Source organism: Tamandua tetradactyla, chromosome 8 (genome assembly GCF_023851605.1).
Source record: "Tamandua tetradactyla isolate mTamTet1 chromosome 8, mTamTet1.pri, whole genome shotgun sequence".
In the NCBI taxonomy this organism is placed as follows: domain Eukaryota; kingdom Metazoa; phylum Chordata; class Mammalia; order Pilosa; family Myrmecophagidae; genus Tamandua; species Tamandua tetradactyla.
The window spans coordinates 40,283,841-40,355,929 of record NC_135334.1 but is presented as its reverse complement, the minus strand read 5'-3'; the positions used below and the strand labels follow the sequence as shown (position 1 = coordinate 40,355,929).

The window sequence follows — 72,089 nt, the reverse complement described above, 5'->3', positions numbered from 1 at the left end:
ACAATTTGCACTCTGCTGGATGGAAGCCTGAATCTCAGAAAGGTGAGGGGAATTAATCACAATAATGCAGCTATGCAGCCTTGAGCCCATGCCAGTTATTGTAGTTTCACCTTGCAAGATCATTTATTGCCTGTCTTAATTTGCCAGGTCTATATAACAAAGTATCACAGACCAGTTGGCTTAAACAACAGAAATTTATTGTCTTACAGTTCTAGGGTTTAAAAGTCTAAATAAAGGAGTTCATAGGGCCGTGCTTCTGAAGTCATAGGGTTCTGGTGGTGGCCAGTAATCTGTGATGTTCCTTAGTTTATGGCATAATTCAATCTCTGCTTCTATTTTATGGCCATCTTGTTATCTTTTACTCTCTGTCTGTGTCTAAATTTCCCCTCATTATAAGGACATATGTCATATTAGATTAGGACCCACCCTAGACCAGTTTGGCTTTATCTTAACAACTGGTATCTTCAAAGATCCTATCCTACAAATGAGTTCAGATTCACAGGAACAGGGATTAGGGCTTGAACATGCCTTTTGGAGGGGACAGTTAAATCTCTAATATTGTCTAACAATGACATTTTTGAGAATTAAAGGTACTGTTGTTAATAATTATGCAGGAGTGATAGGTATAAATTGGAATTCTCCTTGGCATTCTGGGATCTATGGGTCAATCAAGTATTATTCATTTTTTAAATGTTCATCAATTCTACTTAAACAAATTTCTATTTCATTAATGCATAATCTTGGTTTTACTATTTCCATCCATTTAGAAAGATAAGAAAAGCTTCAAAGTGCTTTTACGGAGTCAATTTAACCCTAATATCAAAAATTCTGTTTTTGACAGGCCAGTTTCACTTATGAGCATAGATGCAAGAATCCTATATATATTAACTAACTAGATTCAGTAATGGTTAAAAGAAAATAATACTCCATAACTAAGTATGGTTAATTCTTAGAACTGCAAGAAGATAATTCTACATTAGAAAAATCCATTAGTGTATTTCCCATATTAACAGACTAAAGAAAAAATATATTTATAAACATTTTGTTCTAGTTTGCTAGCTGCTGGAATGCAATATGCCAGAAATGGAATGGATTTTAAAAAGGGGAATTTAATAAGTTGCTAGTTTACAGTTCAAAGGCTGAGAAAATGTCCCAATTAAAACAAGTCTATAGAAATGTCCAATCTAAGGCATCCAGGGAAAGATACCTTGGTTCAAGAAGGCCGATGAAGTTCGGAGTTTCTCTCTCATCTGGAAAGGCACATGGTGAACACGGTCAGGGTTTCTCTCTTGGCTGGAAGGGCACATGGCAAACACGGCATCATCTGCTAGTTTCCTCTCCTGGCTTCCTGTTTCATGAAGCTCCCCGAGTGGAATTTTCCTTCTTTGTCTCCAAAGGTTGCTGGCTGGTGGACTCTCTGCTTCTCGTGGCTATGTCGTTCTGCTCTGCTCTCTCTGAATCTCCAAGTTTCTCCAAAATGTTTCCTCTTTTATAAGATTTCAGTAAACTAATCAAGACTCACATAGAATAGGTGGAGACACGTCTCTATCTAATCAAGTTTAATTTTATCTCCATGGAGATAACCCAATCAAGTTTCCAACCTATAGCACTGAATAGGAATTAAGAGAAACAGTTGCTCCCACATGATTGCTAAGGATTAAATCATGGCTTTCTAGGGTAAATAAATCCTTTCAAACCAGCACACATTTCAACAGTTACAGAAAAAAGCATTCAGTAAAGTCCTACACTTAATTACAGTATCCATTTTGAGAAAACTAGAAATAGAAAGGAACTTCCTTAATGTAATAGAAAAGCATTTACCCCAAAGCAGTAGGATTATATTTAATGGTAAACTTTAAAAGCATTTGCTTTAAGATTGGGAACAATTCAGGGATACTTCCTATCATACTACTGTTCTACATAACACTGGGGATTTAGACCAATGTAATAGGACCAGAAAGAATATGTAAAATATACGGATTGGACAAGAAAAGATTGAAATGTAATATGCACATGTTATGGTCATTTATATAGAAAACTAAAGAAAATCAAACTCTGAGAAGTAAGATAATTCAGCAAGCCTGCATTAGAAGATCCATATTCAGAAATTAGTGGCATTCCTCAACAAACAATAATAAAATCGAGAAGGTAATAATACCACCCAAGACAACAACAACAAAACTGAAAAGTATCAAGGACTTACTAGATGAAAATTCACAAGACCAATACATTAGGACATTTTAAAAGTTTATCACTGGATATAAAGAAAAAAATTAATTAATAGTGAGCTAAATAATCTTCATAGATGAGAATGCAATATGTGAAAATAATGATTCTTTCCCTAATTTAATGCAATTCTAAGAAAAGTTACAGTAGCCCTTGGGGAGATCGTGTTTCCCTAATATTTAAAAAAAGTGTTTTTATTGTGAAATATAACACATGTACAAAGAAAAGAAAGAAAGTGCAATAATTTTCAAAGTACACTTCAACAAGTAGTTACATAACAGATTTCAAATTCCACTGAAAGGAATTCCTACTCCAAGACACTGGAGGCTAGAAGAAATATCAATATAGTGATTCAGCAGCCATACTTGTTTGTTAAATCCTATTTTCTCTGTTATAACTCCTCCTCCTCTGATCTTTTTTCCAATCTAACAGGACTTTTAGGCAATGCCAGTTCTGTCTTTTTCAATATGAGAAGGGGTGTCGACACTCAAGAATAGCAGGATGCAATTAGTTGATAATCTTGGAGATGCTGTTCCTTTGTTTCAGGATTTATCTAGCCTATGAACCCTTTGGAAATTATAGGTTCCAAGAACACAAGCTTGGTGCATTAAACTTTTATAGAGTCTCATTTTGATCCCTAGGTATTCTTAAGAGTTAACAGGATAACTTTAGCTATTCAGGTCTCTTTCACTTCCGTATAAATTTGCTAACTAGCTTTTCTAAATCTTCAAAGAAGAACGAAACGGGAGGACAATCACTTCCCGACTTTAAAGCTTACTATAAAGCCACAGTGATCAAAACAGCATGGCACTGGCATGACAGAAGGATTGAGCAGTGGAATAAAATCGAGAATACAGAGACTGACCACCAAATTGATGGATATTTGATTTCTGATAAGGCCCACAAATCCACAGAACTGGGACAGAATAGTCTCTTCAATAAATGGACATGGGAGAACTGGATTTCAGTAGCCAAAAGAATGAAAGAGGACCCTTACCTTACAGCCCATGCAAAAATTAATTCAAAATGGATTGAAGACCTAAATATAAGTGCCAATACCATAAAACATCTAAAAGAAAATAGGGAAATGTCTTCAAGATCTAGTGATAGGCAGTTTAAACTTTACACCTAAAGCACAAGCCTTGAAAGAAAAAATACACAAATGAGTACTTCTTAATATCAAGAGCTTCTGTGCCTCAAAGGACTTTTGAAAAGTTAAGAGGTAGCTAACTCAATGTGAGAGAATATTTGGAACCACATATTGGATAAAGGCTTGATATCCTGTGTATATAAAGAAACTATACAGCTCAACAACAAAAGAATAAACAGGGTGGGCCACGGTGGTCAGCAGGCAGAGTTCTCGCCTGCCATGCTGGAGACCCGGGTTCGATTCCCAGTGTCTGCCCATGTTAAAAAAAAAAAAAAAGCAAACAACCCAATTTTAAAATGGGCAGAGGATATGAATAGACACTTTTCTAAAGAGCAAATAGAAATGGCAAAAGACACATGAAGAGCTACTCATCTTCATTGACTATAAGGGAGAAACAAATTAAGATGTCAATGAGATATCACCTCATACCTATAAAAATGGCTGCTATTAAACCAACAGGAAATTATAAATGTTGGAAAGGATGTGGAGAAATTGGAACACTTATTCACAGCTGGTGGAAATGTATATTTTAAAAAGTTTTTATTGTGAAATATAACACATGTACAAAGAAAAGAAAGAAATGTATAATGGCTCAAGCACTGTGGAAGTCAGTTTGGTGACTCCTCAGAAAACTAAATATTGAATTACCCTATGACCCAGCAATACCAATACTCAGTATATACCCAAAGAGCTGAAAGGTGATACAAACAGACATTTGCACACCGGTGTTCATAGCAGCACTATTCACAATCGCCAAGAGATGGAAACAACCCAGGTACCCATCAATAGAAGAGTGGATAAACAATATGTGGTATATACATACAATAGAATATTAGGCAGCAGTTAGACAAAATGATATCCTGAAACATATGACAATGTGGATGAACCTCAAGCATAATGCTGAATGAATAAGTCAGACACAAAAGGACAGATACTGTATGATTTTGCCATTATGATTTTGGTAAAGGTAATCTCAGAGGTTACGCTATAGAATGTAGCAGACTTGGAAGTACACAGAAGCTAGAGACAGGTGAAAGGCTACCCAATGAAGTAGAACTTAAAATTCAAGGGGATGGATAGAAGTTATGGTAATGAATTAGTGGAGTTATAAATAGCATCGCTGTATTGAAGGTGAATATGATTGAAAGGGGATGTATAGTGCCATGTATTCCATTGATTAAATCTGCAATTATAAATAAATTCTTGCATCAACTATTCCAAAGGTTTGATATTGGACAGAGTCAATAGTAGCGGGGTGTTTTCGTTTGTAAACTGCTAGAAAGCAATATACCAGAAACAGAATGGCTTTTAAAAAGGGAATTTATCAAGTTGCAAGTTTACAGTTCTATGGCTGAATTTCTTTCAGTTCTTCTGGGTATATACTGAGAATTGATATTGCTAGGTTATAGAGCAACTCAGTATTTAGTTTTCTGCGGAATCGCCAAACTGTTTTCCATAGTGGCTGTACCATTATACATTCCTGCCAACAGTAAATAAGTGTTCCAATTTCCCTACATCCTCTCTAACATTTGTAGTCTTCTGTTTGTTTAATAGCAGCCATTCTTATAGGTGTGAGGTGAGATCTCATTGTTGTCTTGATGTTCATTTTCCTTATACCTAATAAAAATTAGCAGCTCTTCATGTGCTTTTTAGCCATTTGCATTTGCTTTTCAGAAAAGTTTTTGTTCATATCCTTTGCCCATTTTATTATTGGGTTGTTTGTTCTTTTGCTGTTGAGTTGTGTAATTTCTTTATTATACAGGGCACCAAGTCTTTATCCAATATGTGGTTTCCAAATATTTTTTTCCCCTTGTGTTTGCTGCCTCTTCTTCTTTATGACAAAGTTCTTTGAGGCACAGAAGCTTTTGATTTTAAGGAGTCCCCATTTGTCTAATTTTTCTTTCATTGCTTGTGTTTTAGGTGTAAAGTTTAAGATACTACCACCTATTATTAGATCTTGAAGATGTTTCTCTATATTTTCTCCTAGGAATTTTATGGTACTGTCTCTTATATTTAGGTCTTTTATCCATCAGATTAAATTTTGTATAGGCTGTAAGATAAGGTTCCTCTTTCATTCTTTTGGCTACTGAAATTCAGTTCTCCCAAGCCCATTAATTGAAAATAATATTCTGTCCCAGTTCAGTGGATTTGAGGGCCTTATCAAAGATCAGTTGTCCATAGATTTGGTATCTCCACACACTCGAGTAAATTCCATTGGTCAATCCTTCTATCTTTGTGACGTTACACTGAGCTGTTTTGACCACTGTGGCTTTATAGTAAGCTTTAAAGTCAGAAAGTATTAGTCTTCCACCTTGATCTTCTTCTTCTTTTTTTTTTTTAGGTACTTCAGGCCTCTTTTCCTTTCAAAGTAGGTTGTTGAGATTTTGATTGGCATTGCATCGAATCTCTACATCAATTTGGGTAAAACTGACATTGTAATGGAATTCAACCCTCCTATCCATGAGCATAGAATGCTTTTCTATTTATTTAGGGCTTTTTTTTTAATTTTATGTCTGTTGGCAATGTTTTGTAGTTTTCTGTGTACAAGTCCTTGACATCCCTGGTGAGGCTGTATTCCTAGATTCTTTTGGTTGCTATTTTGAATGGGATCTTTTCCCTTAATTGTCTCCTCAGATAGGTCATCATTTGTATGTAGAAACTGATTTTTGTACATTAGTCTTGATTCCTGCCACTTTGCTGAATTTGTTTATTAGCTTAAGTAGCTTTATTATAGATATCTCAGGGTTTTCCAAGTATAGGATCATGTTATCTGCAAACAATGAAAGTTTTACTTCTTTCTTTCCTATTTGGATGCTTTTTATTTCTTTCTACTGCCTAATTGCTCTAGCTAGGGCTTTCAGTACAAGGTTGAATAATGCTGGTGACAATGGGCATCCTTCTCTTGTTCCTGATCTTAAGGGAAATGCTTTCTGTCTCTCCCATTAAGTATGATGCTGGCTATATTTTCTTTCATATATGGCCTGTATGATATTGAGGAAGTTTCTTTTGATTCTTATCTTTTGAAATGTTTTTATCAGGAAAGGATGCTGGATTTTATTGAATGCTTTTTCAGCATCAATTGATATGACCATGGGATGTTTTTTCTCTTTTGATTTGTTAATGTGCTATATCATGTTGATTGATTTTCTTATGTTGAACCACCCTTGCATTCTTGGTAGAAACCCTATTTGATCGTGTGTAAATCTTTTAACTATGTCATTGGATTCAATTTGTAGTATTTTGTTGAGAATTTTTGCATCTCTGTTCATTAAAGAGATTGGTCTGTAGTTTTCCATTCTTATAGCATCTTTATCCAGTTTTGTTATTAGAGTGATGTTAGCTTCATAAAATGAGTTAGGTAGCATTTTGTGATAGTTTCAGGTGTCAACTTGGCCAAGTGATGATGCCCTGTTCTGTTGTTGTGCACTTAAATAATCAGCGTGTGAATTTTATCTATGGCAGATTATATCTGCAGTCAGTAAGGGGAGTGTCTTTTGCAATGAGTGACATTAAATTTAACTACCTGGAGGCTTAAAAGAGACAGATCAGAAGAGAGCCCAGCATAACTCATCTCAGCACTCAGAATTCAGACTCAGACAATAGGAGATACAGAAAGGAAACACTCCAGGGAAAGCTGGTTAAACCCAGAAGCTGGGAGGGAAGCCCAGCAGATGTTGCCATGTGTCTTCCCATGTGACAGAAAGCTAAGGAAAGCCAGCTGCCTTTCCTCTGAAGAACTATAAATTTATACCTAAATAAATCCTCTTATTAAAAGCCTGTCCATCTCTGGTGTGTTGCATTCTGGCAGCTTTAGCAAACTAAAAACACATTCCTTTTACCTCAATTTTTAGAAAGAGTTGGGCAAGATTGGTGTCAGTTTTATATTTTATATTTATATTTAAATATAAATATTATATTTTTTATATTATATTTTTATATTGTATTTATATTTATATTTTATATTTATATATTTTTGGAATGTTTGATGAAATTCCCCTGTGAAGCCATCTGGTCCTGGGCTTTTCTTTGTAGGAAGATTTTTGATGACTGATTTAATCTCTCTACTTGTAATTGGTTTGCTGAGATCTTCTGTTACTTCTCTAGTCAGTATAGGTAGTTCATGTGTTTATAGGAATCTGTCCATTTCATCAAAGTTGTTTAGTTGTTGGTATATATAGTTGTTCAAAGTATTATTTTATGATTTTAAAAATTTCTTTGAAATCCGTGGTAATGATCTCCATGTCATTTCTGATTTTGTATCTTTGTATCCTCTCTCTTTTTAAATTTGTCAGCCTAGCTGTCAGTCCATCAATTTTATTGATTTTCTCAAATAGCCAACTTTTGGTTTTGTTGGTTCTTTCTATTGCTTTTTTGTTGTTGTTGTTCTCCAGCTTGTTTATTTCTGCTTTAATCTTCATTATTTTTCTTCATCTATTTGCTTTGGCATTAGTTTGCTGTTTTTTTCTCTACATTCTCCAGGTGAACAGTTAAGTCCATGATTTTTGCTCATTCTTGTTTTTTTTGTTTTTTTTTTTAATTTTTTTATTAATCAAAAAAAAGAAAAGAAATTAACACAACATTTAGAAATCATTCCATTCTACACATGCACTCAGTAATTCTTAGTATCATCACATAGATGTATGATCATCATTTCTTAGTACATTTGCATCGATTTAGGAAAAGAACTAGCAAAACAGCAGAAAAAGATATAGAATGTTAATATAGAGAAGAGAATTAAAATAATAATACTAATAATATATATATATATAAGAAGGAAAAAGAAAAAAACAAAAACAAAAGATACAAACACACAAACAAACAAACAAAAAACCATATTTCAGGTGCAGCTTCATTCAGTGTTCCAACCTAGTTACATTACACTTAGGTATTATTGTGCTGTCCATTTTGAGTTTTTGTATCTAGTCCTGTTGCACAGTCTGTATCCCTTCAGCTCCAATTACCCATTATCTTACCCTGTTTCTAACTCCTGCTGGTCTCTGTTACCAATGATATAGTCCAAGCTGATTCTCGAATGTCGGTTCACATCAGTGGGACCATACAGTATTTGTCCTTTAGTTTTTGGCTAGACTCACTCAGCATAATGTTCTCTAGGTCCATCTATGTTATTACATGCTTCATAAGTTTAGTCTGTCTTAAAGCTGCATAATATTCCATCGTAGGTATACGCCACAGTTTGTTTAGCCACTCGTCTGTTGATGGGCATTTTGGCTGTTTCCATCTCTTTGAAGTTGTAGATAATGCTGCTATAAACACTGGTGTGCAAATGTCCGTCTGTGTCTTTGCCCTTAAGTCCTTTGAGTAGATACCTAGCAGTGGTATTGCTGGGTCGTAATCCATTCTGCCATTCTATGTCTTTTGATTGGGAAATTCAGTCCATTAACTTTTAGTATTATTACTGTTTGGATAATATTTTCCTCTACCATTTTGGCTTTTGTATTATATATATCATATCTGATTTTCCTTCTTTCTACACTTTACTCCATACCTCTCTCTTCTGTCTTTTCGTATCTGACTCTAGTGCTCCCTTTAGTATTTCTTGCAGAGCTGGTCTCTTGGTCACAAATTCTCTCAGTGACTTTTTGTCTATAAATGTTTTAATTTCTCCTTCATTTTTGAAGGACAATTTTGCTGGATATAGGAGTCTTGGTTGGCAGTTTTTCTCTTTTAGTGATTTAAATATATCATCCCACTGTCTTCTAGCTTCCATGGTTTCTGCTGAGAAATCTACACATAGTCTTATTGGGTTTCCCTTGTATGTGACAGATTGTTTTTCTCTTGCTGCTTTCAAGATCCTCTCTTTCTCTTTGACCTCTGACATTCTAACTAGTAAATGTCTTGGAGAACGCCTATTTGGGTCTATTCTCTTTGGGGTGCGCTGCACTTCTTGGATCTGTATATTTAGGTCTTTCATAAGAGTTGGGAAATTTTCAGTGATAATTTCTTCCATTAGTTTTTCTCCTCCTTTTCCCTTCTCTTCTCCTTCTGGGACACCCACAACACGTATATTTGTGCGCTTCATATTGTCATTCAGTTCCCTGATTCCCTGCTCAAGTTTTTCCATTCTTTTCCCTCTAGTTTCTGTTTCTTTTTGGAATTCAGTTGTTCCATCCTCCAGTTCACTAATTGTAGCTTCTGTCTCTTTAGATCTACCATTGTAGGTATCCATTGTTTTTTCCATTTTTTCTTCTTTGTCCTTCACTCCCACAAGTTCTGTGATTTGTTTTTTCAGATTTTCTATTTCTTCTTTTTGTTCAGCCCATATCTTCTTCATGTCCTCCCTCAATTTATTGATTTGGTTTTTGAAGAGTTTTTCCATTTCTGTTCGTATATTCAGCATTAGTTGTCTCAGCTCCTGTATCTCATTTGAACTATTGGTTTGTTCCTTTGATTGGGCCATATCTTCAATTTTCCGAGCGTCATCCATTATTTTCTGCTGGTGTCTGGGCATTTGATCAGATCTCCCTGGGTGTGGGACCCAGCTGGTTGAAAGGTTTTTCTGTGGAATCTCTGGGCTCTGTTTTTCTTTTCCTGCCCAGTAGGTGGCGCTCGTGGCGGTCGTTTGTCTGCGGGGCAGTCGGCCCGGGAAACCGCGCGTGGAGGCGGGGGTCGCTGGCCGTGGCTTGGGGGAGTGCCGGTCCAAATTGCCCAGCTGGCCCGAGACGCCAAGCGTGACGGGAGGGCCCCGCTATCCAATGTTCCCAGTCAGACCGGGGAGCCACGTGCGTGGAGGGGACCCCAGACGCCAGCCACCCCAGCTGGGAAAACGTGCACCCCTCGGGTATCTCACAGCAGTGGATTCTCCCTACCCGTTCAGCCGTTCCAGAATGGGGTACGCTGTCTTTTTTGGTCTCTGTCGTGACTCCGGGAGCTGTTTTGTATTGTTTCTGTTTCTTTAGTTGCTTTTCTGGAGGAGGAACTTAGACCCGCGCGTCTTACTAAGCCGCCATCTTCTCCGGAAGTCTCTCATTCTTGTTTTTAAATATAGGCATGCAGGGCAATAAAAATCCCTCTCAGCACTGCTTTTGCTGCATCCCATAAGTTCTGATATGTTGTATTCTCATTATCATTCATCTCCAGATATTTCCTGATTTTTCTAGCAATTTCTTCTTTGACCCACTGTGCTGGTTTGAAAGGATGTATGTCTCCTAGAAAAGCCAGATCTAAACCTAAATCCCATTTTGTAAAGGTAGAATAATCCCTATTCAACACTTTATATTTGAATCTGTAATTAAATCATCTCCCTGGAAATGTGATTTAATCAAGAGTGGTTATTAAGCTGGATTAGGTGACAACATGTCTCCACTCATTGGTTGGGTCTTGATGAGTTTCTGGAGTCCTGTAAAAGGAAATATTTTGGAGAATGGAAGAGATTCAAAGAGAGCAGAGCAGAGCAGCATAACCACGAGAAGCAGAGTCCACCAGCCAATGACCTTTGGAGATGAAGAAGAATAACACCTCCCAGGGAACTTCATGAAACAGGAAGCCAGGAGAAGAAGCTGGCAGATGATGCCATTTTTGCCATGTCCCCTTCCAGATGAGAAAGGAACCCTGACTGTGTTCACCATGTGCCTTTCCAGATGAGAAACTCTGTGCTCACCATGTGCCCTTCCACTTGACAGAGAAACCCCGATCTTCATTGGCATTCTTGAACCAAGGTATCTTTCCCTGGATGCCTTATATTGAATATTTCTATAGACTTGTTTTAATTGGGACATTTTCTAGGCCTTAAAATTGTAAACTAGTAAGTTATTAAATTCCCCTTTTAAAAAGACATTCTGTTTCTGGTATATTGCATTCCAGCAGCTAGCAAACTAGAACACCCACTGATTGTTTAAGAGTGTGTTGTTTAATTTCCATATATTTGTGAAAGCTCTGGTTCTTTGGTGATTATTATTTCCAGCTTCATTCTGCTGTGGTCAGGAAAATTACTTTGGATAATTTCAATTTTATTAAATTTATGAAGACTTATTTTGTGTTCTAGCATATGATTTATCTTGGAGAACATTCCATGTACACTAGAGAAGAATGTATGTTCTGGTGTTTTGAGGTGTAGTGATCTATATATGTCTATTAGATTTTATTCATTTATCACATTGTTTAGGTTTTCTATTTCCTTGTTGATCATCTGTCTGGTTGTCTTATTAATAGTGGAGAGTGGTGTTCTGAAGTCTTTGACTATTAATGTTGAACCATTATAGCTCCCTTCAGTTTTGCCAATGTTTGCCTCATATGCTTTGCAGATCCACTGCTGGGAGCATAAACACTTATGATTGTTATTTTTCTCTGGGTGAATTGTCCTTTTTATAATATTAGTGTTTGTCATGGTCAGGCTCATGTGTCAGCTTGGCTGGTGATGATGGTGCCTGGTCATCTGATCAGGCAAGTGTTGGCCTGTCTGTTGCTATGAGGACATTTCATGGACTTAAATCATGATTACGTTGGCTGCATCCACAGCTGATGGTGTTTGTAATCAGCGAAGGGAAGTGTCTTCTGCAATGAGTGATACTTAATCTAATCACCAGAAGGCTTTTTAGGATTCAGAAGAGAAAGTCACTCTTCCTGCTTCAGCCAATGAGCCTCTCCTGTGGAGTTCTTCCAGACCCTTCACTGGAGTCACTAGCCTCACAGCCTGCCCTACAGGTTTTGGACTTTTCCATTTTCGTGGTTGTCCAGCCAGCCTCTCCTGAGAGTTCATTGTGGAAATTTATTGGAGTTACCAGCTTGCAGCCTGCCCTATAGTCCTTGGACCCTTACTTTCCCACTGTTGCCCAGCCAGATTCTCCTGAGAGTTCGTAGTGGAACTTCATTGGAGTTACCTGCTTGCAGCCTTCCCTACAAACCTTGGACTCTGTATTCCCATGGCTACATGAGACATCTTTATAAATTTTATATCTACTGATATCTCCTGTTGATTCTGCTTCTCTAGAGTACTCTAGCTAATACAGCTTGGTATCGGGAGTCGCTCTTAAGAAACAGAATCTTAAAAATGGGTTTTTATGATTGGTTTTCTACTCTGACTGGGCTCAAAGGCACTAAAGACTCTGTTTCCCTTAATCAGAATACACTGCCAATCCATGGGGTGAGTTGGCAAAAGAGATAGGCAAAATATCAGCTTTGGATTCTTCTAATGCTTCACTTGTATGAAGCCAGGCTCTGAGAGATAATGTTTTTGACACCTTTACAGAGTTTTGTGGAAATAGGTATAGAGTTGTTGGCTGGTTGTTGTTAGATATGCTGTGTACACTAATGAGGGAAAGAGATGAGCTGAAGGCTTCAGATGAGAAGCTTACATGCCATATGACAGATGTAAATGTTTCTGTGAGTGCCCTGAAGGAAAATCTTATTTCCTGTAGCCATAGACTTGTGATATCCAAAAACTAGACTCAGAATCTTGTTGTTAGAGTAGCAACTTTACAACATGAACTGAAATCTCAATAGTGCATGGGTATCTGCCATTAAAGTGAAGAAATTGATTGGAAAGGAGTGGGACCCTGAAAAATGGGATGGTGACATATGGATTGATAATGATGTTGGTGGAGAGGTTGAAACCCTAAATTGTGCTGAGTCTTTTCTAGATAACCCTGTAATAGTTTGCCCTGAGGACATAGCTGCCTCATCTCTAGCCTACCCTGAGGAATTGGCCATCCAACCTCCACCTGAAGGGATTAGCCCTAGATTAATCATGTTTCACCATATGAAACTACAAATGAATGCCCTGAAGCAAATGACTTGAAAGATATTTCTAATTCTTTTCATGACCCACCCTTACCACCCCTCATGTCTTCCAGACCTATAACTAAAGTCCCAACAGACCCCAAAAGGTGAGGTACAAAGTTTCACCCATGAGGAAGTACATTATATGCCAAAAGAACTGCATGAGTTTTCCAATTTGTGTAGCAGAAATCAGGAGAAAATGTGTTGCAATGGATTTTAAGGGTGTGGGATAATGGTGGGAGGAATATAAAGCTGGATCAGGCTGAATTTATTGATATGGGCCCATTAAGCAGAAATTTCGCATTCACAGTTATAGCTCTAGGGGTTTGAAAAGGCATTAACAGTTTGTTTGGATGGTTGGTTGAAACGTGGATCAAAAGGTGGCCGACATTGCCTAAGGTTGAAATGCCAGAACTGCTCTGGTATAATGTAGATAAGGGGATCCAATGGCTTAGAGAGATTGGAATGTTAGAGTGGATTTATCATGGAAAGCCTGCTCATATACCCCAGGAATGTCCAGAGGATGCACCTTTTACCAGAACAGTGAGAAATAAACTTGTGAGACTAGCTCCATCATCCCTGAAAAGCTCTGTAGTTGTCCTTCTCTGTAGGTCAGGTATTACTGTTAGGAGTGCTGTCACTGAACTGGAATTCTTAAACATAATGGGGGTGATTGGATCCCGAGTTGGCAGAAGCCAGGTGGCAGCACTTAATCACCAAAGACAAGATGGATGTGGCTATCATAGTGGATAGCAGACACAAAGCAGGAATCAAAATAATCTGATTTGCAGAGACTTATGGCATTGGCTAATAGATCATGGGGTACCTAGAAGTAAAATGGATGGGCAGCCTACCAAATTCTTGTTTGAGCTGTATAAACAAAAGAGTTCTAGGTCAAGTGAACAGAAATCTAACTTGAATACAGAAAGAGAGAGTCATGGCCCCTTAATCAATTTCCAAACTTGAGACAGTTTACAGATCCACAGCTTCTTGAATGAGGGGAAAGCGATGTCGCTTTGCAGATGACCCTGTTATACTGCCACAAATTTATACAGTTAATCTTCCTTTGAGCCTTCCCTAAGGAGACTGATGGCCTTTTACCAGGGTAAATGTACATTGGGGAAAAGGAAACGATCAGATATTTCAGGGATTATTAGATACTGGTTCAGAAGTGACATTAATTCCAGGGGACCCAAAATGTCACTCTGGTCCAGCAATCAGAGTGGGGGCTTATGGAGGTCAGGTGATAAATGGAGTTTTAGCTCAGGTCCATCTCACAGTGGGTCCAGTGGGCCCCTGGACCCATTCTGTTGCTATTTCCCCAGTTCCAAAATGCATATATTGGAATAGACATACTGAGCAACTGGCAGAATCCACACATTGGCTCTCTAACTTGTGTAGTGAGGACTATTATAGTAGGAAAGGCCAAGTGGAAGCCACTAGAACTGCCTCTACCTAGCAAAATATTCAATGAGAAGTGATACTGGATTCCTGGAGGGACTGCAGAGACTACCACTCTTAAGGACGCAGGGGTGGTGATTCCCACCACATCTCCATCCAACTCTCCTGTTTGGCCTGTGCAGAAAATGCATGGGTCTAGGAAGATGACAGCAGATTACTGTAAGCTCAACCAGGTGGTAACTCCAATTGCAGCTGCTGTTCTGGATGTGGTATCATTGCTTCAGCAAATCAATACATTCCCTGGTACCTGGTATACAGCTATTGATCTGGCAAGTGCTTTTTTTCTATAGCTGTTAGTAAGGACCACCAGAAACTGTTTGCTTTCAGCTGGCAAGGTCAGCAATATGCTTTCACTGTCCTACCTCAGGGGTGCATCAACTCTCCAGCTCTATGCCATAATCTTGTCCACAGGGATCTTGATCATTTCTCCCTCCCACAAGACATCACACTGGTCCATTGCATTGATGATATCATGTTTTTTGGACCTAGTGAGCAATAAGTAGCAACTACTCTAAACTTATTGGTAAGGCATTTGTGTGTCAGAGGATGGGAGATGATCCAACAAAAATACAGGGGCCTTCTACTTCACTGAAATTTCTAGACGTCCAGTGGTGTGGGGCATGTCCAAATATCCCTTCGATGGTGAAGGATAAGTTGCTGCATCTGGCCCCACCATGACTAAAAAAGAGGCATACTACCTAGTTGGTCTCTTTGGATTTTGGTGACAACATATTTCTCATTTGGGTGTGCTACTCCAGTCCATTTATTAAGTGACCAGAAAAGCAGCTAATTTTGAGTGGGGACCAGAACAAGAGGAAGCTCTGTGATAGGTCTAGGCTGCTGTACAAGCTGCTCTGCCACTTGGACCATATGTTCCAGCAGATCCAATGGTGCTAGAAGTACCAGCGGCAAATAGAGATGCTGTATGGAGCCTTTGGCATGCCCCTGTAGGAGAATCACAAGGCAGACCATTAGGATTTTGGAGCAAAACCTTACCATCTGCTGCAGATAACTACTCTCCCTTTGAGAAACAACTTTTGGCCTGCTACTGGGCCTTAATAGAGACTGAATGCTTAGTCATGGGCCACCAAGTTACCATGATATCTGAGTCGCCCATCATGAGCTGGGTGTTGTCTGACCCACCATGCCATAAAGTTGGGCTTGTGCAGCAGCACTCTATTGTAAAATGGAAATAGTTTATATGAGATAGAGCCAGAGCAGGTCCTGAAGGCAAAAGTAAGTTACATGAGGAAGTGGCCCAAATGCCCATGGTTTGCACTCCTGACACATTACCTTCTCTTTCCCAGACCAGAGCTATGGCCTCTTGGGGACTTCCTTACCGTAAATTAATTGAGGGAGAAAAAACTCAGGCCTGGTTTACAGATGTTTCTGCATGATATGCAGGTACCACCTGAAAGTGGATAGCTGCAGTACTATAACCCCTTTCTGGGATGTCCTTGAAGGACAGTCATGAAGGGAAATCCTCACAGTGGGCAGAACTTTGAGCAGTACACCTTGTCATTCATTTTACTTGGATAGAGAACTGGCCAGAGGTGTGTTTGTATACTGACTCATGGGCTGTTGCTAATGGTTTGACTGGATGATCAGGAATTTGGAAAGAGCATGATTGGAAAATTGGTGACAAAGAAGTCTGGGGAAGAGGTATGTGGATAGACCTTTCTGAGTGGGCAAAAAACATGAAGATATTTGTATCCCATGTAAATGTACACCAGACGGTAACTTCAGCAGAGGAAGGCTTTAATAATAAGTGGATAAAATGGCCCATTCTGTGGATACCAGTCAGCCCTCTTTTCCCAGCAACTCCTATCATTGCCCAATGGGCTCTTGAACAAAGTGGTCATGGTTGTAGGGATGGAGGTTATGCATGGGTTCAGCAACGTGGACTTCCACTCACCAAGACTGACCTGGCTACTGCTACTGCTAAGTCCCCAACCTGCCAACAGCAGAGACCTACACTCAGCCCCTGATATGGCACCATTCCCTGAGGTAATCAGCCAACTACACGGTAGCAGGCTGATTACATTGGACCACTCTCATTGTGAAAAAGGCAGTGATTTGTTCTAACTGTAATAGACATATAATCTGGATATGGGTTTGCTTTCCCTGCACACAATGCTTCTGCCAAAACTACCAGCCATGGGCTTACAGAATGCCTTATCCATGATCATGGTATTCCAACAGCATTGCTTCTGATCAAGGAAAACACTTCATAGCAAATGAAGTGCAGGAATGGGCCCATGCTCATGGAATTCTCTGGTCTTATCATGTTCCCCATCATCCAGAGGTGACTGGATTGATAGAACAGTGGAATGGCCTTTTGTAAACTCAGTTACGGTGCCAACTAGGTGGCAATTCCTTGCAGGGCTGGGCTGATGTTCTCCAAGAGACTGGAAATGCTCTGAATCATCATCCATTGTATGGTGCTGTTTCTCCCATAGTTAGGATCCATAGGTCCAGGAACCAAGGGGTGGAAATGAGTGGCACCACTCACTATTACCTCTAGTGATCTACTAGGAATATTTTTGCTTCCTATCCCTGTGACCTTGAGCTATGCTGGTCTACAGGTTTTAGTTCCAAAAGGGGGAGTGCTTTCACCAGGATAAACAACAATGATTCCATTGAACTGGAATCTAAGACTGCCACCTGGCCAATTTGGGCTACTCATGTCTGTGGATCAACAAGCCAAGAAGGGATTACTTACTGGCTGAAGTGATTGACCCTGACTATTGGGGGAAGTAGGACTGCAACTACATAATGGAGAAAAAGAAGAGTTTTCCTGAAATATAGGAGATTCCCTAGGGCATCTTTTAGTACTACCATGCCCTGTGATTAAAATAAATGGATAACTGGGACAACCCAATCCAGGTAGGACTACCAATGGCTCTCAAACTTCAGGAATGAAGGTTTGGGTCACCCCACTAGGCAAAGAACCATGGCCAGCTGAAGTGCTTGCTGAGGGCAAAGGGAACATGAAATGGTTCATGGAAGAATGCAGTAATAAATATGACTATGACCATGCAATCAATTACAGAAACAAGGAGTGTAATGCTGTTTTGTTCATATTATGGTATTTAAGTTGTAAGATATCAAGTTTAAGAGTGAATATTACTCAAGGACTTGCACCCTATTCTGGGGAGATTTAATGTGTTTTTGGTTGTACATGGGACAGCTGAGTATTGTTCGGTGAGGAAAAGATGTGTCTATTATTGTTTTCTATTTAGAGATTAAGTGTGGTTTAACTTGATGAATATAGCTGCCAAGTTGACAAGGGGTGGATTTTCATGGTCAGGTTCATGTATCAACTTGGCCAGGAGCTGGTGCCCTGTCCTCTGGTTGGGCAAGCGCTGGCCTGTCTGTTGCTATGAGGACATTTCATGGACTTAAATCATGATTACATTGACTACATTCACAGCTGATTGTGTTTGTAATCAGCTAAGGGGAGTGTCTTCTGCAATGAGTAATACTTAATCTAATCACCAGAAGGTTTTTTAGGAGGATTCGGAAGAGACACTCTTCCTGTTTCAGCCAGTGAGCCTCTCCTGTGGAATTCATCCAGACCCTTCATAGGAGTCACTAGCTTCACAGCCTGCCCTACAGATTTGGACTTTTCCATTCTCAGCCAGCCTCTCCTGAGAGTTCATTGTGGAAATTTATTGGCGTTATCTGCTTGCAGCCTGCCCTACAAACCTTGAACTTGACATTCCCACAGTTATGTGAGACACTTTTATAATTTTTATAGCTAGGGACACTCCCCTCAGCTGATTACAAACACAATAGCTATGGATGCAGTCAATATAATCATGATTTATGTCCATTAAATGTCCTCATAGCAACAACAAACCAGGGCTTGCCCAACCAGATGACCAGGCACCACCACCTGGCCAAATTGATACATGAACCTGACCATGACAAATACTAACAAAATATAATATATTGTCAGACTGCACTTACTGCTTCTTCCCAGTGGGTAGTGCTCCAGAGGCACCTCCTACCCTCAGGTCTGGCCTTCCCTGACTGCAGCAGTGAGGGTGCTGCTCCTGGAAGTCAACAGCAGGATGGCCAATCACAGCGCCTGTGGGTGCAGCTGATCACAGCGTCTAGTGAATCCATCGTTCACTGTTCCTGATGGGATAGCTGTTCATGGCACATAGTCGCGCAACTGCTCTCAGTGCTCATGGGCACAGCTTTTCATGGTGGACAGCTAGGCATGCCTCTGGCTTCCCATCAACACTGTCAGCCACGAAGCTGCACAGGGTGGTTTCACCAGCAGCTGCAGTAAGCTGGAGCAGAGGGATGGTAAATTTCCTTGGATCCGCACAGCCCCACGTGCCACCACCCACCCCTGGTGCGGGTCATGGCTGATCAAATCTACCCTGCTCTCCCTGACCTAATACTCCCACCTCTTTCCTCCCTGTGAAATATTTAAGACCCTCTTCAATCACTGACCACCCAAGACTGCAGTCCTGATCATTTTTTTTCTGACCCATATCTTGTTCTACAGAGCAGGGGTGAATCCCACCTACCCTACTCTACCATCTTCCTGGAAGTCCCCCCTCAGATTTTGGATGAACTCCCTATTTTGTGAGTCTTTGGAGAAGGTAGAGCTCTGTTTCCCTCTGTAGAAGTGGAAAAAGGGCTAGATACTTTCTCTTCCTAATCTCTGGAGGCTAGAGCACATATCTGTGATCCTAGTTTATGCATAATATTAGCCTTCCCAAGACCAGATCTTGAGTATACAGTACAATGATATAGGGACAATTCAGAGGGATTTTTACTGTGGTGGTGTCTGTAGCAGCATCCATGGTGGCATCCTAACCAGATTGTCCCAGAAGTGCAGTCTTATCTTTCATTCTGCTCCCAGGTCTTCCTGCTCATTTTGTGAGCCTGTTTCTCTAGGTTTTCCCCAGTTTTGTAAACTCTCTGATATCTTTTCCAATAATTTCTGCTTTAAATTAGAATCAGTTTCTATTGCTTACAGTCAAGAATTTGGAATTGGGAACCTTTACAAAATGATTTTGAAATTTATATGGGAGAACATAAGTCTGTAAGTAACCAAGATCAGGGGGATTGGAAAACTTTTTTCGTAGAAGTTTTAAGTATTTGCGGCATTGTATTCTGGATGTGACTATTCAACTCTGCCATTGTAGTCCTTGAAAGCAGCTATAGATGGTACTAAACAAATGGACATGGCTGTGTTCCAATAAAACTTTATTTACAAAAATAGGCAATGGGCAAGATTTGGCCTGTGGGCTGTTGTTCCTCTACCCCTGATCAAAACAAAGTATGAAGATAGAAAAGCAAAGAGGGGATAGACCCACCTTCTAGATATCTATTAAGATATATTTCATAGTCACAGTAGGTAAAAGAATATGCTACTGACACAGGGAACATTCAAATAACCCATGGAACAGAAAAGAACCCAGAACAGGCACATGAAGTTTGGGTTATTTAAGTATTTTGTAGGAAAAATATTCTTTCTATGTGGGGAAAATTAGATTCCTACCTCAGGAAAAATATAAAAATAAGCTCAACGTATAACAATAAGCAAGGATCTAAATATGAAAGGTTAAAACTGTGGAAAGAAAATATGGAATATCTTTATTGGGATAGGGAAGAATTATGATTATTAGCCCCACATTAAACTAATTTTCATTCTCTAGGACACACCAGCAGAGAAAGTGATTGCATTATAAGGCCAAGTTAACCTGGAACTGAAATCTGTGAGAATAGTCTCCATTCAAAGAAGTGAGAACTGGCTATGGTTAGATGGGTGAAAGGATTGTTTGAATTCCAAGAAAAGAAAGGAAGCTAAAGCTGAATAGGAAATTGATGGGTTTTGTCTTGACAGCAAATGATGGGAAAACCTGACATGGCAAAGTTTGGAGCTAAAAAGAAATATTAATCCCTCAGTAGGTGATTCTGTAATCCACAAGTCTTTCAAGGACATGAATGAGGCAAGTGATCAAGTCAGGACACACTGTTAGATATCCAGTAATTGTTTTTATTTATTTTGTGTATGTCCTTAATATCATCATATTGGTGAGGTATTAGAAAATGCTTTGGAAACGTACAAATATGGCTTCAAATCCAAGTTCCATCTCATAGCAGCTGTAAGAATTCCCTCATTTATGAAACGAGTGAAATAATACCCACCTTTCCATGTTTCTATAATGATCACAGCCTAAGTATGCTGAGTGGATTGAAGATGGTTATAAATTCTTTGTCATCTCCCCCCATTGTGAACTGGAATGTATTTTTCTCTCCCTTTAAATCTGTGCTGACTGGACTTATGTCTCCTTTAACCAATAGAACATGGTGAAAATACTGCTTCTGCTTCTTCCCACTTGGAACACTGGTTCTTGGGATCCAGCCACCATGTCTAGAAGAGCTCACTCGGAGAGAGGCCCCAGTGCTATAGCCATCCCTGCCAAGGCACCAGATGTGTGAATGGAGTCATCTTAAGACATTCCAATCCCAGCTAACTTCTGACTGAGAATTATGAGAGCTTCTATATAAAACTAGCAGGAGAAATGCCCTGTTGACTCATAGAATTGTGAGTGACAATTGATATTTGCAGTAGTTTCAAGTCACTAAGCTTTGGGATTGTTTGTTACCTAGCAATAGATGACTGAGAGAGTATAATAGGCACCCCAGCAGTGTACTGTGACTACAGAGTATTCCAAGCAATAATTCCATGCAAGTACATGTTAACAGTTATTCTTCCAGTGAGTTCAAGTATAGAGGCATCATTCAGGAGAAAGTAAATTGCCAGTCAATATTTTTCCAGGCTGCCAATTTATACATTAATTAATTCCTTCATCCAGCATGTATTTAATGTGTCTCCTCTTCATCAAGTACCCTTCTTGGTACTAAACAAAACAGATGAAGTTCCTGTCTAAAGTAATTGAAATGATATCCTTTAGTCTTTGTTGGTGATGTAATAGTTATTAAGATAATCAGAATATCAGTGTTTGGCTGAAAAGATCTAATTGTCTGATGGATATCTAAGAAATGAGATTCAAAGAAACTGTCTCCTGAGTGAGTTATAGTGAACATCTTTCTAAGTATTAATCTTTAAAGAGTTTGATAGAAACCATTTAGCTATTTCAAATTTAAATTACCCTCTATTTTACCTGTCTGTTCTTGGTTTTTACCACCATCTTCTGGAAGATGTCCAAAATGAAAATATTAATTGAGCTATTAAGGCAAATAAACATTCCTTCGTTTAACTATTCAGTAATATTGGGCGGTTTCTATTTGGTAGTTATGGTGCTAAGCACTTAGTTTCTAACTATGAATAATTAAGGTATAGTCCCTGTCTTTTCTACCAACTCCCCTTTTTACATCAATATCATGAGGGAGAAGAAGCATTTTAAAAATATGTATCCAATTATCCTTAGTTTAAGAGGATATAATCTATTTATTTTGAGATAGATTTTTCCCTGAATGACAGGAGCTAGTTATTAATAACTGAAAAAGTATAATTAGGTATTGAGTTTGAATAGAATTTCAATCTATCATTTTAGGTGCCCAAATTTCCCTCTGTAGTTGTTTGTTTTTATTCAGGGCTAGGTGACCTTACTAATTGGAGAGGCAGGATACATTTGTATGACCACTGGGAGAGTTCATAAGCACTCTCTCAAATGAATGTTTAGCACATACATATGCCCACAAAATAAGTTTGACATTTTCCATTATCTATGCCTCAGATAGCAAGTCTACTCTTACTTTACAAGCAAAGTCACTGGTTCTTGGTCCTAAAGTACTTAATTCTTAGGAAAATACCTTGGCAAAAAAATATCAGGGATAAATAATTGTATTATTCCTTTAACAGTTGGCCTATCATCCTTTGGTAATCTTAACTCTATGTGTCTTCCTCACCAATTAAAGTTGCAAAAGGCAACTGTAAATGGCAGCTGTCCCTTTGCTGAAAGCCAGGCCAAAGCACATTTCACCATCCACTTTATACTTGCCGGTAAATGAAGGAGTAACTGTTTCACACACTCAGAATGACCAGAGAATAGGTGAGCAGGAGCCATTTTGCATGGTAGCCTTCTATATTATCATAAATTATAAAATTTGCTCCCAAAGAAACCTGTGGACACCAGGGTCATGATCTATGGTTTCTTGTTATTTGGACAGTAAGGAACCAGCTTCTGAATTCTCTTTTTGTTATTGGGCCACTGGCAACTAGGCTACTATGGCAAAAGAAGGTGCAAACTGAATATCATCTTTGTTAATCTATAGAGTATTTTTGCTGTAAGGTTAGAATTTGTAAATCTCCTGTGTAATAAATGACAGATGGTTCCATAAGAAGAAGAGTGACCCCATGTGGCTGTTTTAAAACATGACCACTAAGTTTTTGGTACTCAGGCCTTGCATCAAGGTGGGAGTGTATATCCCCTCATCTTAAATCTGGGTGAGTGTGTGGTTCCTTTGACCTATGAGTTTGATGGGAGTGATACCATGTGAGGCTAGACTTCTGAGGCCATACAGCTTCTCCTTATTTGCTGAATAACCAGCTCTTGGAGCCTGGTACCACCATGTAAGAAGTTTGACCACCTAAGACCTTTGTGCTGGACAGGCCACGTTAGGTGACAAGGTTGACAGTTCGAGCTAAGCCAAGATTGCCAGCCATCTACACCAAGGTGGCAGACTTCTTGGACTTGGAGTAAAGTCATCTTGGGCCCTCCAAACCAGTCCATCTGCCTCAGGTAACAAAAGACTTACCCAGTGGAACCGTGACCTAATTCCTGACCCATAAGATCATGAGATATAATAAGATGACTACTATTTTAAGCCACCATTTAGGGTAGGTTTTTATGCAACAATAGGTAAGTGAATACCCTTTGGTTTAGTTCAAGTCCTCCAAAAAGCAGATGCCAAGTTAGGATTAGATATGCAAAAGACTTATTGGTTGGGTATGGGGAGCACCTATGAAGAATAAAAGGGGATGGGGCAGGATAAATAGAGACCCTTTAGACCACGATGCAGGTCTTGAGTCTGTGAAGGAAGGAAAATTGGGCAGGAAGAGTCTTAGACTACATCAGAGTTCAAAAAAAAATTTTGGTCAGACTGGTGGGAAATCCCCACACCTGTTTGTGATTAAATTAGCATTTGGACTTCTATGTTTTCTATAGTATGCTAGAATTTGTAGAATGTAGCTCAGAAACTCATTAAAATAACTTTTAGAATCCAATATCAGAATTTTCTTCCTTACACATATAATTCTCTATTATAACCCTAAAAAGATTATAATAGTTTTTATGACTTAGCTTTATTCATCAGACTGAAGTTCTTGAAGGCAAAGTTTATGTCTTTTTAACCTTTGTGTTCTTTTTTACTCTACAAGTTTCTGCATCAAAGAATGTTGAATGACTGAGAATAACAGCCAAACCATGTTTTTTGTGTGTAGTTTTTGGAATAAATTGTAATTCACTGGGTGTTTTTAAAGGCTTCACTGGTGGTAAAGTATCTGAATATTAATTACTTCTTTTAAAGGTATGTTGTAAATATATGGAGCCTAGAATTGGAATGAGGGCTTGTAATTCTGTATAGTTTATACTATATCCCAGAGTATGTTGGACAGATAATTATAAAGTATTGGCAGGGTGGGCCATGGCGTTCTCGCCTGCCATACTGGTGACCCAGGTTTGATTCCCAGTGCCTGTCCATGTGGAAAAAAAAAAGTATTGGCAGAGTTCCTTGAGGTACTGAAGAAAAGAATATGGAACTACTAAACTTTCCCACCTCAGAAACACCTGATATTCTCTCAAACACTAGGGACTCCCAAGTTAATAGGCCAAGCTCTTGATCTTGAGGTTTGCTCTTACGAAACTTATTTCTGTAGCAGAGAAGTTAAGCCTACCTATAGTTGTGCTTAAGAGTTACTTCCAGAGAACCTCTTTTGCTGCTCAAATGTAATCTCTCTCTCTCTCTTTTTCAGCCCAACTCTGCAAGTAAAATCACTATCATCCCCCCTACATGGGACTTGATGTCCAGTGATGTGAGTCTCCCTGGCAACGTGGGACATGACTAGTAGGATTGAGCTTGGCCCTGACAGTGTGGGATCGTTAATGCCTTCCTGACCAAAAGGGGGAAAAGAAATGTAACAAAATAAAGTATCAGTGGCTAAGAGAGTTCAAATAAAGTCGAGAGGCTATTCTGGAGACTACTCCTATGCAAGCTTCACCCAGATATTGCTAATTGCCATGGATTGCCAACCCCCAACCAAAATCATTCTTGTTAACCAGAAAGAACACCCAGGGCTCTGTCTGAGATTCTACAAATGTTTCATGCACTGAGTTTATGTTTCAGAAACCTAAAACCTTCAGGTGAATCCTAGGCCAGATAAGTCCTGAAACCCAAAGAGGCCAGTCTCTCCAAGAACATCAACTAGTTCCATCCCCCTAAACTATATTGTCAACACCCCTTTTCAACATGAAAAAGTTAGAATGTGCATAGCCCAAATATCCCTAAAGATTGGGAGAGTGATCAAAGGAGAAGGAAGAGGTATAACAGAGAGGTTAGGATTTAACAAATGAATATGACTGCTGAATTATAGTGATATTTCTTTGTAGTCTCTAGTATCTTGGAGCAGCTAGAAGGAAAAACCTGAAATCATGGAACTGTAATTCATACTAAACTTTGGAATCTGTTCTATAACTACTTGTTAAAATGTACTTTGAAATTTATTGCTTTTTTGTAAATATGTTATATTTCACAATAAAAAATGTTAAATATTTTGTAACTAGACTTCTTCATTATGGTGAAGAAGCCATGTGAGTGCTAGGAAGTTTTTTTTTAATGGCATTTTGTTATCCCTATATTAGTGAGTATTTTTTTCATAGTCTTTCCAACTAGCACTGACTTTTGCCATTTACTGACAGAATTAGGGATAAAAGTGCTCATAACTCATAAGTCTGAAGTTTTATTTGACTTACTAGAAAATCTGACTTTGTGAGTTCCTTACTTTAAGCCTTCTACTGACTTCATAGCCTACTATAGTGGTTTCCAGTTTTTTTATTTCATGGACTAGAATTATTTTTCAAAATTGGGGCATTTATTTTGTAAGATAAAAGTATTAAAAACAACCTACCAGTTGTGCTGCCATCATTTTATAAAAGAAAGAATGTATCCATAAAAAAAAATAAGAAATAATTTTAAAATTGTGAATAAAATTTTAAAATTTTGAATAGAATTCTTAAATCTATTCAAAATAATAGATTGGAATTTTTCAGTATTATCCTATTATTTTTTACTTCTTTGCAAATATATATCAGTCTATGTATCTGAGCCTGGAAACCATGGATTTTAATTACAATCCCAGCTTCTTATTTATTCTGAGACATAGTTCTCAGCCTATGTCGCCAACTTCTTTTCATCCCACTCCCCACAGTTCTAATTTTCCAGACACTATGAAGGGAAAAATGAGAAACTCCAGGGAAAGACGTGTCATCTTTAAGGAGGTGACTGAGAAGTTGCGCATGTCACCTCCGCTCACATTTCACTGGCCTGAACATCATCACAAAAGCACCAGGGAGGCTGGGTAATCTAATCTGTAGTTAGTAGCCATGGCATAGCTAAAACATGGTGGTTCTATTATAAAAAAGGAAGAAGAGGAGAATGAATCCTAGAGACAATACTGATCCTGAAATTCTACCTCTTGGCCATCCAAGTAGCCATGCTTATTTTATTTCCACCAGTATAGCATAATTGCCCCCTGCTGACAACCCAAAGTCCTGTCCAGGTGCTGCATCGATCTCAATGTCTAGGGTCTCTGATGTGCTGTTTTCTCCATCAAGTATTGGAGTGTTTCTTGCTTCCCAAAGAAATTACCGGCAGGAGAATAGATTCTTTGCCCTGGCAGTTCAGTAAGTTCTTGGCTAGGCTTACTTTTGTTTTCTGCGAGAAATTCTATGTCTATTGTATTTTATTCATTATTCTCTATCTCATGTGGGTGTTAGAGATATGTCCTCTTGAAAGTTGTTCAAATTTCACAGCTCTCTTCTTATGGGTGCAAGGTTGTAGGGCCTAAGGTTGTTTTAGAGTAAAATGATCTATCTACTATAATATATTATTAGAGTGGGTTACAGAATCCAAAACATGAGGGCTTAAGGAAAAAGTAGATTATTTATTTCTTACTAAACTAGAGCTATAGTTCCAAATCAACAATGGCCCTGCTCCATATTGTCCTTTGGAAGCTACTTGCTGTATCAGTAGGGTATCGGCTAAGAAAAGAGACCTAAAAATGCATTAGCGTAAATGAGATATAATTTCATTTTTCTTTCTCTATCCATGATTTCTGGCTGGAAAACAGACAAATGAGCAACTGTGGGAATCTCGTTTTGAGGATGGCAGAGCTGCCCCTCCTGCCCAGGTTTGCTCACCTGAGGCCTCTTACATGAGAGAGAAAATCTTGTCTTATTGTAATTACTCTTCAGCAAGCATTGAAGGCTGGAAGAAGGAAGGAAAGCAGAAAGCCAACAGAATCAACTCCCTTGAAGCATTCCTAGAGAACCCTCCATGACATTTCTTAGCCTCTTCTTACTTTCTAACTAAAAGTAAGTCTGAGAAATGTTGTCTTATCCTGGAGGATGATTGCTCAGCTAAAAATGAGAGTTCTCTGAATAGGAAAGGGTTAATGGATATTGAAGTAGACAGCTAGCAGTCTTTACCACTCTATGTAAATAACTGGAAAAAATTACTCGGTCTTTTTAGTGGCCTCCTTTGTTCATTTGTACTCACATAAAATGAGTACAGCAAGCTCAAGAAAGACATGGAGCTGAAGAAAAGGAACTCTACAACTGTGACATGTTTCTAAAAATGATTTATTGTAATCTGATAGACTTAAAGCTGGAATAACTATAATTTCTTCATTGAATTAATCTATAACAAGAAACTACTTCCTTTTATTAAATTAATAGATCATACTTCATTGGCACTTGTGTTGCTGGGATGTTTTGGATACAAATTTTTTTCTTAAAGATACCTTTAGTCCATGGTAACTTCTATTATTTTTTCTTCCTGAGAAACAAGTCACACAGTATTTTTCATATGAGGTCATCCCTGTTTCTACCTTCCTCTTCTAAATCAAAGGAATTTTTGTCTTAGGGAATTTTGTGGATATTTTAAAGTTCTATATCTTTCCTTAATTTCTGAAATATCCATCCAATTATGCACTAGTAGATAACTTGATTTTGTGTCCTTTAGAAGTTATTTGAAAGATTAAATTGAATGCAAACTTAATGGGAGGTTTCTGTGAGGGGAGTTTTCATTTAATTTCTAAAATAATTTTCCTTTACACAAATACATATTCAATTTCATTAAGGAATTGGCAATTAAGGTGGGCTCATTAATTAAATAGACATTTATAATTCAGTGTGAAAAGTGATAGCTGTGAGGGGGAAGTATTAAATACCAAGGAATTTCTTAGGCATAAGGAAGTATGAAGTCAGTACAGGTTTTCTGAATATAGATATGGAAACACCAAAGCTCAGATGTGAAGAACCACAAAAATAGCCAGATGAAGAGAAGGGGATACCTTTTTATTTGGTGGGGGGTGGGAGGGATGGTATTTGTCTTGAGGCCTATATGCGGGATTTCCCTTTGTAGAGTCTGATTGAATAAATCTTTGCTTTTCTCCTTATTATTGCTTTTTATGACCAAATTTATAGAATTGGTAAATTTAGTCAAGGGTGAAACCAAATACTTTGACATTTGAAGAACTCCAAAATCATAAAACGTTATCAACAAATATTTTCAGATTAGTTGATCATTGAATTGCAGAACTGGATGGAACACAAGTCCTGCTTTATAAAGTGAGGGAATTAAAACAAAGGATGGCCAATAGCCAAGAGAAGGTAATTAAAAAAAAATTGCCCAAGCCTTTATTATTGGTTAGAGCATATCCAGGCCAAACAGATCTTCAGACGCAGTAGAATACCCTTTCTGTTACAAATCATAATTTTATATTAACAACAACAATGGAAGGGCAGCTCTGGCTAACTTCACACTGGGCTGGCCCTGGAAGAACAATTGACTTACTTGTCTACACCATTTAAATTCCTTTTGGTCTCGTCCTCAATACAGAGTCCTGTATTGCTGGACTCCATTTTTCTGGAAGATTTTATGACAAAAATGGCGAATGATACTAGTGAGGAGAAGAAGAAAAAGACTATATTCTATTTCTTCCCTTTTCAATTGGACTCATTTGTTTTGGTTCATTTGGGTGCAAGTAACAAAAACTAATTGAAACTAGTTTAGCCAAAAAAGGAGTTTATTGGGAAGAAATTAAGACTACCTTATGGAACCCAAGAAACTATTGAATAATGAAGCCTTGGGAAAGGAAAGTTCAATAGCATTTCTGGGATTTTCAGCAGCTATGAATTAAAATTTTTCCTATAGAATCTTAGCACCAACAAAACTCAGCTTGGAACTCCCAGGCTCTGGGTCCCTCTATTCATTGTTTATGGTAAATTTGTGGGGTTGATGTGCACAGGATCTTTTTTTTTTGTTTTATTCAGATCCTTAGGGTTAGCCTGGAAATGGTAAACAATAAATATTAGGTGAATGAGTAGAGAATAGAATTCCGAAATTCTCTGAAGAAGGTTCCTGATTGGCCCTGCCTGTGCCAGGCATCAGCAACTCTCAAAAAAATTGTGGCACTTCATGTTTTCTGGAGACAGTGTCTGCATGGCTAAGCTTGGGCCCTGAACTTACCTCTTGGCAGGCAGTGTGTAGTGCAATAAGTAATGACCCACCAAAATTGTAACCAAAGGGAAGAGGCAGTTCTCTGTCCCCAAAAGTAGGGTGAAGGAATGCTGGGCAGGCAAAAACAATAGACAGATACTGCCTCCTGTTGCCCAGGCGAAAAATCAAACAGGCAAACAAAAATATGCTTTTATTGGTTCTGTATTTGCTCACTGTAAACCTTACATTAATTGTTTAACCTCTCTTAGTTCTATTCTGTCATCTGCAAATTGAGGAACTTAAATTCAATGACTTCTAATCTCTTTTCATTTTGATATAATATATTTACTCTCTTAGGTTTTTTGTTTTTTTTTTAATTTGGACAGGCACCATGAATTGAACCCAGGTATCCAGCACAATAGGTGAGAATTCTACCTGCTGAGCCACTGCCACACCACCCTCCCTTAGGCTTTAGAAGGGTCATTGAATTCCTGTTCATTATACTTCTATGCAGCCTAGATTGTGGATTCCTCCCTCATTTTGTCCATTCATAGAATGGCTTTCTGCTGACTGAAATGGTGCTTCTGAAAGAGTTTTGAGACAGTAATTTGATTCAGTGGCAAAATCACTATATAAAATTTTAAAAATAAGTGCATCTTTTTAGAATCTGTGTGTTTCATAATTTCTATCAATAAGAAAGTAAATTTCAATTGTCCATTCCTCAATTTATAGAAAAAACTGTGTGGAAATGGGGATTGCAGGGGAAGAAGAAAGGAAAGGCTGAAAAGACAAAGTCTTTGCCAGCTCTGTGTCCTGCTAATGGATTAAACTGTGTGTAGAGAGTGCTATTCCAAAGAACACACTGGTGAATCTATGAGTATAGAAAGGGAGGACTCAAGCTGTGAGGACATGAGGGAAATAAGTTTCTGGGGGAGTTCAGAAATAAGTTTCTGGGGGATCTAGAAACATGAACATTAGGGAAAAGTGGATGTAGTCTTGACAATGTGGCAAGAGGCTGGAGGCTGCAGAGGTAGATGGCTAGTGGGAAATTCCTGGTGCTGGGGTAGGTAAAGGATTTGAAGGATGGTGATTGTTTTAGTTTCCTAGTTGCTAAAACAAATACCATGCAATGGGTTGGCTTAAACAATGGAAATTTATTGGCTCACAGTTTTGAGGCTATGAGAAGTCCAAAATCCAGGTGTTGTCAAGGTGATGATTTCTCTCAGAAAGTTGTCACATTCTGGGGCTGGCTGCTGGTGATCCTTGGTCTTTGGCTTTTCTGTTATTTGGCAATGCATTTGACAGCCTCTCCTGGCTTCTCTAGATTCAGTTGACCTTTGGCTTTTTCCTATGGATTTTTTTTAATGTGTCTGAATTACATTCTACTTATAAAGGACTTCATTAACAGGATTAGTCCTATTAATAAGTAGGATTAATTCTTAATCCTGATTCAGTTGGGCCACAGCTTAACTGAGGTAACCTCGTCAAAAGTTCCTATTTAAAAATGAGTTCACACCCTCAGGAATAAATTAAGATTAAGAACATGTGTTTGTGGGGTACATAGCTACAGCTTCAATTCACCATAAGGATAATATCCAATTTTAATTTTGTGCCATTTCATTGCCCTTGTGCAATGTAAAACCTCACAGTTGATGCAAATATTCAGAAGTCTGCAGTCTCACAAAAGCCTTGTGGAACTGATTTTGAGGAAATAATAGAGAAGAGAGTAAGCCCTATAAATGGGTTGGTATGGAACAGAGGAAAGGGAACTCACAGAGCAGCTGGGTCAGGTGAGATGCTGTGAAATCAAGAGGTTGGGGATAGGAACATGGAGTCAGAACTGGCTATGTGAATGTAATCTCCCGGGAATTCACAGACATCTTGTGGGAGATTTGGACTTCCCAGAAGATTTGTAGTGAGGACTTGGACCAAAAGGATAAGGAGCCCTTAGTGTAAGTGAACTAATGAAAAATAAAGAAGTAGAGCTCCCTTTTCTTCACCTGATGATTTGGAAAGGTACAGATGAAGACCCCAACAAAGTGATGGACTTTCTTTGTCTTAGTCTTTGAGTTCATTATTTACCAATGCTAAAAATGTCTTTTTGTATCATAGAAACAGTGCTCCTAAAGATAAATAGTTTCATCCTGGGATGCAAATTTTATTTGTTTAACATTTATTGAAGTCTATCAAGTACAAGTTACTTGAGGAGAGTCACAGGTAATTAAAACACAGTTGTGCCATAAAAGAGTCTGTACTTAAAGGGAGACAGAGACATGTAAAATAATCCACAATACAAGGAAGGATGAGGTAAGCGCTAAATGGAGAGCCAGAACAGTGTTCATTAGCTGTAGGTGGGGAACAATGACATAGAATCTAATATTTGAGTGGATGTTTTCCCAGAGTTTCTAAAAATTAGTTGAATTATTTTTCTTTCCTGTTAAGAGAGAAAATAACATTCTGACATGGCATAAAACACATAGAAATGATTCCAAGATTACGAAAACATAGGATATGGCATAGTATGCTCAATCTACCATTCACCCAACTTATTTTTCTGTGTTTGGGGAAAAGATTCTGCAGGCAATTGCCAAAGACTAGGAAGGAAATATCATATAGTAGCTATGAGTATGGCCTGTATGCCAGATTTCTTTGCAGTCTATCTGTACCATTTTATTAGCCATGTGACCTTGAGTAAGTTACTAACTAACCTCTCTTAACTTTAGATTACTCATCCGTAAAAAGAGTATATTAACATTTCATTGGACTGTTGGATGAAATGAGTTAATTCATATGAAATGCTTGGTAAACTGTAAGTATTCTATACATTTTAACTATTGTTTTTATTATTCTGAAAAGAACATCAGGCTTCTCATATCCATAAGTTTGATCATGTTATTTTGAATCTATATGTTCTGCTCATTTTACTTTTTGGATTAATGAGTGTCCTACATTTACAAGCTATATAATTAAATCCTACTTTCATCTATCCAACTTAGAATAGTGACACCTCTTTGTTCTAATACTTAAGGATATAATGTACCAGTCTCTCATTACTGTTAAATTTAATCAGTCTGCCTCAGAATTTTCTTTAGTCTCTTTGCATTTTCCTTAAGGTTCTTAGACAATTATAGAACACTGTAGAGTATTCCATGAGTCCCACAGTTTTATATAAGGGGAGAAGAGTGTTTTCTGTTTTGTTTGTGATAACCTTATTAACAATAGTAAGTATTTTGTGAGCCTCTTTAATTGCAGAGCTTACTGTATCAGATCTTTAAAGTATAGTCATATGGTATTTTCCAGAATGTGTTTGCTGAAATACTATTCTATGGGGTCTTAATGGGTATTCCATAAAAACAAGTTGTAATTTAGGAAAACACTGAATGAAAAATGTTTATTCAGTAGTCTTTAATATCTTATACATCTGAAATACAGTAAGTTTCTTGAACTTACTTCTCCATAGCATTCTTCTTTGAGGATTGTTTTGTGAGACTAATACTCTGGGGAACAAAATTTGGGAAAGGCTCATTTACAATAAATTTTAGGTTCAATTGATAGCTTAAGCCCACTATCCTATGGGAATAATCTTCCTCTAAAGACATTATTAAGTGGAGGCAATTTCATTGCTCTCCTGATCATCCTGACTCTCAAGTGATCTTTTTGCTGGGTGTTCTTATAATCCTGATATTTTGCTGGAAAAGCTTAACTATATCTTAAGATTTGTAGATGACATTCTGTATTCTCTTTTCTGGATTTCTTTAAAAGCTTTTTAAATGGTGACAGGCTTGGAGGTGTAATAGAGTATGAAACCCATAGCCTTGACTTGGAATCATTGTTCAAGTACTGGTAGCTATGCAACCTAAACAATTTGCTTAGCCTCTGAACCTTAATTTTCTCAACTTTATCCAGAGATATATGTTTTATCCCTTTCCTTTCATTCTAATTTCTCACATTACTATTTCTGACTGTCTTAATAAGGCCCATATAGATAAGCTTATTTTTAAAAATTGAATTTGGAACTTGATGAGGGCAAAAATGTGTGGATTGGGACATGGGATACTAAAGCTACTCATAAGCTTCACGGCCAGCAACTATTAGTAGTCACTGTCCATGATTAACTCCTTTCTCATAAATATACACAGGCAGCAAAAATTAGATCACTTCTAGTCATGTTGGATCAAAGCTAAGGAGGAAGGTGTTATTTGCTTTAGTCCACTTCTATAGAGGGCTGCTCTCCCAAAGTATTTGTACAGAGCAAGCAGAAAAGTGAATGGCAAAGTGTTATTATTAGTAGTCTTGGTAAGAGGTGGGAGGGATATATGCTGAGGTTCTCTATATGGGTTTTATATTGTTTTTGCAACTGTCTTGTAAATTTGAAATTATTTCAAAAATAAAAGTTAAAAATAGTGGGTGACAGCTTAGAAAAAAACCTTTGATATTATTATTTTCATAACTTTACCAAACAATACTGTATGATTGAAAACTTAATATCAGCATCCTCATATCACAAAATAGCCTGGTTAAATTTTGAGTATCTAAGATCCTAAATTTCTCCCTTCAATAGGCTGTTGAATTTAAGTTACAGTGTTGTTTTTCTACATAAATAGCCATTTATCCTCCAAGCCCATGCTCAGGAGACTATGTGAAATCCGACTTATTTGAAATCATGGAATTTACCATATATTTCCTGAATAGCTTTGATATCACCCTGTGAAAGTTTGAAATCCTGGGCGTCTCCATATCCATAAGTTGGATACATCACATCATTAGGATCAGATGAATGATGCAGCCCCAAAGAATGACCAAGTTCATGAGTTGCAACAAATAGAAAATTAATTCCTGTAACAGAAGAAGTGGCATAAATAACTATAAATACCCAGCTTTCAATACTCAGGTGCTTTCAGGCCTTCAAGAGGAGGAGATAGTTAAAAGGAAAATTAGACTAGAAATGCTTTAATCTCATCACCACTTCAGATGTTTGAAAAAAATGTAATTTTTTTTTGGTCAGTTTCCTTCTTATATAACTATTCAGGCAGTAGTATTCTGTAGTGCAAAGTTGTGGCTTTAAAGACATTAAAACCTGGGTTTGAAACCCACTTCTGCTACTTCCTATCTGGGCAGCTCTGGACAAATTAATTGATGTTGCTGAGTCTCATTTCCTCATCTGTTAAATAGAAATAATTATCCCTACCTTGAAGACATACCATGATGATTAAAATTTCCCAATATTTGAGAAAATAATGATTATTCAATAAGTGATAGTGACTTTAAATATTAGGAGAGAGAAAGTTGACTTTGAAAAAGATGCGACTGAAAGACAGGAACTCTGGCAATGCTGGGTTTAGTTTTTGTTTTTTTATTCATTAAATCGTATTACATATATCCTTTTCTCTCCCTCAGACTCAAAGAAAAGCTTTGAAAATAGGGGAAAGTTATGAGTCTGTGAATTTAAGGAGTGGTCAATGCTCCAATTGTGATATTAGATTGAAGAAAGCCTTCAACCTATCATGAGTGAGAAAAAGGGAGACTGAAAAAGATGTGAAAGCTGGGAAAGCAAGGCAGCATCTCATTTTCCCATCACTATTTTGCTTGAACTATGGAGAATTCCTGTTGCCAACACAAGTACAAATTTCCCTTTAGGGGTTAGTTACTAGCCATTTTTTTTTTTAGAATTGTCTCTAAGTAGGATTATATATGCCAGAGCTTTCTCAGTTAGTTCTCCCTTGTGTTTAGAATATCCTTTTTTGAAAAGGAATGACTATGATGGGCTGAGTCATGGTGTTGTTTCTTTTTTACCTGAACAAGAATGAATAAGTTAAGAAAGTACATAATTCTTAAGTATCATGGTCTCTGTTCCTCTTTCTCCTCCATTTAAAAAATTATTTGGGGGGAAATATAAAGAAAGAGCCATAATTTAATGAGTTATTATATTCCATTAATATATTATATATATTAATGCCATATTCTTCTGTATATGTAGCATTAGGAGTATGTTAAATGAAATACTGCATTTAAAGCACATAGTATAGTGGTTGGCACTTAGCAAAGTCTCAATAACTGTTATAGATTAAAACAATTATAAAAGTAAAGTTAATATAAGAAGTTTGGCATATAAAAGGAAGTGTAGTACAAGAGATACAAGATACTATACCTAAACCAGTATCATCAGACCATCGTTCATCCTCATCAAAGTGAGCATCTCCTCCTAGACCTGACCCAGGGGCAAAGGCATGAGCCAGTGTGTTTCCTGGTCCATCAAATGGGTAAAAGTCCCCGTGAGCTGAAAGAAAATAGGGTGTTTGCTTTTAGTGACTGAAGTTCTCTCCAGTCATTTTATCTTTTCACTTTACATGGTTACTGAGGCTGGAAAGAGAAGCCCAGTTCAAATAGTCTGCACTGTTCTTACAAGCAGCCAATTGTATACACAGGGTGGTTTGGGTGTTTATCCTGAGCATATTTGTCACAGGCACTTTTTCTTTCACAAAACCACTCATTATCACTGATAACTGCCATATACTGCGTGCTTACTTGATACGGGACTTTAAATACATTTACCTCTAACTCAACAATTACATGTCAGCATTTGTCAAATTTGATCACTTTGCTTGGCCAAATGGTGGTGAGAGGGAAAATGAGTGTGAGTTACCACATTCAGCAAGTAATCTGTGTGCCATTTAGCATAACTTTTCTAAAAAAATTAGCTTATTATTTGTGGACAGAGTAGATAGTCTCTTGGAGAACTACGCTCAAGCCCTCTGAAAATGGATTTGATAGTCCTTTTATTTATGATCCCAAGATGTTTCAAATAGGTGTCAGGCCTTATCCAGTTTATCCAGTTCTTGAGAAGTGTGTAGTGCCATGATTAGTGCTTTCTGTACCATTTTCTTTGTCAATATTGTGGCTGACGTTCAAATTTCAGCTAAATTCACAGTACCTGGCAATTCAAAATAGGCAGCATTTTCCTGTAAATTTGTATTGTGAAACACAACCAATTAGTAGGAGTGCATGTGTATGGGTTATATCTGTTTAAGCCCTTTAATAGGAAAGTTCTCCATTTTTTACTTTCTTGCTACTTGAAGGGAGTTGGTGACAGGCCATAGGTTGTCCCATCTCTTGGAAGCCACTTGAAGGCTTTTGGAAACTGTAACACCTGATTTAATTTTGATATTATCCAGATATATTTCAAACTGTTCAGTGTGCATATGTGTGTGTGTTTGTGTAATGATTCATGCTACCAATCAAGGGTTGGCAAATATTTTCTGTAAAGGGCCATACAATAAGTATTTTCAGCTTTGTGGGCCAGACAGTCTCTGTCACAGTTACTCAGCTCGGCCATTGTTCCCAGGAAGCAGCCATGGACAATAGGTAAATAGAAGAGTGTGGCTGTGTTCCAGTAAAACTTTATTTACAAAACAGGCAGTGGGCTGGGTTTGGCTAAAGGACCATAGGTTGCCAATCACTGCTATAAAAAGTGGTTCTAAATTGACAGAGTAGAAAAAGTGTAATAATACTGCAAAAAAACATATCATTAAAGTTTCAAATCCTGAAAAGATTTGGGCGTGGACATAGCCAACCAACAAATAAACTAGTATATGAATTTGCCTGAATGAATCCGCCTCACCTCCTCTGGCAAAGCCAATCATGATATCGGCAGTTCCCCACCTGACCCTCTTGAAGCGCAGTGGAATCTCTTTGCTCCACATGTTGAAAGCCTTGGCCACTAATTGATCCACTCTGATATGTGGTAAGTCTCGAGTATATGATACAATCCTGGCAGCAAACAAAAAAATTTTTTTTTTACTTCTTAAGAAAAGGACTTTTATCATTTTTATCAAAACGAGCCAAAGCAAAACTAACCTGTAGGTGACTTCTTTGGAAGTCCATTTTGAGCCACCTGGGAATAGTGAGTATTTTGCAACATCTGGCACTCCACATCTGGGTCTCTGCATTAATTTTATCATCTGAGAGTTTAATATTCCAGTGATAGGCAAGCCAAAAAACTTTTGCATCTCCTTGAGTTTGTCTTCTAAACTGTTGGCTTCCCTTGTTTTTGAGTCTAGAGAATAAAATCTCTCGAGATAATCCTATTGAAGAAAGAGTAATTGGCATGTGATTATTGTTTGTTGTCTTTTATCTCAGAAGTATACACAGAAGCAAAAGTATACACAACTTTTGCTTCTGCTTCTTGCCCATTCAAATAGTTGTTTGAAGATGAAATAGTTGCATAGTCACTGAGTAAAATAAATGAGTGGGGAGAAAATTTAATATTGATAATGAAGCACTGTCATTTCATGAGCAAAAATGAAGAGTTCCTCAGTTTCTTTCCTATCCCCTTAAATGTTTTGAGTAAAAACAAATTTTACACTTTATAAAGACTTGTTTGTAAGACCCAATCAAAAAAGATGTCCTCAGAAGGTACAACTGAGACCTTCACTGGGCGCCATAGACCTCATGGGGATGCCCAAAGACAAACAGCCCCATCTAAGATTCTGTTGACACCTGGTCCCAGATAGAGTTAGAGGTTCATACAGTTTTAGTTCTGGGAGAGGATTTTAAGAGATGATTTAGTTTAATGTTCATATTCTCTAGGTGAAGAAACTAAAGCTCATAGCAAATGAAAAGGGTTCACATATTAATTATGTTTCCTGACCCCTGGTCCAGTCCTCTTTCCACTATTAAATCCCTAAAAGAACCCACTTTGGGGAGTTACAGGATAAGGTAGGTCTCCCATGCCCATTGCATGCTCAACTGCATCCCTGGGAATTTCTTAAAAGTCCCTACTGTCTGGATATGAGGGTGGGAGTTCAGCAGCCTACATATGAAAAAATTAAAAATGAGTAAAATGAAAACAGCAGCAATTTCAAAATGTTATTTGAGCACTTATTATATTCCAGGTACTGTTGTAGAAACTATACCCTTATCTCATTTAAACCTCATAACCATCCTGTAAAATAGGTATAGTATTGTTACTTTTATTTGATATATGAAGATATATGGCCTAGAGATGTAAAAGAATCTATATAAGGCCATCCTTGGGTAATTGAAGGAGCCAGCATAGTACTCAAGTGTTCTGATTCCAAAGACCATTTCATTACAAAAATGTATAGGGCTGTATGATGCATGATAGTATTGTTGTTAAAGTTATTTAAACATTACTTAATAATTTGTAGCCTCTTTTGGACTAGGTGATAATGGTTGCTTGTTTCAGAATCTCTCAGGAGTATATACTTTATTAAGTAACCATATTAATATTGTGCCCTCTTTTCCTGTTACCAATGATTGCATTTCATTCAGTACGACAAATATTTGTTGTTCATCCATGACAATCAGGACCTTTCCTTATTTAAATCCAATTAACCCATTATATCCCTACCAGAGCCACAGACTTTACAAAGACAGCCTCTGAAAAAAATCTTTCTGATCCTTGAGAAACCTTCTCTTGCTTTCAGTTAACCCTAGCTAACCTCTCTCTTAGCTTATTGACAACCTGTATGCTAAGTAAAGGGACCATATGCTCTTGCAAAGGTATTCACTCTGGAGAATGCTTTAGGTTGACCCACATGTGATTGTTGTTTTGAAGGTAAAAAAAAAAAAAAGTCATATATTAGTAAATTTCATGTGGTTCAATATAATACATCACTTGGACTTTTTCATTCATCCATTTTGGGGGGAGGGTTCATGGTCTGAAATTGAACCTGGTTTCCTACATGGAAGGCAAGCATTCTACCACTAAACCACCTGTGCACCCCCACTTGAACTTTTTAAAAGTCAAAGTTAATGTGAAATAAAATGACTTTTCTTATCCTTCAAACTTAAATTTATAACTAATGCTTAAATTAAACATTTCATTTTTTACCAAGTAATAATTATTTGTATCTTTAATACTACTTATTGAGAAGTATATTGGAAAGAATGCAATTTTTGAACCAGAAAAGCTGGTCTATTACACCTATCTCTGCCACTAACAAGTATGTGAATCAATTTAACTTTGGCTTCTTCTCTTTCCCAAGATAGAGCTAAGGATTAAATGACATAGTATAAATGGTCTTTATCATCTGTAATTGTTACATACGTGGTAGTTCATATTATCACCTCATTTATTGACTAGAATAACCCTGTGAAGTATAAAAAAATACCCTATGTGGTATTATTATTCCCATTGGAAACAAGAGAAAACTCAGAAGTCCACATTTTACCCATCAACATGGGCTTGTAGATGGGAGAGCTGTAATTTCTACCCACATCTTTTGACTTCATTTCTTGCATTACAGGTAGCTCTTATCTAAAGAGGCAACACTGTATTCTCTTTATGAAAAGAATCTCAAGCTACAATAAATAATGTTTAACAATAAGAACTTTAATTTAATGAGCATGAGCAATGTTTCAGGCTCTGTACTCAACCCCCATTTGGTCTAAACTATTGTCTCCAGCTTCCTAATCAGAAAATTAAAGCTCAGAGAACTTTAATAACCTTCTCAAGTTCATTTACATAGTGCATGAAAGAGCTGGCATTTGAACCCAGTTTGGGCAGGTTCTAAAACCTGCTCTTAAACAGCTACTTGATTAGAGCCTGTAATGCCTTTTAATCACAAAAATTACAAAAAAGAAAATCCATCACAGTACTAACATAAAGGACAAATAATTGACAAACTTGCTTCCTCAGGCTGATGGCGAGACCCTGGAGCCCCGATGTGCGCAGTGGGTTATGACATACCTGAGCCTTTTTCCAGTGCTGCTCACTCATGTCCGCTGTCTCCTGGAGCAGCGGTAGGGCCCGGCTCCCAGGCAGCAGACACACAGCACAGAGTAGCATGAGCTGCATAGCTGCTGTCAAGAGACAATTGTTCTCGGACTTAATGATGGGTTAAGTGTTTTCTGCTAGAGGCTGGAGATATTTATGCAGCTTCTCAGCCCTGAGTGTGGAAATAGGTGACTCATTTGAGTGTTTTTTTTTTTTTCATTTCAGTGTCTACAGAACTTTAAAAGTGAACGTTATTTTTCATGAATGGCAATGAGGAAGTATTGTATCCTTATTGGCAGAAAGCACACAATGTATTTGTCTTTCAAAATATATTTTTTTCTTGTTTGCTGTATAAATTGAGAAAACACATTTTATTTGCTATATAAAGTGAGAAAACATTTTATTTGCTGGAATCAAATTGCTCTTCAGTGAGGCATGCCTTTTTTTTTTTTTCTTGTTAGCTGGATATGTTTATTTTGTTGTTATTTTGTCACAGAACATTGTTTGCAGCAGAGGAAACTGGCATTGCAGTCTGATGGTACAATGGTTTGTTCACATAAACCAGTTCACGTTCATCCTTTAGCACAAAAACCCTTAATGGCATGCACCCAATAAAATTCCGGACATCTCCAATATTTTCTCCCTCTGTTTTTCTTTGTCATTTTTTTAAAATAAACATTTTCAAGGTTTGTCCAAAAGAAGACCATGTAAGGTTCTTGGCTAGCGGAAGACGATTCAGAACAGTTGTTGCACACTTGAACTTCTCCAGGCTGTTAATTGATATCTTATTCTTTTTTCCAACTTTTTTTATTAAAAAAAATAAAAAAATGTTCCGACTGTCAGTTTTACAAAATCTCTAAGGGAAACACAAGAACAAGGTGCTGAGGTAAAAAAAACACCTGAGGTAGCTTTTTTTGTGTGTTTTTCTCATTTGAAAAATCTGTAAATTTAACACCCTGGGCCAATGACCTCTAGTAAATTTCTATTTTCCTCCACATTTTTTTTTCAAAAAGAAAGAAATCATTTTGCCGAATACTGATGGCTTATATACCAAAATGTAAATAAGACAAAATACATTCTTTCTTGGTGGAATTTTTGTTTGTTTGTTGGCTGGTCAGTTTTAGTGGGTTCCTGTTTTCCTCTTCTAAAATGCTAGGACAAGTACCATTGACTCTTGTTCTTTTAAGTAACCAAGTGTATGTCGAGGCTGGTTTGTGTGTTTCACTTTTGTTCCTTTTGTGTGATGTGATACTCAGAGCACTGCTTTGCGGGGGGCTGGGGGTGGGGGGTAGGTGGGTATAAGGGGGGTCTGAGGAGGGGGTGGAGTTTGTGTATAGATACAGGGAATGGAGACAAAGGGATGAGGAAAATAAAAAGAATGGGGATGGGAAGGAAGGGGATGGAGAAAGAGCAGGGGAGAGATAAACAGAGAAACAGAATTATAGAGCAGTATGCAAAAACCAGTCTAAAACCTGTGAAGCAAAGAGAAACAGTTATGTGAGCTACACAGGGAAGAAGAGAGACAGAGTTTCTTCTTCAAAGAGTATGGTATCCCTTCAGGGGATGTACACAGGTGATCCAGAATTGCCATGAATGTCCTTTAGACGAAATTTCCCTCTGGGTGAATTTTGTGTGGGTGGAGGCATGCCTTTTCAATTTGAAATTCTTCAGAGCATCATGCAAAATATTATAGTACCATAATCTTAAATTTAAAAAAAAATTATAGAAACATATAGAAAAGTGTGTAGAGCATATGAATAGTCAAATCTTAAAATTTTAAGATTTATAGAAATGTATAGAGAAGTGCATAAAACAAATAAGCAAATAATTACAAAGCACTGTAATATCCTCCCACATCAGGACATAGGACATAGCAAACGTCCCTGTGGTTCTTTATAGAGGGCAAAGATGGCAGGGGAGGAAGATGGAAGTGCCGTGCTAAGTTTGGGCCAGTGACCACTTCAGAGCCTGTGCTACATCTCCTCGTCTGCTAGTTACCTTGACTGAACCTGTAAGAATTCCTTTCTATAAGTCTTCTATTAATCAGATTATTTCTCTTTTCACTGGTCAATACTGTATCTAATTCCTTTTGAATTAAATGTGTGTGTGCATGTGTGTGTGTTGGTTTGAAGCTATTATGTACCCAGAAAGAGGCCATGTGTCATTTGTGTGGATACAAACCTATTGTTGCTGGGACCTTTTGATAAGGTGGTTTCAGTTGGGATGTGACCCAGACTATTCAAGATGAGTCTTGATCCTTTTACTGGAGTCCTCTGTGAGATGATAAAGGTCAGAAAAAACCCTGAGAGCTCAGAGAGAAAAGCCCTGGAGAAACTAAGAGAGGAACCACAGAACACAGAGAGGAAGAAGCCACTAGAACCGGAGGCTGAAAGCAATGAAATTTGGGAGCAAAGGGCCAGTAGATGCCGGCCAGGTGCCTTCTCATGTGCCAGATACTGGCACCTTTTCTTCAGAGTCCAGGTATCATCCTGTTGATTCCTTTATTTGGACATTTTAATTGTAATTTGTAAGTTAATAAATTCCCATTGTAAAAGCCAACGCATTTCTGTTATATTGCATTCTGGCAGCTTTAGTAAACCAAAATAGATCTTGGTACCACATAGTGAGGTGCTGTTATTTGCAAATACCAAAAATGCTGTACTGGCTTTATAAATGGATAATGGGAAGAATTGTGAAATGCTTGACAGAGAAGGCCTAGATTGCTTTGAAGAGACTGTTGGTAGAAATGTGGATACTAAAGGTACTTCCAATGAGGCTTTAGACAGAAATGATGAATGTATCACTGCAAACTGGAAGAAAGGTGATCCTTGTTTTAAAGTGGGAGAGAATTTGGCAAAATTGAGTCCTGATGTCAGATGGAAGGCAGAATTTAAAAGTGATGAGCTTTGTTGTTTCCTGTTGAAACGGAGCTCGAAGTATATTAAGGAATGATGAGAAAAAAAGAAAGGAAGAAAGAAAGAAAGAAAGACACAGACGGGCTCAGGGGGTCTGAAGCCCGAGTTTACTTCAGACAGACTTCAGACAATTTTATTCTTAACCAGATCCTGGTTATATACCACAGGATGACAATAGGCATGCATGCATTTCCTGAGGGGACAAAGTTCTTATCTTTCAGTGTTCTTCCTTCATACTTAAAATAACCATTTGGGGTAAACAAACATTCTCTTCCTCCTAGACTGTCTTACATAAATCAGAACATAAAGCAGCTTACTGCCGCCACCACCCTAATGCCATCTACTCCCAAGTAGTTCCGCAGGTCTTATGTTAATCCTCTCTCCTACAGAGCTTGGATTTATAGTTGAAGAGATTTCCAAATTAAGTGTGGAACATGTGGCCTGGCTTCTCCTTGCAATTTATAGTAAAATGTGAGAGGAAAAGGATAAGCTGAGAGCTTAACTCTTGGGTACAAAGAAACCAGAAACTGATAGTCTGAAAAATTCTGAGCTTTCAGAAAATGCGTCCCCAGAGAATACTGCCCCATGTGAGATTTTAACCAAACCTGGAACAAATCAGCCATCTCAGTACAAAGCAGGATTGGAAATGCAGTTATCCAGAAGGGATTTTTGGAACGTCTTACTGTCTTTTGGTTTGCCCTCTGTCTGGTGCATGCAAAACCAATACACTTTTTGCAAGATCTTTACGAATGGAAACACTGCCAGCCTGGACTGAGGGGACAGAAAAGGGACAGATTGAAGGAAAAATAACTTCAAAGGCAGAACCATGGAAGCTAAGGTCTGGAGCCAAGAATTCTCAGGCCAGCCTAATGTTTATTAATGAAGGGTCTTAGGTCAGCCCAGAACTAATCCATACCAAGGCCATAGTTATCTTGATAACTGAGACTGGATCTAACCAAAACAGGCCTGCCTGACATGCACAGTAGCTGAGACTTTTATCTGCAAGTCACCTATACCTCATTCTGCATTTTTCTTACATACGTTCTGTGACTAAGCATGTAATCAATCTGTGAAATTATACTTAATAATTTCTAATTACATCATCTGGGGCCACTGTACTCATTACCATAAACCTTGTCCATCTTTTTCTCATACAAAACTATCTGAATTAATGCAGTTCAGGGAGAAAGATTATAGGCCAATAGCCATCCGCTCTCCTACTAGGTGCCTGGTAATAAACTCTTTCTCTGTTTGAAAAAATGAATAGAAATCTCAGGCCAAGAGAGTGGACACCCCTATGCATATGGAAAGGGTGAGTTGCCCAGAGTTTGCAGAGGGTGGGCTTTCCACCCTGTTATTCAGGAAGCATACCACTCCAGGGCTTTCAGATGCCTGGAGAAATGAGGGGGGCCTGGCTGCCATGTTCAGGAAGAATGCTGTCACCCCAGCCTTCAGAGAAGGTGGAGTGCATTTTGCAAGGATTAGGGAGAGCCTGGCCACTACCCCACTGTTCTAAAGGGGTTGAAAGTGTGCCCCGCAGATGGCAGAGAATCTAGCTGCCACTCACATCCTTGAGGAAAGTGGGGCTGAGAACGAGGTGGTCTCCCTAATGCTTGGAGATGTTGGAACCCTCACCCCAGTGTTTAAGAGAGAGCAGGGACACTGCGTAAGCCCTTGGAAAGGGTGGGACTGCTGTTCTCTCAAGCCCTGAGGATAAAATGTCATTCTATAAATGACTCTCAGACCTTAAAATCTTATGAAGTATGCCCTGCATGTTTTTGGAACTCTTTGGTCTGTTGACCCCTATTTCCTTTCCAATTTCTGCCTATTGAAATGGGAACATTGACTCTATGATTGTTCCCCCTTTGTATATTGGAAGAAGACAACTTGTTATGATTTTCACAGGTCCAAAGCCAGAGGAGAATTTTGCCTTAGGACAGACCACATCTGTAATTTTGTTGTGCCTTTGTACTTAATGTTACTGAGGTGATTTAAGGCTTTGTGAAATTGTAATGGAATGAGTGTATTTTGCATATGGAAAGAATATGTCTTTTTGGGCTACAGAGGGTGGAAGGTAGTGGTTTGAAGCTGTTATGTATCCTAGAAAAGTGCGTGTTTTTAAGAAAAAATATTTTTATTGAGAAATCTTCGCACACATACAGTCCATCCATAGGGTACAGTCATTGGCTCACAATATCATCACATAGTTGTGTATTCATCACCATGATCATTTTTAGAACATTTGTATCACTCTGGAAAAAGAAATAAAAAGAAAAAAACTCATACCCCATACCCCTTAATCTCATTGACCACTAGTATTTCAATCTACACAATTTTTCCTTACCCTTTATCTCCACCATTATTTATTTATTTATTTTTCCTTGTTTTTTACTCATCGGTCCATACCCTGGATAAAAGGAGATTCAGACACAAGGTTTTTTTTTTTTTTTTTACATGGGCAGGCACCAGGAATCGAACCCAGGTCCTCTGACATGGCAGGCAAGCATTCTTGCCTGCTGAGCCACCGTGGCCTGCCCTGGACACAAGGTTTTCACAATCACACAGTCACATTGAAAAAGCTATATAGTCATACAATCATCTTCAAGAATCAAGGCTACTGGAACTGGAATGTATTTTTTTTTTTTTTAGGCCATGTCCTTTTAATCTGTTCTTGTGAATACAGACCTATTGTGGCTGGGACCTTTTGATTAGGTTATTTCAACTGAGATGTGACCCAGCCCATTCACTGTGGATCTTAGTTCTTTTACAGGAGTCCTTTATGAGAGGATAAAAGACAGGAAAACCCCCAAGAACTTAGAGAGAAAAGCTCCAGAGATGCTGAGAGGACCCACAGGACACATAGAAGAAGTCACTGGAACCAGAAGCTGGAGGCAACAATACCCAAGAGCGAAGGACCAGCAGACACTGGCCAGGTGCCTTCCCATGTGACAGAGGTGTCCCAGATGCTGGCATCTGTTCTTCAGAGTCCAGGTATCATCCTGTTGATGCTTTAATTTGGACATTTTCATTGAAAGTTATAAGTTAATCATTTCCCATCATAAATGCCAACCCATTTCTGGTATGTTACATTCCAGCAGCATTAGCAAACCAAAACAGGGGGAGACACACAAACCTTCAAGCATGGACTTACCCATTCATCTGTCTTACCTATCAGGCTTCACGTTCTGTAGTAACTGGTTTTCCCAAAGTCGGACCTTCAATTTGAAAATCACTTCATATAATCCTTTTTTTCCAATCAGTCTCACTCAAGCTGCTACCAGCCTTGGGTATAAGATCATAGGTGGGGCCTGGGTTGGAGCTCTAAACACATAAGGATTATTTTATATATAACAATTAAGGACCTTGATCTAGAGATTCTAGCCCAGGTACTTCATTTACTAAAGATGGAATTGAAACCAAGACTGATTCATTTCCCCAAGGTCATTCAGCTAGTTAATAGCAGCATGACTGCCAGTCCAGTGTTCTTCCACCACACCACAGTGCCTATTAGTCTGTAATAGGTTGTCTCTGTCATCAAATTTTATATTTCTTGAGGGAGCACCATGATTTTTGACTATAATACATCATGAGAAACACTGCAAATAATCTAGAACTGAAATATTTAATTATTCAGATGTTTCTTAAAAACTACAGATTTGGCACTTGTGTGTCAGCAAAAGCAACATTTCCAGATAATTTAATTAAATTTGCTCTCTTTAAAGACACATTTTGAAGAGTTCAACTCAACTTGAGGACTTGGTGCTCCTGAGTTAGCATCTGACATATAATATATGCACAATAAATGTTTATGAAAAAAATAATATTTATGGATCTTTATTGGATCAGTTGCATGCAGTGTTTCATTATCCTTTGTATTGAATTAAAATCCGAAGGCATTCTCTAGATTTTATTTATTTTTATATTTCTGATTTTTTTAGTAATTCAAAGAGCATTACAAATTGCAAATGCTTTAATTAACTTGAGTAACTCCCTTGAATATTCACTTTAGGTTAGGGAGAAAAAAATCTTCTCTTGCTTATCTAAATTGTAATTAGTGAAAAAATGATCCAGTGGGATCAAGATCCAGTCCCTGCCTTTAGAAGCTTGAGTTTTTGAATGGGCATATAGGGAGATAAATAATCGCAAAATAATGTGACAAATGCTTTGATGTACAATGTTCCTGTAGTCAAGAGAAGGAAGCAGCTGTCCATCTTATGGGAATTGGGGACAGAGTCAGCATTTCAGCTGCATTTCCTTGGGAAAGGACATTCTAGGAAGAGAAGGTAGGAAGAAAAGGAGAACATGGAAGAAGACTGAGCCGTCCTGTGTGACTGTAAAAATGGGTTGCGGCCAAGTTCTGAAGGGTCAGTCTTGCATGTCAGGGAGTTAGGACTTTGTTTTAAAGGACCTCAGTGAATGTTTAAAGGAAGAAAGTAGCATAATCAGATTTGTAATGTAAGAAAAAATGCTGCTAGTTGCTCTGAAGATGGATTGTGGAAGGAGAGATGGCCCTCTGCAGAGGGATTTTAGATAGGCAAACAGATCAATTAAAAAGCCTTTATAATAATCTAGGTGGGAAATGGAGGATGAGGCCTTAAACTAAAACTGTGACTATAGGAATGGAAAAGAGAAAGGAAATTCGAGATAAATATAAAAGGTAGAATTGATTAAAAAATGAAAACTTGGGGACTGATTAGCTGCTGGAGTGAGAAAGAATCAAAGAGGAGTTAAGCTTGAGGGACGTGTAGATGGTAGAGATACTATCATTGAGACAAGGTTTATAGGAGAAGGAAGGAGTTGCTTTTTCGAAGGGAACACAGACTTGGTTGTGATTAAACAGTGACATAAATTTCGAACTTATTGAATTTAAGTTTTCAGCTGGATATTCAGTTCTAGAGCTCAGGAGAGGGATCTAGATATAGATTTGTGAGTGACTTCTAAAGAAGGAAAACCATGCTTTGTTTTTGATAGCTTTTTCCTTTTTATACCTTTAATTCTCCCCTGCTTCAGTGTGATTGCGTTGGTATTCTTCTAAGATTGACTTGTTACCGCATCAAAGGGGAGTCTTCAGATCTGCTCAAGTTCCTTCTGTGTCATAGTGGCAAAATATGTAACCTCTCAGAGCTTTGGATTCTTTATCTGAAATATGAGGATATTATCTTTCTCTTCATTTGCGGGGGAGGATTAAATAAGAAACATGTCTGAAAGTCTTAGCACTGGTTTTGGAGCACAGTAAGGGCTTAGTCAGTCCTAGCTCCTATTGTTGTTGTCCTCATTATCACACTAGGAGTTTTCATGTGTTGTAATGTTCTTTTTCTTTCACGTGAACCTAGCATGATGTGTGGACAGTTAAGCCTAAATGATTTTGTTCCAGTACTTTTATTGGTAACACCAGTGTTTTCTGAGACACAAGGAAGTGACGCCTTTGAGTATTACAATGTGATGTTTTATAATAACCACCAAAAAAGTCTCCTTATCATAGAGCTTATCGACTTTTTAAACAAAGAAATCATTTGTTGCCTTTATCAATAAAATCTTCGGGTGTACAGTATGAGCAGTAGAACACATCTTCAGAAGAAAGAGTCGCAAAGATTGAAATAGGGTGTGTCAGATGTTAGGACAAGTGGTACATCTTTAAATTTAAGTGCATGGGAACATTTCACATTCAGGGAAAAATGGGTTTACAAAGAGGAAAGGAAGGCAGTGGCAAACCTTAGTGGATGCAGTTAAATCTGTGAGCAGCCCTCCCACTGGGTCTCGGTGAGAGACGACTAGACAAGGGAACTCTAAACCTGTTCCAAGGAAGCATGAGTGGCTACAACTAAATTGCCTTTCAGTGCAGTCACATCTGTTCTGAGGTCCATGCACCAGCTGATGGAAAGTTCCAGAGATGGGAACTGAGTGAGGAAGGAGCACACAGAGGGAAAGAAGTGAGAGAGAGCATGGTCTGTGTGATACAGCCTCTGCTCAGGTTTCATTCTACTGCAATCTTGCTTTCTCCACCACCAAAAAGAGAGAGCAAAAACAAAACTCTTGCTCTTCTTTGCTGTCTATCCCTTCCTTTCCCCTTAAATGCTAACCTGAACATTGCTTAACAAAGCCCACCTCCCCTGCTTGCAAGAGGAAAAGCAGGGAAGCTTTTAAATGTGGCCAAACATTATTTTTTTTCCATCGGGGCATTTTTTACAAGTTATACCACAGAAAGTAGGAGAAGTGAGTTTTTTTTTTTTATTAAAGAAGCTGTGGGTTTACAGAATGATCATGTATAAAATTCAGGATTCCCATATATCACCCTATTATTAACACCTTGCTTTGGTGTGGAACATTTGTTACAATTGAAGTGATTATCTTTACCCCACCCCAAAACCCAAAGTAGGATATAAAGTTTATGCTTGGCCTCCTCAGTATGGACTCATAAAAATAACAGCTCTGTGTAATAGATTTTACTGGAGATAGGGGGAAATGGGAGGAGAGATACATTTCAGCACCATACTGTAAATAATTTAAAATTTAATATTAAGCTTCTCTGTTCTTAGAAAAAGTAGCTCACACCAATTAATCCTCTGCCTTCTTCCCTGCTGCTTGACTTTTCCTATTTCTACTTGACTCTATCCCTAAACTTTCATTCATTTTTTAAAAATTGGGAACCCTTTGGTAATTTCCAGGCTGTTTCTTTACAGTCCAAGCTCCCAGGGCCTCCCTTTCTATTGCCAAGGAGCTTATCAACTTATTTTTCTAAACAAAAACTTCGGGAGTGCTTTTTGTCCTGCTCCATCTCCTGTTCTCTTATGTTTAGATTGACATGGAAAGTTAATTAGAATGATGCTTAGAGCCAGGAACCAGAATGATTATTGGGATTTTCTTTTTGTAATGTTATTTATACAAACATCTTCAAGCAGTCTGCAGAGTTAAAGCCAACAATAGTTATGAAAGAAAGCCAAGTACATTGAGACGTTAGATGCACTAGATGGGGACACCTACCTCTCTGAATCAGCTTTCCTCTGGCTACTTTTCCCAGAGAGCAGGGCCTGGGTGAGGCTGGACCACACCCTCTAATTCTTATGAGGCCAAATCTGTGGTTTGCTAGAGGTGGTTCTGGCTAAGGATCTTGCTGGTTTAAATCTGGGTTCACATTGAAGCCGCTTCCAGGATCAGCCAGGGGTTTCCCTTTCCTTTAGGCTCTTCCACCTCTTCTGTCTTCTGAGATTCCCGATGCAGGCTCTTCTTTCACCAAATCTTAGGGTTTGAATGTCATCCATACATTTCAGTGTGATCTTAATCCTCTATGGATGTTCCTAAGGGCCCTTGCATTTTGATTCTGTGTCTGTAACTGAGAACAATCATCTACTTTTCAAGAAACATCTGGCATCAATAAATAAGTGAGGGTCATTTAGGAGGGAAGGGAGCCATTCCAATTCCCCACCCATCTCCATTCATATGTTACCTACTTTGTCTTGCCTAGGGATGGTATTAGTCTGGGTCCTTATCACCTGAAAAAGGTCTTATCACTAGTTCCTTAATTTACTATAACTGTGCTTCTCAAACTTTTCTACTCAGGTACTCTTGGGGGTTCAAAGGTTGTGGTCCAAAGTAGTTCACCATAGGTGGGAAATTTCCTTTATATCTTATGTTTCATTTGGAATGACTCATGAAATTTTACATTTTAATTAATAATATGTATTTGTTCAATAAAAATTCTTTCCTTACTAAATCTTTAGACAGAAAAGACAATAAAGGGATTAATAAACTGACTTTTCAGTACTAAAGACAACTAACATTTTTTGAGGTACAGTTCTAATGCTTTATGTGAACTTAATCTTTCCAATTTTATTAGCATTGTTAATCCCATTTTACAGATTAAGAAACTGAGATACAGAGAAGTTTAGTAACTTGCCCAAGATCTCATCAGTTACTAAATGTTGGAGCCAGGATTTAAACCCAGGCAATCTGATTTCTGAGTCTAGCTTCTGAACCTTTTCACTCTGCTGCTACCTTGTCTCTTCCATGTCCCCTTCTCCCAACCCCCACTCACTTTGAGGGTGCAAATTTTGAGATTTATTTTAAGGAGTTGGCTCATGGGATTGTTGGGGCTGGCAAGTCCAAATCCCTATGTTAACCAAAGGTTAGAAATTCTGGTAAGAGTGATATAGAAGTCTGAATCCAAAATCTGTAGAGGAGGTCCATAGGCTGGAATCTCAGGGAAGAGCAGAGGGGTTAGTCTTTAGACCAGGTTTCTTCTCTCTGGAGATCTCACTACTTTGCTTTTAAGGCCTCCAACTGATTGGATGAGACCCATTCACATTACGGAGGGCAATCTTCTTTACTTAAGGTCAATTGATTGTAGATGATAATCCCACCTACGCAGTAACTCCACAGCAATATCTAGGCCAGTGTTGGACACCATCATCTAGCCAAAAGGACACATAAAATTAACCATCATACTTGGTCAGAAGTTTCCTTTGCTTTTTTTTTTCCTTCTTGTCATCTGAAGTCATCAAATCTTTTCCCAAATTCCCTTAGTGTTTTGTCATTTTGCTTCCTCATTTTAGGTAGCTCTTTCAGTGGAACTCTCATTCTGTTGACCCACCATTAATGCGATATGTTTGTGAGGGGCCGGAGTCACATCTAGAATTACAACAGAGTTCAAGATTATAAATTGCTGTATCATTTACACAGAGTTTAATTTACTTGCCTAATATAGCTATGAAGTGGCAGATACAGGCAATCTGTGCTGTTAATCACTGCATATCACTGACTCTATCAAGGCATGAAATATTGCCTCATAAGTTATTTCAAGGTTATTTTCTGTCTCAGTAGGAGCATAAGCTCCTTGAGAGCAGGGACTTGTCTTTTTTGCAGCTCCTTCAACAAATACTTAGTTCTGTGCTCTGATACCAGAGGACATCCTTAAAAGTTTGTTAACATGATAAATAATCTTTTGATATTTGCCCTTTTTTAAAAGGGCATTTTGAACTTTTCATTTTGAAATAATTTTAGAATTACAGAAGACTTCCAAAGGTACAATATAGAGTTCCCAAATACCCTTTACCCTTCTTCTCTTAATGTTACCATTTTACATAACTTGATACATTTAGCAAAATGAAGAAATTAACAAGGATTAGTATAATAATTATTGATAAGTTAAAAATAAGCAATTAGTGAGTTAACATAAGTAATAGTACATTACTATTAATTACTCTCTTTATTTGGATTCCACCCATGTTCGCACTAATGTTCTTTTCCTGTACCAGGATCCAATCCAGGATACCATATTGCACATAGTCTTCTTGTTTTTAATCAACAAGTAAATAAGCAAGGAACACTAACTTTAAGATCCAGTTTGATAATGGTATCAGGTTTCTCAGTGACTATTTTCATAAGTCATACTAATGACCTAATTCTAAATTTTGAGAGTTTGCCATTATGAGGTCCTCATCCGTAGTTTTCAGTTATACTACTGTAATTTATTGTTCTTTCAACTGGTGCAGCATGACTCACAAAATTCAACATTTAAAAAGAAATAATGATGTTATTTGGCATTTGAAAAGAATACAATTCTAACTGAATGTGTAATCCTGAATTTAATTCAATGTGTAATTACATTGACCCCCATTCCCTTTAAAACTTCATTATTAATAGTAGCTATTACTTGTTAAGTGCCTATTACTATTTACTAAGTGCTTTACCTGTGATTTTTTCATTTAATCATCACATCAACCCGGAAAGGTATTATAGTGTATTATGTGATTCTTTTGTCTGCCTGGCAATTTTTCCTCTTCTGAATTGACCATCGCTGACTCAAGCAATTTTTCACACACTCTTGCTGCTTCCCGCACACCTCTCCCTGGGTTTGGATGCAGTGAATAGTCCAGGAATGGGCAGGTGACTCTAGAAAACCAACATGAAGCCTTTTCTGGGTCTGATGGGGCTGATATAGACAATGGCTGGAAGAAGATCTTGTTCTTTTTTTTGAAACATGAGTTATAAGGGCCACACAATCTTGGACATCTAGTAGCCATTTTCCTACCTCCTGGAGAATATGTGTCTGAGAATAAAGCCAAGCAGAGGTCTTCAGATTTCCAGTCATATCATTTGAATTCCTGGATTCAACTAGACCTGAAGGCAGTGCACTACCTGGAATTTCCCAATTATACAAGCTAATAATTAATTTTTTCTTGGTTTGTTTGATTTTGATTGGGCTACTTTGGGTTGGTTTCCTGACATTTTCAATTACGTGAGTCCTACATAATACAGGTAGATATTATTATCTCTATCTTATGTCCAAAGTTACATAGCCAATAATTTGGATTTTAATCCAAGCCTACCTTCTTGTTAAGCACATACTCCTTCCAGCATTGCATGCTACATTTCATTTATTAATTAATTCACTCTACAAACATATATTGAGTGTTTGTCTTGCTAGACACTGTGCTAGGTGCCAGGACTATAGAGATTTCTAATATTAGGGTTTTATGTCCTTGGAATAACAATGGTTATTAATAATAAATAGAACATAAAATGGTCTCACCAACTGAATTGCTATCTTCTCTTACCTTGAGCCCAGTATGGTTATGAAAGGCTTCCTAATCTTTGTGTAGTGCTTACAAAAGTGACAACACTGGGAGACAAAGGACAGAGGATTCTCCAAACTCACTGCCTCTGCCCTAGTCTAGCTCTTAGTATTTCTCATTTGGTTGTTCTCAAGAGCTTTTTATTTATTCATGTACTCATTAAATATTTATAAAGTACATGCAATGTAGTCTGGCCCTGTACCAGGACTAAGGAACTCGTGAAGAATAAGACCTAGAATCTGCCCTCAAGAAGCTGGCAGCTTTGGTTGAAACCGAAAAAAGATAATTATAATGCAATGTGGTCTGTGCAGTGGTAAAGGTGTTTGCCAAGGTATTATGAAATACAGAGGAGGAATATTTAAACACAGCTCCATGATGCTGGCTGATGCACTGAAGTGCAATGAAAGCAGACCCATACTTGTAATATATGTCCTAATAAGCACGAATTGCTGCCCTCTTCAGGGTAGAAGGGGTATAATTTGATTAACTTGTCATCAAGTGGTTTGTCTCCTTGAGAAAGGGTACCATATTTAGGGCTCAGTGTCAGTCTTTAATGTTGTCTAGTAAGAACTCGAGCAGCAGCAGTGACCAATCAGCCAAAGTTGGGTTCACACATGGTCTCCATGCCAATTACTGTGGACATGCCATAGTGGGCCCATTGTGTTCAGGGGTGGCTGAAAACAGAGGCAACATGATCTCCACTGGTTGTATCATCCCATTCACCCATGCTTTTAGTTCTTCCCCTCTGTAGATATTCTTTTTTGGGCATTGATATGAGATGCAAAGATCTGCATATTTTTTGTTTTCTTCTGTAAGTTCATTCAGCTGCTACTTCCCCAGACCTTTTTGTCTCTGGTCTTCTAATTTTGCTACTAATCAAACCATTTGTGATTACGCAGAAATCTATTCTTGCCTAAGATATATTCTCATTTAAGGAATATATTGTTACCTAGGATCATCTGTCCCTCTGGACCAAGTGTATTACTGCCCATCTGCTTTTTATAAAAAAATAAATTAAAGAAATTAACATATACACTCATACACACACACACAAAGATGCAATAATCTGTCATTGCATCACCAATATCAACATCAAATATATTCCTCAGTGCTCTGCCTATTGGAAGCATTACACCTCATTACTGCCTTTCGGAGTCACCCCTATGTAAGGCTATAGTGCAGCAACAGTCTGTTTATGGTCAACCAGGAATAATTTTTCTTCCTTAATTGTTGGCTATAGAGAAACTCTCACAAGGCTTTAAGTGGGGACATAAGAGGTGTGCAGGCTTGGGGCCATCTGTTCAACTTGCTTGTGTTATCTGGTCCAGCTTGGATCTGATCCTGAATGTACCCTCCCCATTATAGGAAGGATTGCTGCTATCTACACCCACCATTATAAATTTTATAGGACTAATGATATCCAGCTCTGGTTACAATAGCTGTGTGGTGTTTTGTGCTCAGACACAATCTTGACTAAAGCTGGGTAGCATGCCAGGGGCTGCTTCTCAAACAGGAAATAGTTCTCTGCTACAAAAAGCATATTTTACCTCCAGGATCCTGAGAATCTGCACTGCGACTCTTACCTGCAATGAATCTCCTACACCTGAGCCCCATTTAAACCTGGCCACCTTCCAAGTCACCCAATAAATCAATCAGAATGGTACCTTCTATCAGTAACATCTAAAGACACAAACTAAGTGCTGTTTTTATTTCTTAGGGTTAGGAGCTGCAAGATGCAGTAGCTTGTGGCTCTGAAGGGTCTCCTCTCCACTGGTTTGTGTGTGGGCCCTTAACAGGAAGCATTCCAAGTCTTAAACTTAGACCTCAGTTTAAGTTATGTTGCTGCTGCTGCTAAGCTCTTCCTACAGGGTTCTGGTTGTAAAAGGAGGAAACTCAGAAATTAGATCACCTTATAACCCAAGTCATGCTTAAAATCCAGTTTAGAGCAGATTACCCTGGAGTTTCTCAGTCTGTTTTAATACTGATACTGACTTACCTCTCCTTCCCTGGAGTAAGGCTTGGGTGTCTCTATGCTTTGATGATCTAGAGGTGATTTGTAAAGCACTTTGAAGATAAGCACTGTATAACAGTGCTAAATATTATACTTTCCATAATAGTGAATTCTATTTGGAATTGTAATATGTTATGAATTGCATGGTTCAGATAATCATAACATTTGATCAGCTGTTGCCTTTGGACAGAAATCATGCCCCCTTGATTTTTCTTTTTTAAAATTTTGTTCATCTATTTAGTAATGTAATTGTACTTTATGTCTGCTTTTTATAAAAAAATAAATTAAGGAAATTAACATATATACTCATATACACACACACACACACAAAGATGCAATAATCTGTCATTTACCTGAGAGAGGATACATATTATAATGGAGAAGGGATTTGATGGCATTTAGTGTCTCCTGGTTATCAATGTCCGTTCAGTTTCTTTATGTAATAGCCTTTGAAATATCTGTATATTCTTCTTTCTCTTGTATAGTAATCAGGCAAATTATCCTCTGGGAAAGGGTTGGTGGAATCACTACTATATCTACTTGCTGTGTTATTACAGGGCTCTTTCTCAAAGGTCTTTCTTTCAGTTGATGGACCCTGGGTCTGAAAAGGACCCAGTCTGGAAACTGGGTGAGAGATCATGATTTCTCATTTATGTAGTTAACATCAGCTCTCTGTTCACTCTTGATCTTCTAGATGTCCCTTGGGATACCATGGTCTACTGCCTTTACCACAGATCCCTGTGAGTTAGAGACCCTTGACTGTGAGTTAGAGACCCCAGGCCATCTTTCCTGGCTGGTGCAGCAGTTATGTCCAGTCTGCCTCTGACAGTTAAATACCATGACCTGGCTTCTGCTTTCCAGAAACCTATCAACCTCATTGATACTAGGGAGTGTAGTTTCAGAGCAGTCTTTCTTACTGTAAGCCTCAGTCTACAAAGGATAGCTACTAAAGAGATTCTTTTTTTTTAACCCTCAGTAAACTTTTTTAAAATTGTGAAGTGTAACATGCATACAAAAAGCATACATACATACAAAAGCAATAAATTTCAAAGTACATTTTAACAGGGAGTTATAGAATAGATTTCAAAGTTTGGTATGGGTTACAGTTCCACAATTTCAGGATACTGGAGACTAAAAAGTAATATCAATATCATGATTCAGCAGTCATATTCATTTGTTAAACTTTAACTTCTCTATCGTAACTCTTCCTTCTCCTTTGATCCTTATCCCAGTCTTTAGGGATATTTGGGTTACGCTTATTCTAACTTTTTTCATGTTGAAAAGGGTGTCAACAATATGGTTTAGGGTGATGGAACTAGTCAGTGTTCTTGGAGAGACTGGCCTCCTCTGGGTTTCAGGATTTATCTGGCCTAGGAATCACCTGAAGGTTTTAGGTTTCTGAAAGGTAAATAGTGTGTGAAACTTTTGTAGAATCTCAGATAGAGCCCTGAGTATTATTTAGGGTTAATAGGAATGATTTTGGTTGGGGGTTGGCAAACTGTGGTAATTAGCAATATCTAGCTGAAGCTTGCCTAAGAGTAGTCTCCAGAATATCCTCTCCACGCTGTTGAACCGTCTTAGCCACTGATACCTTATTTTATTACATTTCTTCCCCTCCTTTTGGTCTTTTTCTTAATATTCCAAAAACTATAAATTTCAACTTAAAAGAGGACTGGATGTGTAACTGTGCCTTAAACAAATTATTTTAATCCTCTCTGCCTCAGTTTCCTTATCTGTAAAATGAAAATAAAAGTTGTACCTAAATCATAGGTTGTTGTAAGGATTACTTGACATATATACATGTTTCTATTTGCTGAAGCTGATGAAATGCAATATACTAGAAATGGGTTGGCTTTTACAATGAGGATTTATTAACTTACAATTTACAGTTCTTAGGCTGTGGAAATGTTCCAATTAAGGCATCAACAGGATGATACCTGGACTCTGAAGACAGGCTGCTACCACCTGGGACACCTCTGTCACGTGGAAAGCACGTGGCCAGCATCTGCTGGTCTTTTGCTCCCAGGTTTCATTGCTCTCAGTTTCTGGTTCTAGTGGCTTCCTCTCTGAGCTTTGTGGGCCTTCTCTCAGCCTCTCTGGGGCTTTTCTGAGCTCTCTGGCTTTTTTCTATCTGTCCTTTATGCTCATATAAAGGAATCCAGTAAGGAAATTAAGACCCAGTTTGAAGGAGGTGGGTTACATCTCAATTGAAATAACCTTATCAAAAGGTCTCACCTACATAGGTCTATATTCTCAGGAATGGTTAAAAAGAACATGGCCTTTTCTGGGGGTACATAACAGCTTCAAACCACCACAATGTGTAAGATTATTAGATCAATCCTTAACACAGAGTAAGAAATAGCTATTATTATTATTATTATTTTCATTTTAAATGAGGAAAGTGAGGCACAAAGGTTTGTAGTGACTTGGTAGCCAAGTTTTAAACCCAGTCTGACACCAAAATCTATGCTTTTAATTATTCAGTAAAGTTTATACAAGCATGTGTATGAATACATGTGCTATGTATTTTGGAGAAATTTTTAAAGTGAGTAAAAAAATGTGAAATGTAATATAAGTAATTTTCTACAAGATGAGGAGAGAATTTTTAATTACTACCTGTGCAATATTCAAGTGAGCCTGGTAGATATTGTTTTCTAAACAACTTTAGTGAGTTATAATTTATTTACCATAAGATTAACCCAATAATGGTGGTTGGTTTTCGAAAAGGTTTAGAGGTTTTGTTTTAGCACATGGGAGATTTTCCAAATTCACTCTAGTAGCTAGTTTAGAATGGAACACGTCGGTTCAATCCAACACACTCATTATTATTAGCACCGGCAGAGATGAAGGCCTTGGAGGATACAGAGATATACATGAAAATTCCCTACCTTCCCATAAGTTTAATAGCTGATGGTTTTTGATAATTTGCCCTTGTTTTGCTATCAGGATTTTCTTTTGCCTACTTCTTTGTTTTGAAGAAGTAGCATTCATTTGTGGTGAAGAAAATTTTTTCTGATGTTTAATATGTACCTTGGAAGTGATTCTAACATCACATTTTATCCTAGTCATTCTAGTCTGAGAATTTCCCAAGGGACTTGTGAAGTCAGAAGAGTTTCCCTTGCTTAATATGAACCCCGTCAGTTCTCTTTTTACAGGATCCCCTTTGTTGACTGAACTTCCCCCACCCCCATGCCACACACTGTTCAGAACTGAAGTCGTATCTCCATACATTACAAGCAGAGTTATTTGAGAAAGGGGACAGTCTTTTTCCTTAGAGACATTAATTTGGTGTATGCTTATGAGCTAAACAGAGAACATCATTTGGGGAAACAGAACTAAAGTTCCTGGTAGCATATAAATAATGTGGGTGAGTAACATGTTTCTGTAAATGTTAGTGTAACATCTACAACAGACTTTACATTTATGCATTCCTTGAGGCAGTGCCTACGTGTGACCCTGTTTTATGTTCACAGAGCCTGGTTTGTTGTCTGATAGGCAGGAGGCAACATCAGGCAGTATAAAGAATAAGGACTTTGGAATTGGGTACATCCGGACTCACATTCCAGCTTTACCACCTTGGGCAGATAACTTAACTTTTATTGGCCTCCTTTCTCAGTTCTATGATGGGCTAATTTAAAGACTCTAAAACTTTCTCAGGTCATGGTGCTTTGTGTTTTAGTAATATTTTCATGATGTCCTTTGGCCAAGAGAAATACCTAACAGTTCTTCGCACTTATGGCTACGTAGCTGGGCTGCAAATCCTGCCCTTCCTTCATAGGATTCCTCAAGATAATAATTTTCAGGATTTTGTGATTTTTTTTTAAATACCTGTTTTCCCTACTCCAGAGGAACAGATCAGTATAAATGGATTTCTGCAAAGAATAATTAATAATTACTCCAAACACTTTTACGAATAACAGACTGCAAATATACCTAGTAAACATAGGTCAACATGGTTATTGTTGCATTGCTTTACACCTTCTCTCCTGGCTTGGAAACCTGCCTCTTTGTTGTTCAGTTTTTCCCACTGCTTCCTACATCACCTCAGATGATGTAGTTTTTGGAAGACTTAGGGAAAGAGGCAAATGTTAAGAAGTAAATTTCCATTAGGGCTCCTTTCTTTCTTTTTTCTGTATTTGGGGAAGGAAGAAATTGCCAGGGACTTGGAGCTTGAAGAGTAAAGTTTTAGTCAATCTTCTGGCACTTATTTGTATTAAATTAGGCAAAATTCTTTTTTTTTAACTTGATTTATTTTTTATTTTTAAAATATTTTTTATTGATAAAGACAACAAACACAAACATTCTTAACATACAAACACTCCATACATAGTGTACAATTAATGGCTCACAATATCATCATATAGTTGTGGATTCATCACCATGATCTTTTTAAGAACATTTGCATCACTCCAGAAAAAGAAATAAAAAGAAAAAAGTAAAAACTAATACATACCTTACCCCAACCCCTCCTTCTCATTGACCACTAGTATTTCCATCTACCCAATTAATTTTAACCTTTGTTCCTCCTATTATTTGTTTATTTTTTAATCCACATTTTTAACTCTTCTGTCTATACCCTAGATAAAGGGAGCATCAGACTCAAGGTTTTCACAATCACACAGTCACATTGTAAAAGCTATATCATTATACATTCATCTTCAAGAAACAAGGCTACTGGAACACAGCTCTACAATTTTAGGTACTTCTCTTTAGCCACTCAAATATACCATAAACTGAAAAGGGATATCTATATAATCCATAAGAATAAGCTCCCGGATAACCTCTTGACCCTGTTTGAAACCTCTCAGCCACCAACACTTCATTTTTTCTCATTTCTCTCTCCCCTGTTTTGGTCACGAAGGCTTTTTCAATCCCTTGATGCTGGGTCCCAGCTCATCCCGGAATTTCTGTCCCATGTTGCCAGGGAGATTTACACCCAAATTAGGCAAAATTCTTAATCACGGTGGGCCTCAGTTATAGTGCTTGTTAGGTGAGAATAATAACCCCAATTCCAAGGGCTGTTCTGAGAATTGGACTTCTGGCATAGAATAGGGGAGCAAATGAGGGTCTTTCACAAGGAACATGAGAAATAGAACTTAATCTCTCATATGTAAATATCATACATCTCAAAATTAGTATTGTTTCAGATCTCTGGAACATTCTTTTGTGTGTGGCAAAATTTTGCTTCCTTTCTGTATTGGCTCTATAAAGCAGACGTGGACTATTTTTCCAGAGGGAATAGTGGAGGAGGGAAGAAATTTTTTTGCATCCTCTAATATGGCCAATCCTTAAACTGAGCTGCAGGAGACCCTATTTCTTTCTAAGACACCATGTCTTGAAAAAGTACTTTTATCTATGAAAGAGGAGACAGCATGAGCCTCAGCCTTTGAGATTTGCCCAGGAAAGGGAGAGGTGAAATCTTAACTGCTCTGTTTCTAACTGGTGGGAGAGGAAAATTCAGGTACTTTAACCTAGAAACTAAGAAAATTTGAACTGAAATCTTTGAAGTTGTTTAAAAAATTTCTAACACCTAGGATGTTGCTGAAGTTGGAAACCTCGGGTGGACAATTTTCTTTTGAGCATGTCACTTACGGCATTTTAGTTATAGAAACAAGGTTCAGGAAATGATGATTGAGGCAGAGGGAGCTGAATTGATCTTTTAAAATAAACTAATAGGAATTCTATATTTTCCTGGTGGTCTCAAGGAAGTATTTAAAGGCCTGTGTCATCAGAAAAGTGCGAAAGGGAAAAGAAGACCAACAAGAAAAGAGGCTACAGCGATTGTGGGAGAATGGGGCCTAAGAAGAGAGACAGCCAGGAAGGGAAACTGGACTGAGAATGGACAGGTAATGTTATGTGAGAGGTCTGACACTCAATTTTAAATGGTTTTCCTTTCAATTTGATAATTACTTCTTATACTTGCAATGAGTCTGCTCCCCACATCAACACTGTGAATGTGGTGACCTGGGACATAGGGAAAAGGGTCTTGTCCATGCAGAATAGGACAGCAGGTTCCAGGAAGGGTGAAAGGGCAGACAAACATGACAGTCCTCAGAGGAGAAGCTTGAAGTAGAGATGATGGGGAACAGTGTATGGAATGCAAGAATCCTCCTAACCGGAAATTCTCAGAAGAGTGGCGGGACAATTAACCTGAGGCTCAGGGCAGGATGAGGGCTCTCATTGTTTTATTTGGTTGTTAGACAGAAGTGTAACTTCTTAGGTGGAAATGTGGAGGCACTTGAGCTAAAATAGAATGCTCTAAGCTGGTCCAGGGAAGTCCAAAGAGTAATGTGAGGCCTTGTCCTGGATCCCAGAGGTGTAGATTGATTCTCCCAGGTTTCCTTCCTCCCTGGTCCTCCAAGGGAGTCCAAGAGTTTTAAGAGGAGAAAACCAATGATCGGTGCACAGAAACACTTGACTGACAGGTTGTGGTAAGGTGTTCAGACAGCCAAAGACTCAGGTACCCTTCCTGGGTTTTACTTTGTCTGTGAGGCTCAGCTCATCAAAGAGACTGCCAGCATTTTAACAGGAATTCCCACCAAGAGAGATGAGGGAGGTTAGACATGAACCAGAGGAATGAGGAAGAGAGGAAGAAAAACCCGCTCAAAAACAACAAACTCAACCAAAGAACAAAAGGTGAAGTTTCAGGAAGAGATAAATAAGCAGTTTTCTCCCTTGAGAAAGGTGAAGTGTTTGTGAAAATCATTCTTTTATATATATATATGTATATATAAAATATTTTATATATGTATACAATAATACAGAACCCTGGGGTCTGTCTTATTCTGGAGAGAGCCCCAGAAAATCAGAAAATTTATTGCTAAGGATAAGCCTGAGGCTGCAAACGCAAAGGGAGTCTGAGTTAAATATGCAAAGTGTTTGACTCTACTGCTGTGTTCTCCACCTTCCAGCCTTGCCTAAGGCACCCTTCCCCTCCCCTCAGATCTTCATGTTATTCTTCCCATGTTAACTCCATCTGGAAGCCACCTGTCCATCACTGTCAGCCCTTGCACAGCACAAAGTTAAATCTTACAATACAGTTACCACAGTCAGATCCTCTTTCTCAGAATTATTTCTAAGGATTTGGGTGGTGCTTTATGATTTTTTGCTCCATCCTTTAAAAAATACTGCACATAACCCATCACATTTCTTTAACAACTCAATTGATTTAGACTACACAGCACCATTAAAGGATAGAAATCTAAGGGAAAAAGAACATTAGATCTTGAAAACATAGTTTGTGATGTTCTTAAGTATTTTGCAATATATTCTTCATTGTATTAAGAAATTCTAAAGCATAATACTATATAAAAGAGCTCTGGATTGTGAGAAAGGACAGGGACTATCCTCTGTTCATTCAGTGAAAACATTTTTATTAGGGCCCTCTCTGCAATAGGATATGTTTTCAATGGTAGGGATAACTGGCCCTTGCCCACAAGAAGCTTAAATTTCACTGTCACTTAATGTTCACTCATTCATGTATGTTTTATCGAGCCACTACCATGTAACAGAAATTTTATGAACATTGTACTAAGTATTAGTATATTAGCTTTTGTTGTGTAGGAAACTACGTAAAATTTAGTGACTTAAACCAAAAGCCATTTTATTGAGCTCATGAATATTCATGGTTGCCTTGGATGGCTGGGGGTTTTGAGGTAACTAATGGCTTATATCTAGCAGTGGCTCATTTTGCATGAGGATAGCCTGAACTTTTCCACATGGTTGTCTCAGGGTTCCCAAAAGCTGGAGAAAGAGAGAGAGCTTTGATGTGTAAGCACTTTTCTAAAATTTGATAATGTCATATTCAAGTCCAAATTCAAGCTCAGATTTAAGGGATGAAGATATGAATTTCACATCTGGATGGAAGAAATGGCAAAGGCACATTCAGGGAAGCATGTATACAGGCTGGAAAGAATGACAGCAGCCCATTTTGCAAATAACCTACCACAATTAACATCCCTGTCTTTTCATTGAAGAAAATAGGTACAAGGAGTAATTTGATCAAGTTTATAAAGTCAGGACCTAGATATATGGCTTTAAACTCTACATTCTTTCCATATAGCACCTTGTTCCAAGGTAGAATGAACTTCACATATCACTTTCCAATAATTGACAACTCTTGGGAATAAAGAGGGATTGTCATTCTATGATAATCAATTGGCCTTTTATGGGAAGGGAGTTAAAAATTTTGAATTCTCTGACATGCTAGTGCTCTAGGCAGTATTCCTGCCTCCTGTCCAGAGGAATATCTCAGACCTAGGTCATAAAGAATTCGTAACAAGGAAGTTCAGGCATATTTAATGCACTTACTGATTTCTGGTACCACTTGGTTGACTTCTCAATATTTTATGTTCTGCCACAGCCATGTAAAGCAAGGGTGATAAATTCACAGTTGGATAAGCTCTCCCTGGATCTCATACCTGAAGGTCACTGGTGGCCTGCCATGAATGGTGAGTTCCAAGGCAGCTGGAGGAGCCATCTGTGGTCTAATAGTATCTACAGAGGGCAATGTCCAAACAGTATCATAGAATAGAAAAAGAAAAACTTTCTAACATGATTCATTTTAGTAAATTAACATGGCAGGTATCCTTTGAATTATATTTCCTCTTATGGGCAAATATTAAGTTAGACAATTTTCTTAGGGATGATTCTTTTCATATTTAATTGATAAAAATTTAGTATCAATACTTTAGCTACGTCACAGAGTTGTATCTGCATCCTGACTAGTTAGTTCAAAATGCTACCTCTAGTTTTCTTCCTATTTGTAAAAATCTATATGTATATTTCTGAGATGGTTTATGGTTATAGAATGAATAGACTCATCAAAGCTACAGCCCAAATGCCAAAATTTGTATTGATAAGAACTGATTCTGCTTTTATGACATTTTGGAAAAGACAAAATATAGGGACAGAAAACATCACTGGGATTACTCTTGGGAGGAGAAGGTAATTGCTACAAAGGGGCACAAAGGAACTTTTAAGAGTGATGGACAGAATAAGAAAGAGGTTCTTTAATCCTGTATAGATTATTGTAATGCTGGAAACATCCTAGAGTATATTAAACAGGTGATCAAAAAGTATTGGCAAAGTCCCCTGAGGGAGGGGGAAAAGAATATGAAACTATTAAACCTTACCATCAAGGAATCCCCTGATACTCTGTCAAACTTTAGGGATACCCAAATCAATAGGCCATGATCATGAGGCTTACTCTTGTGAAGCTTATGTAGGTAGCAGAGAAGCTTAGACTACCTATAGGCATACCCAAGAGTTTCTTCTGGAGAACCTCTTTTGTTGCTCAGATGTGGCCTCAGTCTCTCTAAGCCCAACTCTGCAAGTGCAATCATTGCCCTCCCCCCACATGGGACATGACATCTAGGGGTGAAAGTCTCCCTGGCAACATGGCAGACGACTCCCAGGGATGAATCCAGACCTGGCACTGTGAGATCAACAATTCCATCCTGACCAAAATGGATAAAAGAAGTGTAATTAATAAAGTATCAGTGGCAGAGAGAGTTCAAATAGAGTCGAGAGGACACCGAAGGTTGCTCTTATGCAAGTTTCAGTTAGACATTGCTACCTATCATAACCTGCCAACCCCAAACCAGGGCCATTCCAGCCAATCCTAAAGAACATCTAGGGCAATATATAAGATTCCTCAAGGGTTCATGCACTAGAGTAACTTTCCAGAAACCTACAACCTCCACATGGGTCCTTGGTCCAGATAAGTCCTGAAACCTAGCCCAGCCTCTCCAGAACATCAGGTAGTTCCATCTCCCTACCCCATATTAGTGACAGACCCTTCTAATATCAAAAATTTAGAATTGCCATAGCCCAAACAACCCCAAAGAGAGATATGGAAAGATCAAAGATGATGGTGGAATTATACATAGAAGATAGGACTTAACAAATGAATATGAATGCTGAATCAGTACATTGATACCTGTTTTAGTCTCCAGTATTTTAGAGCAGCTAGAAGTAAAAACCTAAAATTGTGAAATTGTAACCCATGTCAAAGTCTGAAATATGTTCTACAACTAATTGTGGTGCTGTGCTTTGAAATGTATAGCTTTTTTTTTGTATATATGCTATTGTTCACAAAAAAAGAAGGAAAAAAAGTCGATTGTGATGATAAAAAAGTATTTAAGTCCTCTAGCTTCCTACATTCTGAAGCAGCTGAAAGGAAAAATATGAGAGAATCATATGGTAGCCCATGACAAACTCTGGGATATGTCCTGTAATCACTTGTTGAAGAGTGCTTTGAAAACTACTGCTTTTTTTTCTTTATTTTGTATATATGTTATACTATACAATAAAAAAAGTTAAAAAAAATTAAACAAGAGCAATGGAAATGCTTTTTATCTTGATTAGAGTGTAGGTAACATGACCAAAACTCAGAACTATATACTTAAAAGTGGGTGAATTTTTCCATATATATGCATTATATAGCTCAATAAACCTGATGTTTTTATTTAAATAATCTAGATTTAAGCATTTACTCAAGATAAATTTTTTAAGTGGCAATCCATTTTACTTGTTAGAAATGTATCATGAAGAAAAAACTAAAAATAGGGCAAAAACTTTACTATGTGCCCTTTCAAATTCAGATTGAAACATTATCTATCAAGCTTACCTAAGGTGCATCTGATGCTTTAGGAAAATGTTACTTCCGTGAAACTTGTTATTTACACTTGATTAGGGCCCAGACTCTAGGAATTAGCATCTAACTTTGTAGAGCTGAAAATAACTTTTGTCTGGTAGATAGGAAGTTGATTTCTGTATGGTAGTACAAATAACTTAAAAATTAAGATTTAATTCCTTTTAGGTTATTAGCTAGTTTTGTATCTATCTTAGCAATCTGGTTTTAGCTTCTTTCTTTCATAGACTCTATAAATCTGTCTCTCATATATGTGTTTGAACCATATATGGTTATAGAATGAATAGACTCATCAAAGCTACAGCCCAAATGCCAAAATTTGTATTGATAAGAACTGATTCTGCTTTTATGACATTTTGGAAAAGACAAAATATAGGGACAGAAAACATCACTGGGATTACTCTTGGGAGGAGAAGGTAATTGCTACAAAGGGGCACAAAGGAACTTTTAAGAGTGATGGACAGAATCTCTTAACCATCCTGTTGGTTCCCTCATTAATGAGTTAAATAAATATTTGAAACATGCTCACTATGTATTTGCATTAGTATATATGTATTTTTAAAAATTTTTTTGCATTACTATATTTTTTAACTTTCAGAATTTATACTATGAAAGTTTTCTTCAGTTTCTCATTTCTAGCGCTCAGTATTTCTATTACATATACATGAATTAGCCTTTTGTGGGTTTGTAAGATCATCATCATGGGAAATATGTTCTGAGTTCTGAGGAGTCAACTTACAAACCCATTTATAACTTGGAGCTTACCTGTGCTCTATTTTATTAATAATTTTGTGGTTTGGTGAGCTTTGGTACTTAAATTCCTGAGCTTTACTGGTCTGACGTGTCTCTTGGCACACCATCTGTAGGTAAGTCATGTGCTCGTAGTTTGGAGTTTCGGGCTCTGTTATTAGAAGAATAATTAAATTTTGAGCAGAATTTGGCTGACTTCTCCATATAGGCAAGCCAGTGGTATTAGGCCACTAGGCGGGGCTTCTTGGCAAGATAGGTGTCTGGTGGAAAAACTTCAGTTTTCACTGTCAAGGACATTCATACTTGTTTCTCCTTAAACTCTTGTTCGGTGAAGTTCAGCTCATTGCTCTCTTATTCTCCCCTCAGTAGAACTTCTTACACTTAACTGCAATGTTTTATTATAAGTTCTTATTGAAATAATTCTTGGTGCAATTATGAAATTGTCAGCTGATTCGGCTTTTGTCTCCATTCCTTCTTCCCTCCCTTCCTTTCTCTTTTCTTTCTTTATATTTTCTCTGTAATTCATCTTTTACATATTTAATAAAATTAAAGTTTATATAATACAGACAAACTTTATAGGTGACTTTTGGATAGAGTGTCCTCACTTTGGAAATTTGCTGAATGATTATTGTCATAGAAGAAAAAATTCAGAGTATATGATTTGTTTTTTTTGGATGGGCAGGCATCAGTAATCGAACCCGGGTCTCTGGCATGGCAGGCAAGAATTCTACCACTGAGATGCCGTCACACCACCCAGGTTTAGGGTATATGATTTTGAATGGTTATATTTTATGGACCAGGCATCTCAAAATGTAGTCCATATACTGATGCTACCAGTTTGTGATGAGATAATATAGAACTTGAGAATAAGCATTTATAAACTTTTATAAGTAATTTCACTGAGTAATTTTACATCTATTGAATCTACCAAAAAAAAAATTAGGTCATAATTTATGTCTTTAATTTCATTTCAATGTTTTTTTTTCTTTTCTTTTTGGCGTTCTGATCTTACTCCTCAAGCAGTTAACCTTGCTAAACCTTGGTTTTCCCAGTTGTGAAATGGGTATAGTCGAAAGCACCTTTTTAAAGAACAGTTTTGAATATTATATAGATAAGGTGTGTAAAACATTTAGATTAGTGCCTGGAACAAGGTGCAGTTTTTGTATCTCAGCTATTATTCTTTGTTTCTAAGAAACATTTTCATGCCTGATTCAGGAAATAAGGATACTGGGAAACGTTTATACTGAAACAGTGTAAAATAAAAATGTGTATTTCATCAAACCTTGGATTGTTAAATAAATATTAGTTGTAAGATTGGTTGCAGTTTTTTTCATGCAACACGCTTTTTTTTTTTTAAGTACCAGCTAAGAGAAGGCAAGCTGTGGGCTCTAGGGCAATTAGAGTAAAGACACTATTTCTGCCTTCAGAAATTAAAAAACTCACAGTCTAAAAGGGAAGACAATCAACAAACAACCAGGTTTAAGGCACACAAGCCAGCACTGCAAAGAAAACTTGGCAAGTGTAATGACAATGCTCAGAAAAGCATGAACAGATACAACCAGCAGGATCAAGTAAGCAGCATTGCAGCCTTGAGCTGATTCTTTAAGAATGGGAAGAATTTCCTTAATGAAAAAAAAAAAAAAGGAAAGATTGAAAAAAATCTGTCCATGTGTTCAAATTCCGTCCGTCCTTCAAAAGTCAACTCCTCCCCAGAGCCTCCCTGGAGGACTCCTAAGTGAAGTGTTTCCTCTCTCCACCTTTTTTTTTTATTAGAGATGGTTCACAAAACATCATGCATAAAATACAGGCTTCTCATACACCACCCCACCACCAATACTTTGCATTCGTGTGGAACATTTGTTACAATTGATGAAAGATTAACATTTAAAAATAATTGTATAATTTTTTAACATTGGGTGCTTTTATACAACTGATGAAAAATTATTAAAATTGTACTATATTCTATCATCCATAATTTTCAGTAGGTGTTTTTTTCCTTTTACCATTCCATTATTAACACCTCAGTGTCATACATTTGTTATAATTCCTGGAAGAACGTTCTTATACTTGTACTAACTCTATTGTCTACAACAGATTTCACTATGTTGTACAGTCCTATGTCCTATCTTTTAATTTTTATTCTAGTAATATATATTATATAAGTTTTCCCCTTTTAACCACATTCACCTCTATAGTTCAGTGGTGTTGCCTGCACTCACAATAATGTGCTACTGTCACCACCATTTCTACACCTTTACTATCAAAGTAAACAGAAATTCTCTGCCTGATAAGTATCAACTCCCTATTCTCTACCCTAATCTATCTCCTGGTAATTTGCATTCTAGATTTGAACTCTTTGAGTTTTCTGATAATTAGTTCATAACAGTGAAATTATACAATATTTATTCTTCTGTATCTGGCTTATTTCATGCTACATAATATCCTCAAGATTCCTTCATATTGTAACATACATCAGGACTTCATAAAACATGAATTATGTTCCATGATATGCACATACCAAATTTCATTTTTCCATTTTCTTTGGTTTATCGACACTGGGTTGCTTCAATCTTTTGGCAAATATTAATAATGCTGCTATGAGCATCAGTATGAAAATATTTGTTCGAGTCCCTACTTTCAATTATTTTGGGTATATATATATATATATATATATATATAAAACATATATATATGTAACATATATATATAACATATATATATATGATTTCCAAGTCATATGGCAATTTTATACTTAACTTTATGAGGATTTGCCAAACTTCCACAGCAGGTGCACCATTTCACATTCCCACCAGCAATGAATGAATGTTCCTATTTCTCCTCATCATCTCCAACACTTGTGGTTTTCTAATATTTTAGTAGTGGCCATTCTAGTGGGTGTGAAATGATATCTCATTGTGGTTTTGATTTGCATTTCTTTAATAGCTAGTGATGTTGAGCATACTTTCATATGCTTTTCAGCCATTTGTACATCCTCTTTGGAGAAATGTCTATTCAAGTCTTTTGCCTATTTTTTGTTTTTGTCTTTTTATCCTTTGTCTTGTAGTATTTCTTTATATATTCCTGATGTTAAAGGCTTATTGAATATGTGGTTGTCAAATATTTTCTCCCATTGAGTAGGTTGTCTTTCCACTTTTGTGACAAATCCCTTTGATGCCCAAAGGTTTTTATTTTTGAAGAGTCATATTTATCTATTTTTTTCTTTTGTCGTAGTTTGGGTGAAAATCTAAGAAGCCATGACCTACAATAAGATCTTGAAGATGCTTCCCTCAATTGTCTTCTAGGAGTTTTATAGTCTTGGTTCTTATATTTAGATCTTTGATAATTTTGAGTTAGTATTTGTATATTGTGTAGGATAGGGGTTCTCTTTCTTTTGCTTATGCATATCCAGTTCTCCCAACACCACTTGTTGAAGAGACTATTCTTACCCAGTTGAGTGAACTGGGCAGCCTTGTGAAAAATCAATCAGCCATACATGTGAGAATCTATTTCTGAACTCTCAATTCCTCAATTCAGTTCCATTTGTCAATATATCTGCCCTTATGCCAATACCATGCTGTGTTGACCACTGCAGATTTATAATATGCTTTAACATCAGAAAGTGTGACTCCTCCAACTTCACTGTTTTTCAAGATGTTTTTGGCTATTTGGGGCTCCTTACTCTTACAAATAAATTTGATAATTGTTTTTTCCATTTCTGCAAAATAGGCTGTTGGAAATTTGATTGGGATTATGTTCAATCTGTAAATCAATTTGAATAGAAATACCATCTTAATGACATTTAGCTTTCTAATCCATGAAAACAGAATATCTTTCCATTTATTTAGATTTTCTTCAATTTTTTTTAGCAATGTTTTGTAGTTTTCTGCATATAAGTTAAGTCCTTTACATCCTTGGTTAAATTTATTTCTAGGTATTTGTTTCTTTTAGTTGCTATTGTAAATGGAATTTTTTTCTTGTTTTCCTGCTCAAATTATTCATTCGTAGTATATAGAAACACTGCTGATTTTGGGTATTGATCTTTTTATCCCACCGCTTTGCTGAACTCGTTTATTAACTCTAGTATCTTTGTTACAGATTTTATGGGGCGTTCTAAATCTAGAATCATGTCATCTGCAAATAGAGAATGTTTTATTTCTTCCTTTCCCATTTGGATACATTTTATTTATTTTTCTTGCCAAAATTCTCTGGCCAGAACTTCCAGCACAGTGTTGAATAACAGTGGAGACAGTGGGCAACCTTGTCTTCCGTATCTTAGAGGGAAATCTTTTCAGTTTTTTATCATTGATTAATGACCTTAGGTATGGGCTTTTCATATCTGCCCTTTATCGTATTGAGGAAGCTCCTTCTATTCCTATATTTGAAGTGCTTTTAACAAGAAAGGATGCTGGGTTTTGTCAAATGCCTTCTTTATGTCAATCGAGATGATCATGTGTGTTTTTTCATTTCATTTTATTAGTGTGGTGTATTAAATTAATCGATTTTCTTATATTGAGCTACCCTTGCAATCTGGCATAAACCCATGATCATGATTATAATTCTTTTAATGTGATGTTGGACTCGATTTGCAAGTATTTTATTAGGCATTTTTGCATCAATATTCGTAAGTAAAATTGGTCTGTAATTTTCTTTTCTCATAGTATCTTTATCTGGCTTTGGTATTAAGGTGATGTTGGCCTCATAGAACCTCCTGTTCAATTTTTTTGTAAGAGTTTGAGAAAGATTTGTATTAATTCTTCTTGGAATTACTGGTAGAATTCACCTGTGAAGCATCTGGCCCTGAGTTCTTCTTTTTGGTAGGATTTTGATAACTGATTAATCTCTTTACTTATAATTGGTCTATTGAGGGCTTCAGTTTCTTCTTGAGTCAGTGTAGGTTGTTCATGTGTTTCTAGGAATTTGTCCATTTCATCTAGGTGTCTGATTTGTTGGCTTAAAGTTGTTCAAAGGATCCTCTTATGATCCTTTTTATTTCTATGGGGTCAGTAGAAATGTACCCTTCTCATTTCTGATTGTAATACATCTTCTCTCTTTTTTTCTTTGTCAATCTAGCTAAAGGTTTGCCCATTTTTTTATCTTCTCAAGGACCAACTTTGGTTTGATTAATTCTCTCTATTGTTTTTTATTCTCAATGCCATTTATTTCTGT

The 72,089-nt window shown here is 37.6% G+C and overlaps 1 protein-coding gene and 1 long non-coding RNA gene across 2 annotated transcripts; one reads left to right on the top strand and one right to left on the bottom strand.

Annotated features, from left to right (window-relative positions):
- Positions 1 to 30,423: 30,423 nt before the first annotated feature.
- Positions 30,424 to 40,192, bottom strand: MMP7 (matrix metallopeptidase 7). Its single transcript, XM_077112052.1, has 6 exons — positions 39,996 to 40,192; positions 37,139 to 37,365; positions 36,903 to 37,051; positions 35,433 to 35,561; positions 33,959 to 34,120; positions 30,424 to 31,718 (listed from the first exon to the last, which is right to left on the bottom strand). Exons 1-6 carry the CDS (start codon positions 40,101 to 40,103, stop codon positions 31,690 to 31,692), a joined length of 804 nt encoding a protein of 267 aa, XP_076968167.1. The 5' UTR covers positions 40,104 to 40,192; the 3' UTR covers positions 30,424 to 31,689.
- LOC143643357 (uncharacterized) lies at positions 32,429 to 63,970 on the top strand. Its single transcript, XR_013156234.1, has 3 exons — positions 32,429 to 32,505; positions 61,225 to 61,365; positions 63,882 to 63,970. It is a non-coding gene; the product is annotated as an uncharacterized LOC143643357 (long non-coding RNA).
- The last annotated feature ends 8,119 nt before the right edge of the window (positions 63,971 to 72,089 follow it).

Excerpts from the sequence above, each read along its gene's own strand:
- MMP7 (XM_077112052.1), bottom strand. The coding sequence starts at position 40,103 with ATGCAGCTCATGCTACTCTGTGCTGTGTGTCTGCTGCCTGGGAGCCGG. Across the intron at positions 37,052-37,138 it reads TCCAAAGAAGTCACCTACAG|GATTGTATCATATACTCGAG; the intron begins GTTAGTTTTGCT and ends GTTTGCTGCCAG. Across the intron at positions 35,562-36,902 it reads GATTGGCTTTGCCAGAGGAG|CTCACGGGGACTTTTACCCA; the intron begins GTGAGGCGGATT and ends ATTTTCTTTCAG.